The following is a 61992-nucleotide window of genomic DNA, read 5'->3' on the forward strand; positions in this document are numbered from 1 at the left end:
TGGTGAAACCCTATCTCTACACAAAATATAAAAAATTAGCCAGATGTGGTGGTGCATACTTGTGGTCCCAACTACTCAGGAGGTTGAGGTGGTGGGAGGACCACTTGAGCCCAGGAGGCAAGGGTTGCAGTGAGCCAAGATCATGCCAGTGCACTCTAGCCTGGGTGACAGAATGAGACCCTGTCTGAAAGAAAGAAGGAAAGAAGGGAGGGAAGGAAGGAAGGAAGGAAAGAAGGAAGGAAGGAAGGAAAGAAGGAAGGAAGGAAGGAAGGAAGGAAGGAAGGAAGGAAGGAAGGAAGGAAGGAAGGAAGGAAGGAAGGAAGGAAGGAAGGAAGGAGGAAAGGAAGGAAGGAAGGAAGGAAGGAAGGAAGGAAGTGAGTGAGTGAGAAAGTAAGTTAAACAGTCCTAAATATAATCAGTAGAGCAAGGAAAAAAGGAATGAAGGACATGTGTGTGTGTAGGAGAGAGGGAATGACAGAGAACTCCAGACTGGTACCAGTCTATTAAGAATAAATGTTATTATTGTGGGTGGAAGAAGCAGGTTATGGAGGAAAAGCCAGGAAGAGCACTGTTGCCAAGAACTGTTACCAATTAGCATTCTGAAACCATAGCCTTACTCCTCTTCCTTGGGAATCCTATAACATGAGAGCATAAAGATTCACTGAGCCAACAAGGCTTTGGTTGCACACTGGGATCAAGAGGCTCACTAAAGGATCCAGATGTCTGCTTCATTGGAGTGGAAAAAAATGTCATAGTGAGTTCCACGAAATATCTGGCAGGAACAGACCATGCAGAAGCCAACTACACTAACTGAGAGTGAGCATAAGTGAGAGCAAGAGAGAGAGAGAGAGAGGGAGAGAGGGAGAGAGGAAGAGAGAGAAGATTTAATTCAAGAGGTGTTGCTGGCCGGGCGTAGTGGCTCACACCTGTGTAATCCCAGCACTTTGGGAGGCCGAGGCAGGCGGATCACTTGAGGCCAGGAGTTCGAGACCAGCTTGGCCAACATAGTGAAACCCCATCTCTACTAAAAGTACAAAAATTAGCCGGGTATGGCAGTGCATGCCTGTAATCCCAGTTACTCGGGAGGCTGAGGCATGAGAATCACCTGAACCTGGGAGCCAAAGGTTGCAGTGAGCCAAGGTCATGCAACTGCACTCCAGCTTGGGCAACAGTGCGAGACTCTGCATCCAAAAAAAAAAAAAAGAGGTATCACTGAGCTGTGAAAGAAACTGGCCAGCCCTAAATCATAGGCTCCCCTCTCAGTCTGATGTAGTATCAATCCTGGATTTGCTTGTCCTCTGAGAAGGAAGTCCCTACCTTTGGAGAAAGAGGCTATTGAACACCTCTCTGTTCCCTCTTGCTAGATCCACTGGTTCCTGTGCAGCTCTTGGAAGGCAAGAACATTTTTGGCTGACTTCTTTGTAGTCTAGAGAATGCATAGGTCAGCTCTTGCAACCCCAAAATACCACTGAGATTTGGGCAGTGGCATATCAAGGAATTGGGCCTAAAAGCTAAGCAAAGATTGAGAACAAAAAAATAGGAGTAAGTTAAAAGCAGGATCCTCTTCCAGGGAACATACGAAAGCTGATGGTCTAGAACGGGGATCAGCACACATTTGCCATAAAGGGTCAGATAGTAAATATTTAGACTTTCAAGCTGCACATCCTTATCACAGCTACTCAGTTCTGCCACTGTAAAGCAAAAGCAGTCATAGATGATAAACAAATAACTGAGTGTGCCTGTGTTCCAATAAAACTTTACTGATAAACAATGAAACTTGAATTTCATATAATTTTTACATGTCACAGGACATCATTCTTTTTAAAAATTTATTTTCAACCACTTAAAAAATTAAAGCTATTCTTAGCTCATGGGCTGTACAAAAACAGGTGGTAGGCCAGATTTGGCCCACAGGCTGTAGTTTGCAGACCTGTGGTCTAGAACAATGCTGTCCATTAGAAATATGAGAGCTGTTGGGTACAGTGGTTAACACCTGTAATCCCAGCATTTTGGGAGGCCTAAGTGAGAGGATCTCCTGAGCCCTGGAGTTTAAGAACAGCCTGGGTAACATGGCAAGAGATCCTCTCTACAAAAAAAAAAAATTAAAAATCAGCTGGGGGCCGGGCGCGGTGGCTCAAGCCTGTAATCCCAGCACTTTGGGAGGCCGAGACGGGCGGATCACAAGGTCAGGAGATCGAGACCATCCTGGCTAACACGGTGAAACCCCGTCTCTACTAAAAAATACAAAAAACTAGCCGGGCGAGGTGGCGGGCGCCTGTAGTCCCAGCTACTTGGGAGGCTGAGGCAGGAGAATGGCGTGAACCCGGGAGATGGAGCTTGCAGTGAGCTGAGATCTGGCCACTGCACTCCAGCCCGGGCGACAGAGCGAGACTCTGTCTCAAAAAAAAAAAAAAAAAAAAAAAAAAAAAAAAAAAAAAATCAGCTGGGCGTGGTGGTGTGCACCTGTAGTCCTAGCTACTGGGGAGAATGAGGCTGGAAGAGGATTGCTTGATCTCAGTAGTTCAAGGATGTAGTGAGCTATTACATCCACTATTACACTCCAGCCTGGGTAAAAGAGTGAGACTCTGTCTCTTAAAAAAGAAAAGAAGGCCGGACACGGTGGCTCATGCCTGTAATCCCAGCACTTTGGGAGGCCGAGGCGGGCAGATCACGAGGTCAGGAGATCAAGACCATCCTGACTAACACGGTGAAACCCTGTCTCTACTGAAAATACAAAAAAATTAGGCAGGCGTGGTGGTGGGCGCCTGTATTCCCAGCTACTCAGGAGGCTCAGGCAGGAGAATGGCATGAACCTGGGAGGTGGAGGTTGCAGTGAGCTGAGATCAGGCCACTGTACTCCAGTCTGGGCGACAGAGTAAGACTCTGTCTCAAAAAAAAAACACTGGGCACGGTGGCTAACACCTGTAATCCCAGCTCTTTGGGAGGCTAAGGTGGACAGATCACAAGGTCAAGAGATAGAGACCATCCTGGCTAACACAGTGAAACCCTGTCTTTACTAAAAATACAAAAACAAAATTAGCCAGGCGTGATGGTGGGTACCTGTAGTCCTAGCTACTCGGGAGGCTGAGGCGGGAGAATGGCGTGAAGTGTAAGAGCTGAAGCCAGGCACAGTGGAACATGCCTGCAGTCCCAGTTACTTGCAAGGCTGAGGTGGGAGGATTTGCTTCAGCCTGGGAGTTAGATGTAGCCTAGGCAACATAGCAAGACCCATCTCTAAAAAAATAAAAAGAAACAAGGAAAAAAGGGAAAAAAGAAAAAGAAAAATATAATGAGAGCCATGTATGTAATTTAAAATTTTCTAGTAATCTCATGTAAAAACTTTAAAAAAGGTAAAATTAATATTTTATTTAACTCAGTATATGAAAATATAATTTTCGTGCTATCAATATGTAAATTACCAGTGAGATATTTTACTTTCTCTGTTTTCATAATAAGTCTTTGAAATCCAGGATGTATCTTACACTTATAGCCCATCTCAGTTCATTCTAAACATAAGAATTCAATAGTTACAGACTGCTGAAGATCAGTAAAGATGTTATCCATTTGCCCAGCTGCATCATCTGAGAGTGTTGCATGTTGAAGACATGATCTGTTACAACAAATAAGTCAAGTCACCTGTACTGGAAATCAGTTTGCTGAAATTATTGAATCAAGTTGAAGAAAAGGAGATTCCAGCCTTGACAAGGGGATTGTGGCCCTTCCTGGAATCCCTCTGGACACACCCTCCCAGCATCTTCTAGGAAAGATGCAGCAGCTCAAAGGGAAGCCCAGGAAGGAGATATGGAAAGACAAGAAGGAGCAGAAGCAAGCCACGCAAGAGGCCCGGCAGCAGATCACCACGGTGGCACTGCCCACGCTGGCCGCGGTCGTGCTCCTGATCATGGTGTTTATGTACATGGCCACACGCCCCACCATCAACAAGTGAGCACCGAGGCCATCCGCAGACCCGTTTGGCAGGGAGAGGAGGCACAGGAGGTGGAAGCAAATGAAAAATGGCTTTCTTTTTTTTTTTTTTTTTTTTTTTTTTTTTTTTTTGAGGCGGAGTCTCGCTCTGTCGCCCAGGCTGGAGTGCAGTGGCCGGATCTCAGCTCACTGCAAGCTCCGCCTCCCGGGTTCACGCCATTCTCCTGCCTCAGCCTCCGGGTAGCTGGGACTACAGGCGCCCGCCACCACGCCCGGCTAGTTTTTTGTATTTTTTTTAGTAGAGACGGGGTTTCACTGTGTTAGCCAGGATGGTCTCGATCTCCTGACCTCGTGATCCGCCCGTCTCGGCCTCCCAAAGTGCTGGGATTACAGGCTTGAGCCACCGCGCCCGGCCTGAAAAATGGCTTTCATAGTCAGAGATGTTCATGCTGCTGAGCTATAAGCAGGAGCACCCTGTCTTCTCTGTTTTTTTTTCTTCTTCTTCTTTGAGAGGGAGTCTCACTCTATCACCCAGACTATCACCCAGTCTCGCTCTGTCACCCAGGACTGCAATGATGCAATCTCGGCTCACTGCAACCTCCACCTCCTGGATTCAAGCGATTCTCCTGCCTCAACCTCCTGAATAGCTGGGATTACAGGCACGCGCCACCACGCCCAGCTGATTTTCATATTTTTAGTAGAAATGGGGTTTCACCATATGGGTCAGGCTGGTCTCGAACTCCTGACCTTGGGATCCACCCACGTCAGCCTCCCAAGTGCTGGGATACAGGCATGAGCCACCGCACCGGGCCCTTCTCTGGCCTTTGACTTAATTAAAGTGTCTCTGCTTTTCTTGGGAAGGAATAAGGGATGTTTTATCAGTGAACGTGCCATATACTTTATGGTCCACTCATGTGCCTTTCAGACTTCAAGGCAGTGTGTCTGTGTGTGTGTGTCTTTTTCTCGCCTAAAAATTGATAAGTAGCTCCACCTGAAGAGGGGCGGAACTTCTGGGTCAGGAAGCAGCTGGAAGCACCTCTTCCCCATTGTTTGGATCATGCCTCTTTCCAACATGTGTTCACAGTCTCCAAAGGGAATGTGTTTCTTCTCTGTGCTTAATGTAATTTGAAATATGTTGAATCAAAGTGAAATATTTATTTTTGAATAAAGGAGATAATAGCATTAAACGAATTCAATAGTTAGAGGCTACCATATTGAACAGTGCAGAGCTCTTAGGTTGGTGCAAAAGTAATTGCGGTTTTTGCCATTACTTTTAATATAACAATATTTTCAAACTTAAGTTTGCATCAGAATTGCTTGGAGGGCTGTTAAAATAAAGATTGCTGGGACCCATCCTCAGAGTTTCTGGTTTTGGCAGGGTGCAAGAACTTCCATTTCTAACAAGTTCCTAGGTGGTGATGATGCTGTTGGTTGAAGGACCACACCTTGAGAACCACTTATCTAGAAGCTGGAGCAGTAAGAAAAAGTAGAGAAGCAATTAGGAGCCAGGGATATGTAAAAGAAAGTGGTTTGAAAAAAAAAAGAAAGAAAGAAAGAAAGCCGGGCGCAGTGGCTCACGCCTGTAATCCTAGCACTTTGGGAGGCCGAGGCAGATGGATTATTTGAGGTCAGGAGTTTGAGACCAGCCTGGCCAACATGGTGAAAACCCCGTCTCTACTAAAAGTACAAAAATTGGATGGGTGTGGTGGTTCATGCCTGTAATCCCAGTACCTTGGAAGGCCAAAGTGGGAGGATCACTTGAGCCCAGGAGTTTGAGACCAAACTGGGCAACACAGGGTGTTGCCATCTCTACAAAAAAAAAAAAAAAACTTAAAAATCAACAAAGCATGATGGTGACTAGTCCCAGTTACTTCAAAGGTTGAGGTGGGAGAATCGCTTGATCCCAGGAGGTCGAGACTCCAGTGAGCCGGGATCACACCACTGCACTCCAGCTAGGTGACAGAGCAAGACCCTGTTAAAAAAAAAAAAAAAAAAAAAAAAAAAAAGGCTGGGCGCGGTGGCTCAAGCCTGTAATCCCAGCACTTTGGGAGGCTGAGACAGGTGGATCACGAGGTCAGGAGATTGAGACCATCCGGGGTAACACGGTGAAACCCCGTCTCTACTAAAAAAAAATACAAAAAAAAAAAAACTATCCAGGCGAGGTGGCGGGCGCCTGTAGTCCCAGCTACTCGGGAGGCTGAGGCAGGAGAATGGCGTAAACCCGGGAGGCGGAGCTTGCAGTGAGCTGAGATCCGGCCACTGCACTCCAGCCTGGGCGACAGAGCGAGACTCCGTCTCAAAAAAAAAAAAAAAAAAAAAAAAAAACTAAACAATGAGATACCACTACACGACTATTAGAATGGCTAGACCAGGCATGGCAGCTCACGCCTATAATCCCAGCACTTTGGGAGGCCGAGGTGGGCAGATCACCTGAGGTCAGGAGTTTGAAACAACCCTGGCCAACATGGTGAAATTCTGTCTCTTACTAAAAATACAAAAAAAATTAGTTGGGCATGGTGATATGCACCTGTAATCCCAGCTACTCAGGAGGCTGAGGCAGGAGAATCGCTTGAACCCAGGAGGTTGCAGTGAGCTGAGATCATGCCACTGCACTACAGCCGGGGCAACACAGAGAGATTCCATCTCAAAAAAAAAAAAAAAAAAAAGAATGGCTAAAATCCAAAATACTGACAATTCCAAATACTGGCAAGGATGTGGAACAACAGGAACTGTCATTGATTGCTGGTAGGAATGCAAAATAGTATAGCCACTTTGGAAGATAATTTGGCAGTTTCTTACAAAATTAAATATACCCTTACCATATGATCCAGCAATTGTGCTCTTGGGTATTTACCCAAATGAGTTGTAAACTATGTCCACCCAAAAACTTGCACTGGTGTTTATAGCAGTTTTAGTCATAATTGCCAAAACTGAAAGATGTCCTTCAGTAGGTGAGTAGATAAAACTGTGGTACATCCAATGAAGTATTATTCAGTGCTAAAAAGAAATGAGCTATCAAGCCATGAAAATACATTGAGGAACCGTAAATGCATATTACTAAGTGAAAAAAGCCAATATGAAAAGTCTACATACGGTATGATTCCAATTCTATGACATTCTGTAAAAGGCAAAACTATGGAGAAGTAAAAAAAAAAAAAAAAAAAAAAAAAAAAAAAAAAAAAAAAAATTCAGTGGTTGCCAGGGGTTGCGGGGAGGGAGGAATGAATAGGCGGAGCATAGAGGATTTTTAGGGTAGTGAAACTATTCTGTATGATACCAAAATGGTGGATACATGTTGCTACATACTTTTCCAAACCCACAGAAAGTGCAACACCAAGAGTGGATCCTAAAGTAAACTATGGACTTTGATTGATAACGATACGTCAGTGTAGGTTCATTGATGATAACATATGTACCATTCTAGTGCAGGATGCTGATACTGGGGAAGGATGCATCTGTGAAGGGGCAGGATATCTGTATATGGGACCTCTCTGTACTTCCTTCTCAGTTTTGCCATGAACCTAAAACTACTCTGAAAAATAAAGTCTTTTTTGGACTGGGTGCAGTGGCTCACACTTGTAATCCCAGAACTTAGGGAGGCCGACACAGGAAGATCACCTGAGGTCAGAAGTTCGAGACCAGCTTGACTAACATGGAGAAACCCCATCTCTACTGAAAATACAAAATTAGCTGGGGGTGGTGGTGCATACCCGTAATCCCAGCTACTCAGGAGGCTGAGGCAGGAGAATTGCTTGAACCCGGGAGGCGGAGGTTGTGGTGGGCCAAGATTGTGCCACTGCACTCCAGCCTGGGCGACAGAGAGACTCCATCTCAAAAAAAAAAAAAAAAAAGAAAGAAAGAAAGAAAAGAAAACAACATTAATTCTCACTTTTGAAGGGATAGCAGGAAGATGCATATTCATACTGCAGCATCTTTGATAAAAAACAATCCATTTGGCCGGGCGTGGTGGCTCATGCGTGTTATCCTAGCACTTTGGGAGGCTGAAGAAGGAGGATTCCTTGAGTCCAGGAGTCCAAGAGCAGCCTGGGAACACAGTAAGACCTTGTCTCTACAATAAATACACAAAATTAGTGAGCATAGTGCTCACTGATTAGTCGCAGCTACTCTAGAGGCTGAAGTGGAAGGATCGCTTGAGTGCTGGAGGTCAAGGCTGCAGTGAACCAAAAAAAGACCAGTGAATTCAAGTATCTACCCCCTAACCCAAACAGAAGCAGACCCCAAATCTTTCAGGGTGTAGAAACCTAAAACCTAAGCTAAGTAGAAACCTAAAAGTTTCCTAGAGCACAGATAAGAGTGACCTAGCACCCCAGCCAACCAAAAGGGGAAAAAGAAGATAAGCTTACTTTCTACAAAGGAAGCAGCTATACAAATTATGCCAGAGAATTAGAAAAACACTAATTTGAGTATCCAAAAAGGGGGAAGTAGTTCCAAATATTTCTAATAAAGAGCATTCTGTAAGGCTTCCAACAAGCTATTAAAGGTTGAGAAAACCTATCTGGCCACCCAGTTAATTTCAGGACGTATAATTACAGGAACTTAGTCCCTCAAGTCAGAGATGCCTGTGAGGAATTGCACGGTTTGAATCACAGCAGATTTGCAGCCTATTTAAGTTTTTGGACCACTAGAAAACTGGAAAAACAATTCATTTAATATAGTTGAGAGAATACTTTAAAATCCTGCATCAATTCAATTATCTACTGACTTAGAATTATATGATTGCTTCCTATGGAGGGTTAATTCCCTGGCATTTAGGTTGAGCCCCTACATATACCTTCAATTTTCAAAAAAGGAAAACCCACAAAACTTTATTTGAACTCAAAGGTTTACTTACGAGAATAATGAAATCTTACTTATATTAACACTCAAAACATTTCTTGGGGATAGGGTTTTTTAAATGAAACCCATAATTTATTTATGTTACAAAAGGAAATGTTTACATCCCTGTAAAAGTATAAAAAGGGCCTCATTAGTGTATCTGAAGAGTACTACATTGTACATTGTCTTCCACAGGTGGAAAAAAAAGAAGCTAACTTTTACATATATTTGGAAGAGAAAGTCTGCATTCTGCACTAAGTTTTTTTGAATGGAATCAGTTTAAATTGTCTTCAGTTCTAGCAAAGAATGTTCTTAAATATCTTTCTTTAAAAATCCAATAGGCCGGGCGTGGTGACTCATGCCTGTAATCCCAGCACTTTGGGAGGCCAAGGCGGGTGGATCACGAGGTCAGGAGTTCTAGACCAGCCTGGCCAAGATGATGAAACCCCGTCTCTACTAAGAATACAAAAAATTAGCCGGGCGTGGTGGCGGGCGCCTGTAATCCCAGCTACTTGGGAGGCTGAGGCAGGAGAATCACTTGCACCTGGGAGGTGGAGGTTGCTGCGAGCCAAGATTGCACCATTGCACTCCAGCCTGGGCAGCAAGAGCAAAACTCTGTCTCAAAAAAAGAAAAAAAAAATCCAATAGTAATTTCAGATTCACTTAAATATCCCCAAAATAGTAAGTGGAAAAAAAAGTTTTTTACTTGGGAAGTCGAGGCAGGCGGATCACGAGGTCAGGAGTTCAAGACCAGCCTGGCCAACATGGTGAAACCCTGTCTCTACTAAAAATAGAAAAATTAGCCGGGCATGGTGGTGTGTTCCTATAATCCCAGCTACTCAGAAGGCTGAGGCAGGAGAATCGCTTCAACCCGGGAGACGGAGGTTGCAGTGAGCCGAGATTGCACCAAAATAGGCTGGGTGCAGTGGCTCACACCTGTAATCCTAACACTTTCGGAGGCCGAGGCAGCCGGATTGCCTGAGCTCAGGAGTTCAAGACCAGCCTGGGTAACATGGCAAAACCCTGTCTCTACTAAAAATACAAAAAATTAGCCAGGCGTGGTTGTGTGTGCCTGTAATCCCAGCTACTCGGGAGGCTGAGGCACGAAAATCCCTTGAACCCGGGAGGTAGATGTTGCAATGAGCCAAGATCGTGCCACTCTACTCTAGTCTGGGTGACAAAGGGAGACTCTGTGTCAAGAAAGAAAGGAAAGAAGGAAAGGAAGGAAGGAAGGAACGAAGGAAGGAAGGAAGGAAGGAAGGAAGGAAGGAAGGAAGGAAGGAAGGAAGGAAGGAAGGAAGGAAGGAAGGAGAAAATGGTGAGGATGTGGAGAAATGGGAACTCTCATGCATTGTTGGTGAGAATGTAAAATGGTGCAGCCACAGTGTAAAACATTTTGGAATTACTCAAGATATCAAATACAATTACCATATGTCCCAACAATACCACTCTTAGGTATATACCCAAAAGAATTGGAAAAAAAATGAATCAAATACTTGTACACCAATGTTCCTAGTAGTACTATTCACAATAGTGAAAAGTTGAGGGCCAAGCACAGTGACTCATGCCTGTAATCACTTTGAGAGGTCAAGGCAGGCAGATCACTTGAGGTCAAGAGGTCAAGACTACCCTGGCCAACATGGTGAGATCCTGTCTCTATTAAAAATACAAAAATTGGCCGGGCGCGGTGGCTCAAGCCTGTAATCCCAGCACTTTGGGAGGCCGAGACGGGCAGATCACGAGGTCAGGAGATTGAGACCATCCTGGCTAACACGGTGAAACCCCGTCTCTACTAAAAAATACAAAAAAAAAAAAAAAAAAACTAGCCGGGCGAGGTGGTGGGCGCCTATAGTCCCAGCTACTTGGGAGGCTGAGGCAGGAGAATGGCGTGAACCCGGGAGGCGGAGCTTGCAGTGAGCTGAGATCCAGCCACTGCACCCTAGCCTGGGCGACAGAGCGAGACTCCGTCTCAAAAAAAAAATAAATAAAAAATAAAAAAGATAAAAATAAAAATACAAAAATTAGGCTGGTCACGGTGGCTCACCCCTGTAATCCCAGCACTTTGGGAGGCCGAGGCAGGTGGATCTCCAGAGGTCAGGAGTTCGAGACCAGCCTGGCCAACATGGCAAAACCCTGTCTCTACTAAAAATACAAAAATTAGCTGGGCATGGTGGTCCATGCCTGTAATCCCATCTATTCAGGAGGCTGAGACAGGAGAATCACTTGAACCCAGGAGGCAGAGGTTGCAGTGAGCTGAGATCATGCCACTGCACTCCAGCCTGCGCAACAGAGCAAGACTGTGTCTCAAAAAAAAAAAAAATTAACCAGGTTTGGTGGCACATGCCTGTAATTCCAGCTCCTGGGGAAGCTGAGGCAGGATAATCGTTTGAACGATTCCTCCAATGAGGGGGAGGTTGCAGTGAGCCAAGATTGTGCCTGCACTCCAGTCTGCAGCACAGAGCAAGACTCCGACTCAAAAAAAAAAAAAAAAAAAAAGATGGAAACCACCCATGTGTCTATAAACAGATGAATACTTGAACAAAATGTGGTATATCCGTACAACGGAACCTTAGTCAGCCATAAAAAGGAATGACATTCAGGTATATGCTATAGCATGAAGGAAACTTGATGACATTATGCTCAGTAAAATAAGCCAGGCACAAAAGGATAAATACTGTATGATTCCACTTATATGAGGTAACTAGTGTAGTGAAATTCATAGAGATAGAAAGTAGAATGGTGGTTGCCAGGAACTGGGAGAAGGGGACATGGAGAGTAATTATTTATGGGATGCAGAGTTTCTGTTTGTGATTAATGAAGTTCTGAAACTGTAGAGCGGTCATGGTTACACAACATTATGAACATGCTTAATGCCACTTAACCGAACACTTAAAAATGGCAAATTTTCTATATATTTTACTACAAAAATACATAAGAGGATTCATAGTTTTTCAAAACTCTTCTGGGGAGTATTGGAGAGGGGGAAAAAGCCAGTAGTCCTCAATGCAATGAGCCCTACACCGGCAACTTTAAGACTGAGGCAGAGAAATTTAACTGTTAGAGCCACACCACCTGGTCGGCTTTTTCTTTTAGTGTGTGTGTGTGCATGCACATTTTGGTTTTCCTTTTTGTGGAGCACTATATTGCCCAGGCAAATCTCAAACTCCTGAGCTCAATCTATCCTCCTGCCTTTGCTTCCCTAAACGCTGGAATTGCAGGTATAAGCTCAGCAGCTTTTTCTCTTTTATTTTCTTTTTTTTTTTTTTTGAAACAGGGTCTTGCTCTGCCGCCCATGCTGGAGTGTAATGGAGTAATTATGGCTCACTGCATCCTCTAACCCTCCAGCTCAGGCGATCCTCCCACCTCAGCCTCCCAAGTGCAAGTACCGCGCACACCACCACACCCAACTGTTAATTTTTTCGTAGAGAGGAAGTCTCCTTATGTTGCCCTAGCTGGGCAACTCCTAGGCTCAAGTAATCCTCCTGCCTTGGCCTCCCAAAGTGCTGGGATTACAGGTATGAGCCACTGTGCCCAGTCTTGGTGAGCTTTCTGAACTCAAAGCTGAGTAGAGACCTGAAGTAATTATCAGGACAATATGGGTCAATAAAACTCATCCTCCTACTTCCATTCGTGTCTGAGTTAAAACAGTATCTTCCACTTAAGTGTTCGTTTCTCAAGTTTTGATTTTAAATATAAAAACAGCCTAAAAGAGCTGTGTTTACTTCTTTTATATTTCAACTATCTCATTTTTTAGCAGTGTCTGGGGACAAAAACTAGCATTTCTCTGAGACCGTCATATCCCCAAACTGACTGCCATATGAATGGTTTGTTGGGTGCCTGGAATGGCTTCTTTATGTAAGTTCTCACTTGTAATCTCACACTTTGGGAGGCCGAGGCAGAGAATCACTTCAGGCCAAGAGTTCAGTTCAAGAGTAGCCTGGGCAACATAAAGAGACCCCCGCCCCCACCCCCATCCCCACCTCCAACCCCGGCTCTACAGACGAATTAAAAAATGAGCTGGGGCCAGGCGCGGTGGCTCACGCCTGTAATCCCAGAACTTTGGGAGGCTGAAGCGAGCAGATCACGAGGTCAAGAGATCGAGACCATCCTGGACAACATGGTGAAATTCCCGTCTCTACTAAAAATACAAAAATTAGCTGGGAGTAGTGGCATGGGCCTGTAGTCCCAGCTACTCGGGAGACTGAGGCAGGAGAATCGCTCGAACCCGGGAGGCAGAGGTTGTAGTGAGCCTTTGTGCCACTGCACTCTAGCCTGGCGACAGAGTGACATTCCATCTCACAAAACCAAAAAAAAAAAAAATTAGCTGAGAGTGGTGGCATGCGCCTGTAGCCCCAACTACTCGGGAGGCTGAGACCAGGAGTTTGAGACCAGCTTGGGCAATATAACGAGACCCAACCCCCAGGTCCCTCAGTTTTACAAAAAAATTTAAAAACTTAGCCAGGAGTGGCGGCGTCGCGTAGCCTGCAGCCCCAGCTATTCGTGAGGCTGAGGCGGGAGGATCGCTTGGACCTGGGAGTTCAAGGCTGCAAGGAGCTATGATAGCGCCACTGCACTCCAGCCTGGGCGACAGAGCAAGACCCTGTTTTACACAGACAAACAACACAAACGAACAAAAGGTCACAGCGAACTTTGTTCAAAAGTCACATTAACACTCAGTCTTAACCCTGACTGGAAGCCCGGGCTTAGGACACAGGGCAGCTCTTCCTCAAAAGGGGGGGGTCTCCCAACAACACGCAGTCCACAAGTTGTTCCTCGCCCTCCCCAAACCGGTACAAGATATATTAGTCTCTGGGCAGCTCCAAAGGATTCTGGGAGCTACGGGAGGGACTAAGGGACAAATATGAAATGTCGGACAAATGAAATGTGCGCAACGGCTAGGTTTTGGATGATGAGCCAGTTGCTGGGCGACTTCTCAAATTTTCCAAGCGCCCCCAACACCTCTCCCACCCGGTAGGGCTGCGCTCTTTCAACCTTCCACGCCCCGCCTCTCCGCTGCCCTATCAGCAAATCATCGGGCGGGTGCCTGCCAGTCCGGGCCAATCCCAAACACATTTACTTTGAGCGGGAAAAGCTCAGAAGCGGCGAGAGAGCGAGGTTCCCTAACCGCCCCTTCTTCTCCTTGTCTCTGGGCGGGTAACGGAGCCTGGAGTGGTCGCCCATTGGATGGGCATCGGGCCAATGGCGGGGTGCGAAGCGGGGGGCGGGCCTCACAGCGGGGCGGGGCGCGCCTGTGCCGTGTGCCTAGTCGCGAGCCCCAGGCAGGCCAGGTAACGGCCTCTGCCCCCGCCCCTCCCTCCCCGCTCCGGCCCCCCCCCCACCCGTAGACTGGCTTCAGGCAGCGCCCGGGCGGCAGAGGCGGCTGCGGAGACCGCGGGGTGCGGGCTGAGGGAGCCGGGCCTGGACGCCCCCCCCTCACCCCCGTACCCCAGGAGCTGTGCCTAGTCCGGGAGAGGCTGGGGGGGCCCCATGGAGGTGAGACACGGAGACACCTGCCCGCGCCCTCACCCCTCAGGCCTGAGGGAGGAAGGACTTGAGGTAACGGATGGGGAAGGGCAGGGTCCAGGGGGCGGCCAGGCTTGCAAGAGGCGACAAGGAGGAGAGGCTGAGGAGGGGACGCGTCCCCAGACGGGGCGGCAGAGGCGGGTCGTCGGTGGGGAGCCCGGACGGGGCGGGCGGGCGGGGGGCGCGGCGCGGGCTCACTGGACGGGCCGGACGGAGCCCGGGTCGCCGTGATTCCCGGGAGGCAGCCGTCGCGCTGAGGCGGTGGCCGGGGAGGGGCGCCCCTCGGGGTGGCACTCAGGGGGCCCGAGGGAAGAGTGAGAATCCCGAGGCTGGAAGCGTGGGCCCTTGCAAATTCGTGCCCTCTGAGAGGGTTCGGAATTGAGCCGAACCGCCTACGTGGGACAGGTGTCGGGCCGTTTCAGCTTCGGCGTCACCCTCGTGACCACTTTCTGATATTTCCTGTTCCCTCGTGCTGCAGCCCAAAGTCGCGTTCCCTGGAGGTGCGAATCGCTGCTGGAACCTCGGCGCCGACGCCGGCAACAGGTTAACCGATGTCTTCGGCAGCGTGATGTTGACAGGCTCCGCTTCCTTCTACGATTGCTACAAATCGCAGGTCCTTGAATAAACTCCGCCCCTGTTACACGATTTATTCTCAATCAAATTAATTTACTCGAGCCTCCGATTCATAGGGGTTTAGTGGCTCCACAGTTAAGGAGAAGAAAACCGGAGACAACCTTTTTTTTCTTTTTCTTTTCTTTTTTTTTTTTTTTTTTTTTTTTTTTTTTTTGAGACAGGGTTTTGCTCTGTCTCCCAGGCTAGAATGCAGTGGCGCCATCTCGGCTCACTGCAACCTTCGCCAGCCGGGCTCAAGCTGTTCTCCTGCCTCAGCCTCCCGAGTAGCTGGGATTGCGGGCATGCGCCACCACGCCTGGCTAATTTTATATTTTTAGTAGAGACGGGGTTTCTCCATGTTGGTCAGGCTGGTCTCGAACTCCCCGACCTGAGGTGATCCGCGCACCTTGGCCTCCCAAAGTGCTGGGATTATAGGCATGAGCCACCGCGTACGGCCGTTTTGTTTTGTTTTTTGAGACGGAGTCTCATTCTGTTGCCCAGGCTGGAGTGCAGTGGCGCAATCTCGGATCACTGCAAGCTCTGTCTCCCCGGTTCAAGCAGTTCTTCCGTCTCAGCCTCCCGAGTAGCTCGGATTACAGGCACCTGCCATCATGCCCGGCTAATTTTTTTTTTTTTTTTTTTTTTTTTTTTTTTTTTTTTTTTTTTTTTTTTTTGAGACAGAGTCTCCCTCTGTCGCCCAGGCTGGAGTGCAGTGGCCGGATCTCAGCTCACTGCAAGCTCCGCCTCCCGGGTTCCCGCCATTCTACTGCCTCAGCCTCCCGAGTAGCTGGGACTACAGGCGCCCGCCACCTCGCCCGGCTAGTTTTTTGTATTTTTAGTAGAGACGGGGTTTCACCGTGTTAGCCAGGATGGTCTCGATCTCCTGACCTCGTGATCCGCCCGTCTCGGCCTCCCAAAGTGCTGGGATTACAGGCTTGAGCCACCGCGCCCGGCCGATGCCCGGCTAATTTTTATGTTGTTTTTAGAGACGGGGTTTCGCCATGTTCCCCGGGCTGGTCTTGAACTCCTGGGCTCCAGCCATGCTTCCGCCTCGGCCTCCCAAAGTGCTAGGATTTAAGGCCACTGCGCCCAGCCCAGTAGCAATTTTTTTTTCCCCCCTTTTTTTGGGACGGAGTCTTGCTCTATCACCCAGGCTGGAGTGCAGTGGCGCGATCTTGGCTCACCGCAAGCTCCACCTCCAGGGTTCACGCCATTCTCCTGCCTCAGCCTCCCAAGTAGCTGGGACTGCAGGCCCTTGGCATCACGCCCGGCTAATTTTTTGTATTTTTAGTAGAGACGGGGTTTCACCGTGTTAGCCAGTATGTCTTGATCTCGACCTCGTGATCCGCCTGCCTCAACCTCCCAAAGTGCTGAGATTACAGGTTTGAGCCACTGTGCCCGGCTACAATCTTTTAAATACAGTGTTTTCAGAATATATACTTTGCTTTGAAAACAAGTTAAGGCCGGGCGGGGTGGCTTATGCCTGTAATCCCAGCACTTTGGGAGGCCAAGGCGGGTGGATCACCTGAGTTCGGGAGTTCAAGACCAGCCTGGCCAACATGGTGAAACCCCATCTCTACTAAAAATACAAAAATCAGCCGGGTGTGGTGGCAGGCACCTGTAATCCCAGCTACTTGGGAGACTGAAGCGGGAGAATCTTGAACCAGGGAGGTGGAGGTTGCAGTGAGCCAAGATCATGCCACTGCACTCCAACCTGGGTGACAGAGCGAGACTCCCTCTCAAAAAGAAAAAAAGAAAAGAAAAAAGAAAACACGTTAAGGAATAAGATTTTTCATTGATTTGTTTCCATCTTGTCCTCAGCATAACATGAGGCCAGCAATGTAAGAAAATCCACTTATTTAGTAAGATCAAAATATATTTTTTTCCTTCAGGCATTTATTGCAAGTTGGTACAGACATATTTTTGATAATTTAAAGGTGAAAATTTCACTTTACTCCTTTATTTTCTGGTTTCAACAACGTCTTAAATTACATGCTACCACTTACCTCACCAATACATTTAAATTTATTAATCAAAGGAAATAAAGCTTGGGTAATGTAAGCAATTTTCGTTTGAAATTATTTAACCAGTACATCAATGTTGATATTGTTGTACTTTGAATTATAACAATATCTAGAAATAAATTATTTTATTTAATCCACACTAAGAAACTTGTATATTATTATGCCACTGTACAGATTGAGAAACTGTGCCTCAGAGAGCTTGATTTGTGCCCTAAATGACAAAGCTCAAGTGGAACCCAGACCATAGTTCCACTGCTCTCTGCAGTGTTTACATCCGGACTAAAATTTACTTGGATTTAATTTCGTTCATTGTTTTAAGTATGTTAAGGATATAAGTGATACATTTTTAAGTTAATCCAGTTACTATGCCACTCAAATATTTGCATATTTCCTGGCCTCTGTTAACGAAAGGGATGCAGATATTTCAAGTATAATTATGTTTGAATCCACCATATTACTTTAGGTGTTTTAACCCAAGAATATGAAAATTAAGTCAATCCTTTAAAATGATTTTTATTTGTAATATTCAAAATTTGTTTTAAAATGTAAAATGTACTTGAAAGAATACTCCCCAAATATTTTTAATTTCAAATACTGTTTACTCATTTGACATTACATAATCTGAAAATGTTCCTTGTGTTTAAGCAACTATTTCAAAAAGATGAACAATTATTTATGTCACTTTGGATACTTCACACAGTAAGAGTGGGCCTATGATGATAACTTTAGAACTCAAGGGATAAAATTAGGAAAGAAAGATAAAAAGCCTTTGTAAAAGTTGCTGCTAACTAACAAATTCTGGGAAGGTAGTTTTTAGTTTTAGCTCTCAGCAAAATGCCTTCTGTGTTTCCATTTCCTCAGCTTGAGAATAGTTGTAATATAAACTATAAACAGAAAAATTATAATGTGTAGATTTTAAATAGAATCATAACCAGAACTTGAACAAATGGTTGTAAAATATTTTGAGATTCTTTAAGATGGATGATTGGAAGGTATTTCTTAATGTTCACATTTTGTTCGTATTGTATAACATGGTTATATAGTTTAAATGTTTTTCAGTGATCATATCTATTAGGAACAAAAATTTAGAAATATTAACAGAATAAAAGCAATTAGAAAATACTTTTAGCCAGAATTATATCTTTTCTCTCTTTCTCTCTTTTTCTCTTTTTCTGTCTGTCTCTCTCTCTCTCTGTCTCTCTTTCTTTCCTTTCTTTTTTGACAGACTCTCCCTATGTCGCCCAGGCTGGAGTACAGTGGCTCAATCTTGGCTCATTGCAACCTCTGCCTTTCGGGTTCAAGTGACTCTCCTGCCTCAGCCTCTAGAGTAGCTGGGATTACAGGCACCTGCCACCACGCCCGGCTAATTTTTGTATTTTTATAGAAACGGGGTTTCACCATGTTGGTTAGGAGTTGAACTCCTGACCTCAGGTGATCCGCACACCTAGGCCTCCCAAAGTGCTGGGATTACAGGTGTGAGCCACTGCGCCCGGCCAGAATTATCTCTCTTCTGTATTTATAAGAAAATACTATTTTCATTGTGTTTATGTCTGGGTATTTATAGTTATTGCATCTCAGGTTTTAATAGTTCCTTATCTGAAGAGTTAAAAATTTTGAATTTATACTTTCAGTCTTCTTTAAGGAAGCATTTTCTAGAATAAACAATGTATTAAGCTATAATCTTTTTTTGTTTGTTAAATTCACTTTCCCTACACCGTCCTTCAGGGTTTGAATCATTAAAATCTTAAAACCCAAGGCCTGGCAAAGTGACTCATACCTGTAATCCCAGCACTTTGGGAAGCTAAGACAGGAGGATCGCTTGAGGCCAGGAGTTTAAGACCAGCCTGGGCAACACAGCGAGACCCCATCTCTATTAAAAAAAAAAAAAGAAACTTAACACCCAAACTTTTTGTTTACTCAAGTTCATTATAGAAGCATTCACCGAGGCTGCGTGCAATGGCTTACGCCTGTAATCCCAACACTTTGGAAGGCCCAAGGCGGGCAGATCACTTGAGGTCAGGATTCGAGAGCAGCCTGGCCAACATGGTGAAATCCTAAAACTCTCTACTGAAAATACAAAAATTAGCCAGACATGGTGGCAGGTGCCTGTAATTCCAGCTACTTGGGAGGCTAAGGCAGGAGAATCGCTTCAACCCAGGAGGCAGAGGTTGCAGTGAGCCAAGATCTCACCACTGTACTCCAGCCTGGGCGACAGAGCCAGACTCTTGTCTCCAAAAAACAAACAAACAAAAAAGGATACTGTATAAAAGGCCCGGGACTAGAAGGAAGAAGACCTTGAATTTTGGTTTTAGATTTGTTACATATTGGCTGAGTGACTTGCAGCCTCAGTTTCCTTGTTTTTAAAGTAAGATAATACTCATGTCACAAGGTTTACTGAATATGATAATATATGTGAAATTTCTTTGAATAGTGTAAAATTCTATATAAATATACATTAACTTTTTTCAGAGATTGGGGACATTAAGACTGAATTTTATTTATTTATTTATTTTTGACACAGAGTCTTGCTCTGTTGCCCAGGCTGGAGTGCAGTGGCACAATCTCTGCTCACTGCAAGCTTCCCCTCCCAGATTCACACCATTCTCCTGCCTCAGCCTCCCAAGTAGCTGGGACTACAGGCTCCCACCACCACGCCTGGCTAATTTTTTGTATTTTTAGTAGAGACGGGGTTTAGCCAGGATGGTCTCATCTCCTGACCTCGTGATCCACCCACCTTGGCCTCCCAAAGTGCTGGGATTACAGGCGTGAGCCACCGCGCCTGGCCCCAAGACTGAATTTTATATATAATTTATTAAAAATAACATTGCTAGTATCCACATAATGCTTATCTATTCAAAGAATTACAAAAAAGTACAATAATTGTAGGTATTTTCTGCCATGGACCAGCAACAAGGAGCCAGATCTGCCCGATGCCTGTTTTGTAAATAAAGTTTTATTGCAGTGCAGCCAAACCCATTTGTTTATTGTCTATGGTTGATTTAGTGCTGCAGCATTAGAGTTGAAGAGTTTTGACAGCGACCTTAATGGCCAGCTACGCCTAAAATATTTACTATTTGGCCTTTTGCAGAAAAAGTTTGCCAATCCCTGGTATAAAGCAAGCTTAAGTCACTAAGTCTACATTTGAATGTAATTCTCCCAACTCTTACATCTGTGTTATTTCCCCTGCTTTCTTATTTTTCTAATATTCTATAACAAATGAAGTCTTGATGTGTCTGATAAACATTTCTTAAAACTTTCAGAGTGAAGACAATGTGGACCTAAGGCAGACCTATACTCCATTTTCTTCAACAGAATATTCAAGTTCTGTAGATTCTTCACTTTTCTGTGCACCATGGTCTACTTATGGAGATGATATTAAACAACCTTCTAATTCTCAGATCAGTATAAAGAACAGGTAAATTAATTCGTTTTTCAGGGTAATTGAGGTAATTTTAAATTTAATTACATAGGAACTGAGGTTTATTTGCTCTCTGTTCCCTACATCAGCATTTTACTGTTGTGGCATTCTAGGTTTTTCATACTTTTAGGAAAGTGTAAACTGGGCAGTTATTTGTGTATAGTTTTTACGGTGTTTTGTTTTGTTGAGATAGGGTCTCGCTCTGTCACCCAGTCTGGAGTGCAGTGGCGAGATCATGACTCACTGCAACTTTGAACTCCTGGGCTCAAGCCATCCTCCTGCCTCAGCCTCCACGGTAGCTGGGACTACAGGTATGCACCACGGTGGTCAGCTAACTTTAAAAAATTGTGTTTCCTTTTCTTTTTAAGAAACGAGGTCTCACTTTGTTGCCTGGGCTGGTCTTGAACTCCTGGTCTCAAAGCATCCTCCCACCTTGGCCTCCCAAAGTGCTGGAATTACAGGCATGAGCCTCTGCCCAGCTAGGTTATTACTTAAAAAAATTCATGTAATCCCAGCACTTTGGGAGGCCGAGACGGGCGGATCACGAGGTCAGGAGATCGAGACCATCCTGGCTAACACGGTGAAACCCCGTCTCTACTAAAAAATACAAAAAACTAGCCGGGCGAGGTGGCGGGCGCCTATAGTCCCAGCTACTCGGGAGGCTGAGGCAGAAGAATGGCGTGAACCCGGGAGGTGGAGCTTGCAGTGAGCTGAGATCCGGCCACTGCACTCCAGCCCAGGCGACAGAGCAAGACTTCGTCTCAAAAAAAAAAAAAAAAAAAAAAAAAAAATTCATTAGTGGGAACATTTAGTGCATAAATCTTAAGTTCTTCTTTCTAAAGATGACTTATATGAATGAGTTAAAACTTTTAGATGTTTTTGTCATCCAGTTCTAAATTTTCCATTTTTTTCCTTCACAACTACAGAACAAACAGGGTTTTATCAAACATAAGATATTTTAAATTATTTTTCTGTTCAATTCCACAAATAATAAGGGCCCCCTGTACATCAGATGCTTTTCTATGGGGGAATACCAGAATTTAAACATGGCAAATATTATCCTTGCCTTTATAATCTTGATGATGATAATGATGATAATGACAATGACGACGATAACTAGGATATTATGGGAGCCTATTGCAAAGAGGAGCCCTAAGGGAGTGACATCTATCTTTAATTATGTATGGGAGCTATTTATAGCGGCTGATGCATCTTTAGTCTAATCAGGAAATAGTTATTTGTATTTATTAGAAAAGTGTTAAAAATTAAAATTATTGGCAAATTCTCTAAATAATGATTTTATTAGAAAGTCCATATAATACATTATTCTACAAAAAACAAAAATATTTTTAAAGTTGATATATGCTGGCCGGGCGCGGTGGCTCAAGCCTGTAATCCCAGCACTTTGGGAGGCCGAGACGGGCGGATCACGAGGTCAGGAGATCGAGACCATCCTGGCTAACACGGTGAAACCCCGTCTCTACTAAAAAATGCAAAAACACTAGCCGGGCGAGGTGGCGGGCGCCTGTAGTCCCAGCTACTGGGGAGGCTGAGGCAGGAGAATGGCGTAAACCCAGGAGGCGGAGCTTGCAGTGAGCCGAGATCCGGCCACCGCACTCCAGCCTGGGCGACAGAGCGAGACTCCGTCTCAAAAAAAAAAAAAAAAAAAAAAAGTTGATATATGCTATTGAAAAAATTCAAGCCTATTTCTTCTCAGCTTTTGGCTAAGGTCAAGTGAAAAAATTCAAACTTTTCAGAAATATATATCAAGAAAAGTGAAAGTCTGTCTTAACCTTCTCCCCCACCACCCAATAACAGCTGCTAGCAATTTGGTATACATTACATTGAATTTTTTTTTTTTTTTTTTGAGACGGAGTCTTGCTCTGTCGCCCAGGCTGGGGTGCGGTGGCCGGATCTCAGCTCACTGCAAGCTCCGCCTCCCGGGTTCACGCCATTCTCCTGCCTCAGCCTCCCGAGTAGCTGGGACTACAGGCGCCCGCCACCTCGCCCGTCTAGTTTTTTGTATTTTTAGTAGAGACGGGGTTTCACCGTGTTAGCCAGGATGGTCTCGATCTCCTGACCTCGTGATCCGCCCGTCTCGGCCTCCCAAAGTGCTGGGATTACAGGCTTGAGCCACCGCGCCCGGCCTGAATATTTTTTTAGATATATACTAATACATAATTACACAAAAAAAGCTTTTATATTGAACTTTTATGAGATAACACATGTAGTAGAAAAGGTATTGGACTTATAGGCAGACTAGCAAGTATGAAGTAGTTTGGCAAGTCATATACCCTTGCAAAATACAAGTTTCTTAATATCTCAAATGATCATTCATTTATTCAACAGATAATAACGAAAGATTACTAATGCTTACCCTTCCAGTGTTAAAAAGATCAATTAAATATGAGTGTTATGCAAATATAAGGTATTTTATTTCTAAAATATCACAACACTATGAAATGTTGAAATATGAAAAAAACAGGAAGTTACAATTTATTATAAAGCAACGTACAGGGCCAGGAGCAGTGGCTCACGCCTGTAATCTCAGCACTTTGGGAAGCCAAGGTGGGCAGATCACAAGGTCAGGAGTTCGAGACCAGCCTGACCAACATGGTGAAACCCTGTCTCTACTGAAAATACAAAAAAAATTAGCCAGGCGTGGTGGCATGCGCTTGTAGTCCCAGCCACTTGGGGGGGTGAGGCAGGAGAATCGCTTGAACCTGGGAGGCGTAGGTTGCAGTGAGCAGACATCGTGCACTGCAGCCTGGGGAACAGAGTGACACTCCGTCTCAAAAATAAATAAACAAACAAACAAACGTACAGGTTGAGCATCCCAATCTGAAAATCCAAAATCCAAACTGATCCAAAATCCAAAACTTTTTGAGTGCTGACATGATGCTCAAAACAAATACTCATTGGAGCATTTCAGATTTTGGATCAGGGATGTTCAACCAAATATGCAAACATACATTATATATTTGAAGTATAATGTATATTTCCAGAATCCAAGAAAAAAACCTGAAATCCAAAACACCTCTGATCCCAAGCATTTTGGATAAGGAATACTCAACCTGTGTTACTTCTAGGAAGAAATTACCCAAAAACTGTAACAGGTAAAAGGTACCAATCTTCCATGTGCTTGTGGTTTTTACATTTTGTATTTAGTCAGTATCAGTTACTAGGTGGATTTCTGGGATATAAGGAACTCCATCCAGTCATACTTTGCAAAGATTAAGGATGGCTCCCAAATCTGTTACATGTAAGGAACAACTGCAAAATTGCTATGGTGTCTAGGGTGACCATATCACATTTCACTTTTTTATCCAACATTTAGTATAGAGTCACAAAAATAGAGCATCAGGTTCATATGGTTTTCAAATTGCAAATGAGGAAGCTGAGCAGGTGTTGATGGAATGATATATAATAGGACAAGACTTGCTTTCAGGAGCAGCTATGATACCCATTATGTCTGTGACATCATAGATGAGAGATTTATATCTTGGTCACCTAAAATGAAAAGCATGTGTTGTGGAGAAATAAGAGGTAAGCATATACTGTAAGTTAGATATAGGATTTGAAATGAAGGAGAAATATTATTTGGAAAAGACATTTCCACATAAAAATATTTATGTGGAAAAGATAATATTCTTGAGTTCTAGTCTCTTCTTTATTTGAAATGATGGTGTAGATTCAGTCCAAATATTTTTTAGATAAAAATGGTAAGGTAGGATAAGTCTGGAAAGAGTAATCAATATATTGTATTTCAGCACAAATTCATTTATTTTTAGGATTCAAACAGAAAGAAATGACTATGGCAGTGAAACAGACTTATATGGACTTGTGTCTAACATTTTGGAAGAACAAGATAAGTCACAGCCATACTTTGCTGAAGGGTTAGTATATAACAGGCTTTTAAACTAACATACACTAGATTACCCTGTTTATTAACTATTTCATTTTTACTTAACAGTGGATCATCTGACAGTAGATATCTTAATTCAAATATTGTTTCAAGGAGACTTGATTTTGCTGAAGTATTTGCTGTACAATCGGATGTTCAGTCTAAGGTTTTGTGTAAGGACTTTCATTGAAAAATTATTCTTGCATAATTCAGAGCTATTTCCCTTGAGTTCATGAACTAAAGATTGGCTTAAAGAATATAAATTCAAGGGAGCTTTTATACATAGATCCCAAAGAATAAAACTCATTACTACTATGCAGAAATACATATGGATTTTATTCATGTGTTAGAAAATTTTTTAATGTTTTAATTGAGTGTGGAAGCCATATTACGCAAATATCCTATTTCATAAATAGGGAAGTATGTAGCACACATATAACCAATTAAAATATTTTAATTTCACAGAGTTTAAGCAAAACACCTTTTTTCATTAAAAAAAAAAAAACTGTGGTCAACAATGCTTTTATATAATAACCTAAGCAAAGGAAAAACTTATTTTCTGCTTACTATAGATAAATCATCTAAGACCATGAAGTCACATATTAGGCCTTAGTTATTGTCTCTTGGGAAAGTACAGTGAAGACATTAAAATGCATATTTATATAACATATAGCACATTTCATGTGATAGATACTTATCTGGAGCTAATGGTAGCTTATAAAGCAGAGTTGAAAGGGATTTGAGAATGGTGACATGGGGCAAGATAAATGTTTTTGAAGACCTTTTCTCCCTTTTCCACTGAGGAAATAAAGTCTTTAAAACCTAAGTTGTAATTAAATATATTTATTTGTTCTAGGACCTGCTCCTCCAATTTAAAGTCAGTTTGGCCAATGAACACAAGCAGATTTGCAGATCACCATGACCTCTTAACAGAAACCAAAAGGCCAATAGATATAGCCATCTCTCAGCAAGCTTTTTATAGTGGTGAATCTATGTCAGCAATGGAAAAGCAATACCTGCATAACAGTAATCTCACACCACAACAAAAAATAGATGAACTTTATCATGGATTTACTGGTTTAGACCTTGAAGAACAATGGATATACCCCTCACGAAGTGATCATTCTAACTGTCACAATATGCAGACAAATGATACAGCTAAGACAGCATTCCAAGAATATCCATTTATCAAAAACTGTTTTACACCACAAACTGGTCTGTCTGACATCATGAAAGAATCAGGAGTTGATATTTACCCTTATGGAAGGGACAGAATATGTACTAAAGGTCTTGAAGCACCATTACAGCAAAAAAGGGCAGAGATGTTTCTTACTCAATTTAATAGATACAGTGAAAATGTGGATTATTGTAGATACCCAGAATATGTTCATCCTAATAAGGCTAAGCTTAATAAATGTTCAAATTTTAGTGTCCAAGATAGCAAAAAATTAGCCAATGGCACACCTGAAACACCAACTGTAGAAGCAAATACCTACACAAAGCTATTTCAGGTTAAACCAGCGAATCAGAAAAAAATGGAGGAGACAATCCCTGACCAGCAGAATTTCACATTTCCAAAAACTACTCCACATCTGACAGAGAAACAGTTTGCAAAGGAAGCAGCATTCACTGCTGATTTTGGCTTAACCTCAGAATATGGACTAAAACCTCACACAGCTTGTCCCGCTAATGATTTTGCTAACGTCACAGAAAAGCAACAGTTTGCTAAACCTGATCCCCCAAATTCTGAGTATTTTAAATCAGTGAATTTATTATCAAACTCAGCAACATCTTCAGGAGGTATCAATTTAAACAGACCAACTTGGATGAATGTTCAAACAAAAAATAACACTCCTATTCCTTATCGAAATCAAGGTAACTTGATGAAATTAAATAGTCATTTAAGTGCAGCTTCAAAAGGTTCTAACCATTCTTCAGATTTCCCCCAACTATCATCCACAAACTTAACCCCAAATAGCAATTTATTTCAGAAGTATTGCCAAGAAAACCCTTCAGCATTTTCTAGTTTTGATTTTAGTTACAATGGTGCAGAAAGAATCCAATCTGTCAATCACATAGAAGGACTAACAAAGCCTGGAGAAGAAAATCTCTTTGAATTGGTTCTGGATAAAAAAATAAAGCAGCCAAATGGATTTTGTGATAACTATTCAGCTCAGCAGTATGGGATAATTGAAAATGTAAACAAACATAATTTTCAAGCCAAGCCCCAGAGTGGACATTATGATCCTGAGGAAGGTTCAAAGCATTTAGATGGCTTATCACAAAATACGTACCAAGATCTACTGGAGTCACAGGGTCATTCTAATAGCCACAGAACGAGAGGTGGAGACAGTATTAATAGCCATGTGAATCGCACACAAGCGTCATGCTTTTCTAATAATTATATGATGGGAGACTTAAGGCATAATCAGGGTTTTCAACAACTTGGTTCAAATGGGTTTCCCCTAAGATCCACCCACCCATTTGGCCATTCAGTTGTTCCACTGTTGGATTCCTATGACTTATTTTCTTATGATGACTTAAGCCATTTGTACCCTTATTTTAATGATATGATGTATGGTGATAATTCTTTTTCTGGTCTCGTGCCAACTTTTGGATTTCAAAGACCAATTAAAACCCGTAGTGGACCAGCCAGTGAACTTCATATTCGTCTAGAAGAGTGCTATGAACAATGGAGAGCATTAGAAAAAGAGAGAAAAAAGGTAACACAAAGTTAACCATTTAGGAGTAACAGTATGTTCCTTTTGCCTGTCTTCATTCTGTTTACCTTAGTGTAGTTTAAGAGTATTTGCCTTATTTCTGTTTGCTTTATTTGTTGTTGTTTTAAAGAGACAGAGTCTTGCTCTGTTGCCCAGGCTAGAGTACAGTGGCACAATCATAGTTTACTGTAACCAAACTCCTGGGCTCAAGCAATCCTTCCTCCTCAGCCTCCTGAGTAGCTAGTCCTACAGGCACATGCCACCATGCCTAGCTAATTTTAATTTTTTTGTAGACATTGGGTTTCACTCTGTTCCCCACGGTGGTCTCAAACCCCTGGCCTCAAGCAATCTTCCCACCTTGATGTCCCAAGTGCTGGGATTACAGGTGTGAGCCACTGCACCCAGCCAACTTGCCTTATTTCTGAGCTGAATTCTATAATGTCCAGGATTTGCTATAAGTTCATGACTGTAAGGAATTAAGTGGGTTACTTAAAAACTAAAAATGGATGGGGTTGGCCAATGGGAAGCTTAAATAAATGAAGACAAAAAATGCTTGACATTTTAAAGTTATTGTTATTTTAAGTTGACTTGCCTTGAAGTAGATTTTTTACCCCCTTAGTGGTTACAAGTTTATTTCTTTTAATTTTTTTAGTGTTAACCTGTTTGTATACTCAGGTATTCTATTTGTATTAAGATGATAGCTGGGCGCTGTGGCTCACGCCTGTAATCCCAACACTTTGGGATGCCAAGGCGGGTGGATCACAAGGTCAGGAGTTGGAGACCAGCCTGGCCAACATGGTGAAACCCATTCTCTACTAAAAATACAAAAAATTAGCCAGGCGTGGTAGCAGGCGCCTGTAATCCCAGCTACTTGGGAGGCTGAGACAGGAGAATCACTTGAACCCAGGAAACGGAGGTTGCAGTGAGCCAAGACTGTGCCACTGCACTCCAGCCTGGGCAACAGAGCCAAACTCAAAAAAAAAGATAGAAAAATACTGTGGTATTGTGGTTTACATTTGTTGCCTTTTGATACCAAAACAGAATTTTCATTTAAAGTGGTAATATTCTATTAGGCTTATGAAAACTATTATTCATGGTCGAATCATATTTAGAAAATTCTAAAAAGTATGTAATTTTTTAAAAGTATGTAATTTTTTACAGACTGAATTAGCCCTTGCCAAGAATTATCCTGGAAAAAAAGTATCCAGTACTAACAACACTCCAATTCCAAGGCTGACCTCCAACCCATCTAGAGTTGATCGCTTAATTGTGGATGAACTTCGAGAACAAGCCAGAGTAAGCTGTAAAAACAGATAACAGTGGATGGATATTTTGTTAAATTTTGTTAAAATTTCAGGCCAGGCATGGTGACTCACTCCTGTAGTCCCAGCACTTTGGGAGGCCAAGGCGGGCAGATCACCTGAGGTCAGGAGTTCAAGACCAGCCTGGCTATTATGGTGAAACCCTGTCTCTACTAAAAATACAAAAATTAGCTGGGGGTGGTGGCATGTGCCTGCAGTCCCAGCTACTCGGGAGGCTGAGGCAGGAGAATCACTTAAACTCAGGAGGTGGAGGTTGCAGTGAGCCAAGATCACGCCACTGCACTCCAGCCTGAGTGACAGAGCGAGACTTCATCTCAATAAATAAATAAATAAATAAAACTCTCATCAAGTTTTAGAGTTTTGAAGGGTTTTTAAATCACATTTACATCTAACTCTCTGAAATATATTTTTTCCATGTTTGCTCCTAGAACTATAATATTTAGGAAAGGGGCTGGGTGCAGTGGCTCACACCTGTAATACCAGCACTTTGGGAAGTGGAGGTGGGAGAATTACTTGAGCCCAGGAGTTTGAGACCATCCTAGGCAACATGGGGAGACCCCGTCTCTACTAAAAATTAAATATTAGCTGGACATGGTGGCACATGCTTGTGCTACTCAGGAGGCTGAGATGGGAGGATAGCTTGAGCCTGGGAGGTCAGGGCTACAGTGAGCCATAACCACACCATTGCATTCCAACCTGAGCAACAGAGCAAGACCTTGTCTCCAAAAAAAAAAAAAAAGGAAAGGGAAAATAGTCTCACTCAATCATTTAAAAAGTAATTTTCATAATTTAAATGGTTCTTGAAGCTCAAATTGGCAGTGGAGCTAATCTTCAACTGAAATAACTTTTTTTAAAGCAAAAACCATTTTGAGTATTATTTATGGAGAAAGTCTCATTTCTTTGTCACATTTGTTTTCTAGCTTGATGAGCAAGCTGTGCTTACATAAGATGGTAACGGAATTATCATCTTTCCTTTTTTTTTTTCTTTTTGAGGCAGGGTCTCTTTGTCACCCAGGCTAGAGTACAGTGGCATGATCTACGCTCACTGTAGCCTTGACCTTCTGGGTTCACAAGATCCTCCTGCCTAAGCCCCCAAATAGCTGGGACTACAGATGTACGCTACCATGTACAGCTAATTTTTGTATTTTTTATAGAGACAGGGTTTCGCCATGTTGCCCAGGTTGGTCTCAAACTCCTGAGCTGAAGCAATCCACCCGCCTCAGCCTCCCAAAGTGCTAGGATTACAGGTGTGAGCCACCACGCTCAGCCAACAAAATACTTTTGTTTTGGCAAAGCAGGATATGACTTCAAATGTTGTAAGAATCCTCATGTTAAGTCATTTTGTAATTTAATGATTATTCCTATTCTTTGTAATTTCAGAATTTTCTAAGCAACTTAGGGTAGGTAAACTTTTCCTTTTTTGACCTTCCTCTCTTAAAAACTTAGTTTTCCAAATAAAATTTGATAAAGATTCCTGGGGGAAAAATGCAGCAAAACGGATTACTTCTATGATTGAATAAAACCATTTTAGGAATTAGAACATGAGTCAAATTTGTAAATCTGTACAATGGAATTTATCTATGGTACATTCAGAGCCTAACATATGAGGTACAGCCAGATGTTAATAAAAACTTCAGTCTTTTATTATTAAAAAAAAAAAACTGGGAGGCTGAGGCGGGAGAATGGCGTAAACCTGGGAGGCGGAGCTTGCAGTGAGCTGAGATCCGGCCACTGCACTCCAGCCCGGGCGACAGAGCAAGACTCTGTCTCAAAAAAAAAAAAACCTGTTCCAAATTAAAATTTCTTTATCTCAGTAATACATTTCTAGGAAATAAAGGATGACATACTGTGGATAGTGATACACTTTTCCCAGCTTTGCTTATGCTTCACATTAACTTAGAAGGATGCGTTTATGCCTATTATAATAATTTTATTTTCTCTACAAAAATTAGCTGGGCATGGTGGCATGTGCCTATAGTCCCAGCTACTCAGGAGGCTTAGGTGGGAGGATCACTTGAGCCTGGGAGGCAGAGGTTGCATTGAGATGAGATGATGCCACTGCATGCCAGGCTGGGACAAAGTGGGACCCTATCTCAAAATATATATATATATTTTATTTATACTTAGCAGCATTATTTCAATAACAGAGGGTTAAAAATTACTGTTTTCTAGTTTGCTAGCTTTGTAGAATTTTGAAAAAAATACTTTTTAAACTTTATTAAAAATCAACCTGTGCAAACTTTTCTTTTTTTGAGATGGAGTCTCACTCTGACAAGATCCTGGCTCACTGCAACCTCTGCCTCCTGGGTTCAAGCGATTCTCCTGCCTTAGCCTCCTGAATAGCTGAGATTACAGGCATGCACCACCACACCCGACTAATTTTTTGTATTTTTAGTAGAGACAGGGTTTCACTGTGTTGGTCAGGCTGATCTCGAACTCCTGATCTCAAATGATGCGCCCGCCTCAGCCTCCCCAAAGTGCTGGGATTACAGGTGTGAGCTATAGTGCCCAGCCCCAATCTGCACATTTCTTTACTCTTTATCATTTGCTAAAAATGATTGTCTTACTTAAAAATAATTAGTAGTTCCCTGGAGGTTTTTTTTTTTGAGTGTTTTGTTTTCCCCTGAAGGATCTGGCTGATACACAGTTGAGAGGAAAATATTTAACATCCGGAATAGACTTATTACAAAGAAACTTAATACAAGTTTGAGGTTAGAGAAACGTTAATTCCAGTGCCATTAGTTTCTTGAGAAGCCTTTTCCCCCTATATTCTCCAATCAGTGAATACCAAGTTCTGTTAAATTGGTATTGTTAAATCATTTAACTCCCAAAAACAATTATTGTATTTACTTGATCTTCAAATTGCAATTATTCAAAAAGTTATCTTTCCATACACTTTCCAAGTTTAGAATTTGAAACAAGTTAGGCATATGAAACATACTCCCTCTACTGACCTAATATATCAGTGCCCTTTTTTAAGTTTCATTATCCAGAGGATTGAGAAGCATCCTAATTTTCTTTAGCAGTTTTGACAGTTACAGGAGTCATTTTGTATTAGTTTAATGTAAATTTAAATCAATATTTTCTGTATTATGGATTCCTTAAAGCTATCACTAGTCAGTATTACTATCTGAATATTTCTGATTTCCAAAAAGGGAACATTGGAGGCCCAGAAAAATTAAAGACTTACTGAGGTCAGGATTAATCAATCAAGTACTTCTCTTTTTAGCTCAAAACTTCTTTCATTAGATTACAATACTTCCGAATAATGCTGTTTGCAGGCTGGTCTCTTATTTGCCAAAAACAGTATCAGATCTTGTATTTGCACTGTTAATGACATGGTAATGTTTGAATATTTAACATTTTCATTGATGCTTATTTTCAGTAATCAACTGCCACATATTTTTAGAATTAACATAGACAAGTAGATAGAAGACACTTTCCATTTTTGTTTCCCCCAGCATGGTGTCAGGACACTAAGCATTCTTTGATTTATTGAATGAATATTATTGCTGTCATCTCTATTCTGCTTCACTGAAGATTTGTTTTTACTTAAGTTAAGGGCAGGACATGTCTTATCAAAATTTAAAATGCTTCCCTCAGGTTGTGACTTTACTAGGCAAAATGGAACGTCTTCGGAGTTCTCTTCTTCATGCCAATATCTCTACTGCTCTTGATAGACACTTGGAGTCTATTCACATTGTACAGTCACGTAGAAAGGATGAAATTGTTAATGCTTCCAATCGGCAAAGGCAAGGAGTTCCTAGATGCCAAGATGACAGAGGTACAAATATTGATGCATATTCTTGTGATAAGTCAGTGCAATAATTTAGGTATTGATAAAGTCAGATTCTGAGGTTGAAAGATTAGATTTCTAAAATTAACACTTATCTACAGAATAAATTGGTAAATAATCTCCACGTTATTCACTCCAAAAGTATTTCCATTTTATTAATTTTGTCTATTATAACTGTTTTAAGATAGTCTGTGTTCTACTCAAAGTATAGTCACTATTGTACAAGTCAGAAATAAAGTATCAATAATTTTAAATATTTTAATGATAAAGGACAGGACTTTGGTTCAATCAATAACCATCCTTTTTTTACAAAAATAACATTTGATCATTTAGTAGCAAAAGCACTGGGTTTTTTAAGATTTAACAGATATTTAAATGGCATTTAACATGAAATTACCCTGAATGTTTATTTTACAGATGTTTTTGCCCTTGCTTCAGCAATTAAAGAGATGTGTGTGGCTACTCGGAAAACACGCACTACTCTGTGGTGTGCACTGCAGATGACCTTGCCAAAAACAGCCAGTACAGCTGATGTGGTAAAGGCTTTACAAGATACAGTAAACTGTGAAGATAAAGTCCATGAAAGCATAAATAGTAGCAATCCAATGAACCAGAGAGGTGAAACAAACAAACATTAAGGAAATGACAGCAGAAAGAAGAATAAAAAGCTGATAAATATATCAAGACATGCTAAAAATTTTTTAATGAACTTGTCAAACTTTCAGTATGTTTTCTTTCCGATTTAAAGTTAATACCAATACCTTAATGAAGTCTAACTTCCATTTAAAAATCTTCTATTTGAAGTGAATCCGATATAGTTTTAAGTAAGCTCAAAGGTACAGTTGACTACTCAGAGTTCTGAGTAGTCAGATAACAAGTTTAAGTAAATTAAATATTTCCTAACAGCTAAAATATGCTTAAACCCATTCTGCCATGCAGGTAAATGCAAATGTGAAATTCTTCTAGGAGATAAGTTTCATTTAGGTCTGTCTTAGTTAGGTATAATTCCAAATAATGAATCTAAGTGACTGTAACCCAATTATGGCTACAGCCTAGTAACCAAGACAAGTTTTGATTGTGATATAAAAGTGTTTTCCTTGCAAAACTGGATAATACCTGGGAAACAAAGGAAAGTATGGATAAACCCAATATTCATGTAAAAATTTAATATTTAAACTACCATATTTATAAATTTGAAATCTTAATGCCTAAGTATATGGAGGGAAATGCATCTGATTCTCCTAAATTAATGATAAAAGTGCCAGTGTAAAAACCATGCAAGTTACTGAATATAAAACCTATTCAGATCATTTGTATATATTCTTTAACTTTTAATTATATTATCAATTATTAAATGTTTCCAATTTTAAAGTTATTTAAATTGAATCACAAAACATTCCCTTTGTCTGGATCTTTTAGACTTGAGACACAGTAACTGAAATAATGACTACTGTTTTAATACCCTTAGTTTGCTGCCTTTTATGAGGGTATCACGAAGTTCTAAAATGTATTTTTTAAAAGGTTAATCTCTAACTAGTTTAGCTTGCAATTGGTTAGTGTATATTTTGTGTAGTTGTGTTCATTAGTTTGCTTCTGTATTTTTTTAAAACTATTGAAAGCTTTTTCTGTTTCTCATCACTTAGTATCTTTGTATAGAACTTGAGTAATTTATTCATTAATATGAAATGTTGGTATTATGTGACTCAGAAAGATCTTGGGTTTTAACATTTCTAGCATGAGTTAAACTATAATGTACTGATGAAATTTAATTCAAATATCCTTGACTAGAAACACTGATTTTTAAATGTTAGTGTTTTTCTTAGTTTTAGAAATTCTGGTATTAAAAAAAAAAAGAGTGTAATCATACCACATAAATTTTCTTTAGATGATGTGCAGAAGAAACTGATTGAGAATGCAGGAGTAACTGTAGGGAGAAACATTTTGATCACTGATATGCCTTAGAACTACCCAAATGAATTACATTGAGGGTAGTCAAAATAGATCATCTCACCACAGTCACTGCATAGAAAGTGGTTAAGTTTAACATAAGACATGTTGGATGTTATAAAAACAAATACTGTACTGAATTTAGTCTCAGGAAAAAAATAAATTACTTTGTTGAAAACATTTGGTTTCATTTTTCTAAATTTATATTAGTTTCTAACCTTCAGAGTCACTCATATCAGAAAGTTAAATGAATTTAGAACTTATACTAAGTTTTCGATTTCACTATTAACACACAAGTAATAACGTTGGTTTATAAATCAATGCCATTCAGATATCCATGGATCTAACCTGATCTCCTTCAAAGATGAAATTTTTGCTCTATCTTTATGCTAATCCAGGTAAACCAGAATAAAAATTTTAGGGAAGCTTTTACATGATACTGGTCAGAAATGAAATACCAGTCCATTAATAAGAACCAAACACTTAACAAAATTCTTTTAAATATTGTTAATCATATCACCCAATAGATAATTTTAGTTGATGTCCCTTTCAATGGCATATCCTCTAACAGATGGTTCTTATGTACTTGTATTTCTGAATTACAACCTATGAAAACATTGTACTTCTGAATTACAACCTGTGAAAACATTACAAAACTTGTACAAAATTTGCAGTGAAACTGATAAAACTGATGCTTCCACCATTTCTAATCCAAAAGAACTTGGTGTACTCATTCTTTTTAATGGAAAAAGCAAAATTACCTTGAGTTGTTATCAGTGTCCTTCTCACTTGAATAATCTGCTACTATAAAGTTTTAGAGAGTTGAGAATTTATGCCTGAAATCCAAAATCTGGCCTAAAACTCAGTCTTACCATAGAAGATATGGTTGTTTAAAATTTGCCCTTTGCAGCTGGGCGCAGTGGTTCACGCCTGTAATCCCAACACTTTGGGAGGCTGAGGTGGGTGGATCACGAGGTCAGGAGATCGAGACCATCCTGGCTAACACGGTGAAACCCCATCTCTACTAAAAATACAAAAAATTAGCTGGGTGTGGTGGCACTCGCCTGTAGTCTCAGCTACTTGGGAGGCTGAGGCAGGAGAATCACTTGAACCTGCAAGGTGGAGGTTGCAGTGAGCCAAGATGGCGCCACTGCACTCCAGACTGGGTGACAGAGTGATCTGTCTTAAAAAACAAACAAAAAAAATTTGCCCTTTGCAATACTGAACATTTTAGACGTAAAGGATTTATTAGCACCTGAGTCAAGTGGGTAACTAAACTCAAAGCCTAATGAGTTGATCCTCTTTTTTCTGTTTAAGCATTAGTTTGAGAGTACACTTAACTGTGACATACATAGTAGAGTCCCAGAAGAAAGAACTGACTACTAACAAATTGAAACAAGTACCCTTCAGGGGACTGTGGATATAACCTGACTACTTCAGTGACAAAAATCAAGGTGAGAAAACCCAAAATCCCAAAATAAGGATTACTAAATTAAAATAGGCTCTATCATACCCTATCGCTACCACCACATAAAGGACTAAGACTGTAACAGTACTTCAAAGGACTTCAAAGCCAGTTTCCTGGTGTTCCAAAAAACATGCTAATCTTTCTGATCTAATTCCTACTTCACAAAAAGGAAAACTGAGAAAGAGAATTTATGGATTCCAGGAAGAGATTCCATTAGTGGAATATAAGTTATAGGGCTAATCAAAACAAAGCATAAAATAAAATCATCGCATTCGTAAGGAACTATTCACACATATTTCATTTCCATGGGTAAGTAGAAGGAATCAAAATAAGTCAGAAGACAGCAATTTAAATAAGATTTATTTTTTTAAAGGTGGTTATTTTTATTTTTTGCAATGCCACGGTTATAGGAGTGTATAAAGAGGTAACATCTCCTTTTCCTTAACCATGCTTTTTTTTTTAACCTTCTGCACAAAGGTAAAAGTTTTTGTTAATCTCATAGTTAATGGTATAAAACAGAGATTGGCAAACTTTTCCTCCAACAGGCCAGGTAGTAAATATTTTAGGTTTTACAGACCACATATTTTTTCTTTTATAACTCTTTAAAAATGTAAAAATCAGCCAGGCGCGGTGGCTCACGCCTGTAATCCCAGCACTTTGGGAGGCCAAGGCGGGTGGATCACGAGGTCAGGAGATCAAGACCATCCTGGCTAACACAGTGAAACCCCGTCTCTACTACAAATACAAAAACATTAGCCGGGTGTGGTGGCGGGCGCCTGTAGTCCCAGCTATTTGGGAGGCTGAGGCAGGAGAATGGCGTGAACCAGGGAGGTGGAGCTTGCAGTGAGCTGAGATTGCGCCACTGCACTCCAGCCTGGATGACAGAGCAAAACTCTGTCTCAAAAAAAAAAAAAAAAAAAATGTAAAAATCATTTTTAGTTTGCACCATACAAAAACAGACTGGGCCAAATTTGGCCCGTGGGCAGTAGTTTGCCAACCCCTGGTATAAACTATCTACTTTGTCTTGTCAGAGAAATTGCCGTCTTTAGCTTCTAGACAATCTGCTGCCTGAAGTCAAGTAGAGAAGGGCCTTGTTTACAATTTAATGTGGTTTGTGACAGAAGTAGAAATGGAGAGTTTCTGCTCACTTTTGATTCTCCCAGTTTTTCCATTCACTCATTCATTCAATAAATTTGTTGAGCACCTACTATGTACACTCTTAAATATCTTGGTGTTAGCAGAGATTTCCAGTGTTTCTTCCTTAAAGGGGTGATTTCTCCAGTTTCTCTAAACCAGGAATTATAATTTCTTAATACTCATGTTTTAGGGAAAAATCAGGATTAAAATATCTACCAGCACTCAAGAGGATACATGATTATACAAAATGAATCTAGCCAACAATGATATCCTTGCACCCAATAGTGACACAGCCTAGATGAGGGAAAACATGTAACTATCTCTATTTTAAAAGATACCTCTTTTCCTCCCATAGGCTGAAAAAAAAAATCAGATCTAGAACACCCGCCAAATAATTTCTTCCCATTTTCCTAGTTTTGCTGCCATGTTAACATAAAATCTGGATCCAGGTAGGGCTCTTCATTAGCTTTCTATTTCAGCCATAAAACAATACTACACTTAACAGCTGAATACTGCCTCCAAAGCAATGTGCATGCCCACATTTTATCTCAGGGAGGGATTGATTATGTTTCTGCTCCTTCAGGATGAAAAGTGTTAGCTTTATGAATCCTCCTGCTATTTATCCAAGGTGAGGGAAGACTTTTTAAAGTGGCCAAAAGGAGCACAGGACTTCAGTATTAAAATATAAAGGTGGCCCCCATTCCAGATCTTTGGTACAGTCATCAACTATAATAATCTGATTGCCCACCCCACCAAAACATAGCACATTTTGTAATTAGAAGTGATTGTGATTTTCCTTTTGACCATGTAAACAATAGGGGAAATGCCTTGGAAAACTACTTTGCAATACACTCTCATTTCTCTTAAATACACAACCAGTTCTCCCTTTGATAATAAGTTCATGGAGGGGAAGAATAGAGTAGGCCAAGGTTATCGCTTTCGCTCCCCTCTCTGTGTCCTTTTCTTTTCCTTTTCCTTGCGCTCCTGCTTGGCTAGTTTGTCTCTCTCCCTCTGCAGCTTGTCCTGTTCCTTCTTCCTTTGGGACTCATCCCGAAGTGAGTCTCGCTCCAGTTTTCGGGCATTAAGGACATCTTCCACATTGGTGTTTCGGAATAGAACTACAGGTGAGTTAAGGGATTAGGGTACAGATCATACAGATCACATCTGCTGTCTTTCTTCATTATACTTATCCTCTCTCCACCTGCTGAGTCCTGAATGGTCTTTACCTATTCCTAGTCTTTTAAAAAAAACCCTTATGTTTATCCTTGGTCTAACAGATAAATCCTAAAGTTATATTACAAAAGTTTTGAAATGTCCTTTGGAATAAAACTCTTACTCACATTTATCTAAATCTGAATTTTAAAATATTTTATCAAAGAAACAAAAAATTAAGAAAACAAAATATTTCATCAAAATGAAATTTCATTCTAGAATAAGTACTTTTATCATTCAATGGCAGAATATTAGAGAATCAAGGCTAGTTTTGGTGAACAGAGTAGTAATGTAACTGGCTAAATGTTTATGTACTTGGCACTGTTAAAATGCCTGAAAAGAGTTAAATAAGATGTTTAACCTTATTAAACTTTATCAATTTGCTTTTGTTCCTAGACTACTAAAGCTGAAGTGAAAACCACATTCTAATAACCATAAAGACTGAATTTATGAGATATAGAAAATGAGTTTAGGCTAGGCACAGTGGCTCACACCTGTAATCCCAGCACTTTGGGAGGCTGAGGCAGGTAGATCATGAGGTCAGGAGATCGAGACCATCCTGGCTAACAGGTCTCTACTAAAAACACAAAAAATTAGCCAGGCATGGTGGCATACATCTGTAGTCCCAGCTACTCGGGAGGCTAAAGCAGAATCGCTTGAACCTGAGAGGCGGAGGTTGCAGTGAGCCGAGATCACGCCACTGCACTCCAACCTGGTGACAGAGTGAGACTCCGTCTCAAAAAAAAAAAAAAGAAAGAAAGAAAATGAGTTTAACAACAGTCATCAACTATAATAATCTGATTGCCCACACCACCAAAACATGGCACATTTTGTAACTTGAAGTGATTGGGATTTTCCTTTTGACCATGTAAATAATAGGGGAAATGCCAAAAACTTTACCCTTTATTTCTTAAAACTTTAAAAACAAAACCTGTTAATACCAGATAAGGTTTTCTCCCGAGTAGCTAAGAGTACAGATGTGTACCACAAAGCCTGGCTAATTTTTAATATATATATTTTTTTCTTGTAGAGACAAGGTCTCACTATGCTGCCAGGCTGGTCTTGAACTCCTGGCCTCAAGTGATCCTCCCACCTCGGCCTCCCAAAGTGCTGGGATTATAAGTGTGAGCCCTTGTGCTCAGCCATCAGCACAAACGTTTCAATATGTCCATATTTTTAGCTTAAAGTGTTTGGTGTTTGTGGGCCGGGTGCGGTGGCTCACGCCTGTAATCCCGGTACTTTGGGAGGCCGAGGCGGGCAGATCACAAGGTCAAGGAGATGAAGAATATCCTGGGTAACATGGCGAAACCTCGTCTCTACTAAAAATACAAAAATTAGCCAGTCATGGTGGTGCACACCTGTAGTCCCAGCTACTCAGGAGGCTGAGGCAGGAGAATCACTTTAACCCAGGAAGCGGAGGCTGCAGTGAGCTGAGATAGCACCACTGCACTCCAGCCTGGGCAACAGAACGAGACTCCGTCTCAAAAAAAAAGAAAAAAAAAGTGTTTGGTGCTTGTATTATCTGACAAATCATAAGGTTTTTGAGGAAACAGAGAAAATTTCAACATTATTTTATTATTTTTTGAGACACAGTCTCACTCCCATATCCCAGGCCAGAGTGCAAGATCTTGGCTCACTGCAGCCTTGACTTCCTGGGCTCAGGTGATTCTCCCAACTCGGCCTCAGGCATGTGCCACCACACCTGGCTAATGTTTTGTATTTTTTTTTGTAAGTAGAGACAGGGTTTCGCCATGTTGCCCAGGCTGGTCTCGAACTCCTGGGCTCAAACAATCTACCCGTCTCGGCTTCCTAAAGTGCCAGGACTACAGATGTAAGCCATCATGCCTGACCTCAATATTATTTTAATTTTCTCCATAATGCTGGGCAACTCAGAGCTATATATAGGAAGTACAGATTTTTATTTTCCCTTAGAAATCCTTCCTCCAAACTAATCCCTTTACAGTACTTGTTAACGTGTTTTCTCTGGGGAAAGTTCTTGCTAAACTGACTATCTAGGGCTGTCCTAGGAATGGGGCTTCCAATGTTAGCATGACATGTGTTCCTGAAGGTAAAGGGGAGCTGCCAGCAATGACTGCAAAATAAAAACTGATCTCAAGAGGACTCTATGGAGAAATACATGGGGAGGGACCCAGAAGGATACGTTTGTCAGAACCAATGTTCATTGTGGTAGCACCTGAATCATCCTTCTCATCTGCTTCAGTAAGTGATGTTAAGGAAAGTCAGATGGAAAACAACAGTTGGCACATCCCAACCTAACATTAGAAAACATTCAATAGACTGGTAAGTAGGAAAAGCACACTGAATGGAGGGAGCACATTCTCAGGGATATGGCAATAAACCCAGGAGATTCATCTTTGGAAACCTCAACTTAGGAAAGATTGATGTATCTTCCATAAGGTTCTTTTCTTGGACGTTGAAAAGAAACTTAAGTGGTCTGGGTGAACTGCCACATTACCTGGAAGCCAGATGACCTCTAAACAGTGGTTCTCAAAGTGTGGTTCACAAAACCCCCAGGAATGTATTAGAAATACACATTCTTGGGACCTATGCCAAACCTACTAAATTGTGGGTGAAACCCAGCAATCTGTGTTTTAGCAAGTCCTCCAGGAGAACCACTGCTTTAAAATTTCTTTTCTAGCCCAAGATGAGAAATTATGTCACTAGAATCATAGATCCTCCAACGCTGGCAAGAAAATTCGTAAGAAAAAAGCAGAAGAGAGGCTGGGCATGGTGGCTCACGCTTGTAATCCCAGCACTTTGGGAGGGCGAGGCAGGCAGATCATGAGGTCAGGAGATTGAGACCAGCTTGGCTAACATGGTGAAACCCTGTCTCTACTAAAAATACAAAAAATTAGCTGTGTGTGGTGGCACGCGCCTATAGTCCCAGCTACTCTGGAGGCTGAGGCAGGAGAATGGCTTGAACTCGGGAGGTAGAGGTTGCAATGAGCCAAGATTGTGCCACTGCACTCCAGCCTAGGTGACAGAGTGAGACTCCATCTCAAAAAAGATAAAAATAAATAAAAAGAGAGAAACTGGCTCCAAAGAGCCCAAGAATTCTTTCCTAAACTAGTGATTACACAGCTGACACTTCTGGTATGATGTCTGCTGCATAATATGCCACATACTTCAAGTAGGCTCAGTAAGCAAAGCATTTCCTAAATAAGTATGAAATTCACAGGGAACTAAACCTGCCCCTACTGGCAACACTTTCTTTTTGCACAGTTCCCAAATTCCAGATTTATTCTGGTATTGCTTTGGGGGTTCAGCCTTACTTTTAACTACCTGGTCACATAAGAAAGAAAAGATTCAAACTGCTCTAAATTTAGAGAATCTTTCACTCAAAAATACCCAGGTTCTAGTCCTGGTTTTGCCACCAGTCTTCTGAATGCCTCTGATCACCCATTCATCTGTTGGTGTCTCAGTTCCCTTAACGACTGGGAAAGAACATAAAGATGGATTATACTACACTGTATAGAAAAGTATTACACGAATATAAAGAATTACAGCTATATTGTATTTTCTGAAAGCACAATATAAATGAACTATTAAGACATTATTTGTTTTACACCATAGTTTTCAGGAATATACTGATTATGTGTTGAAAAATGTAAGTCCAGTATCAATTAATCCAGTATCACTCCACACATCCACAAAGGGCCATAGATTACTGCCATTTTAGAGGGGAAAATTAAGCTACACAGGAGGATTAGCAAGTTGCCAAAGGTCACTGTAAACCCACAAATATGTCTGGCTTGAGCTTTAGGGAATGGTACTGAGACTCCATAAAGGATATTCCTCTTCATCTGTCACATCAGCATACTGGGCCAGGAGGGCAGCTTTTCTCTGCTTCTCCTCTTCTGACACCATCCTTGGCTTTACCACAATTTGTGCCTGCTTCTCAATTAGGGTGGCAATGGCCTGTACTTCATCTAGGAGGTGGTGGAAGGAAGGAAGAACAAGGATGTATGAGAGAGAACAAGCTCACTGAACCACTAGTCCACACAGACAGCACTTTTACTAAAGACATTGGTATCTGCTGCCTCCTTAGAGCCCGGCAGTTCAAAGGACATGGCTCAGGGCCATTGAGAAAGGAAAGGAAAGGCCATGCAGGCCAAGCTTTGTATCCATCTTGTTTTATATACTGAAGTTCCGCTGCCTTAAAAAAAAAAAAAAAAAAAAAAAAGGTTGAAAAGCACTGCATTAGAACCACAGAAAACTAAGCCTCTAAACACTCAACTTCCTCCCCCTGGCATCTCAAAAACCTAAGCAGGAATCTAAAATCAACTTAAGCTGGTCTCATTTATGTTTCTGATTATGCCAGGTAGAACTCTTAGATTAAGAATATTTTGCCATACCATAAAATAAAATCAACTAGTACGTTCTCTATTCTCAAGAAAAGGAAGCAATGGTGTAAAATAGTAGTTCTCACACTTGGCTGCACATTAGAATCACCTATAGGAGCTTTTAAAAAATACAAATGTCTGGGCCCCAACCCAGGTACATTAAGTGATTCTAATATACAGCCCAAACTGAGAACCAACAGTGTACAGAGTTCAGAATCTTTCCAAATTTGGCTTTTATGTTTTGAGTTTTCTGTAGCTAACCTACCATCCTAGTGGTGAGTATATTCGCCCATTTCTTTTCCATTTTAAAGGATAAAGTGTTTAGCTGAATAAAGCCAAATACCAACCATAATTTGTGTTATGAAATGACAACATGAGGCAGGGCGCAGTAGCTCACGCCTGTAATCTCAGCACTTTGGGAGGCTGAGGTGGGCGGATCACATGAGGTCAGGAGTTCAAGACCAGCCTGGTCATCATGGTGAAACCCCATCTCTACTAAAAACACAAAATTTAGCCAGGCATGGTGGCATGAGCCTGTAGTCTCAGGTACTCACGAGGCTGAGGCATGAGAATTGCTTGAACCTGGGAGGCAGCAGTTACAGTGAACCGAGATTACACCACTGCACTCCAGCCTGGGTGACACAGCAAGACTCTGTCTCAAAAAAAGAGACAACATGAAAAAAGTAGGAAGTGGTAAAAATATAGTTGACTCTATACCTGCAATGCAAATCTACAAGAAGCAGTGGAAAGAAGATGAAAAAGAAAAAGTGAAAAAATACAATGAAGATAACTGTGGTCAGTTGAAATGGAAAAATACAAAAAAAGAAAAAGAAACCAGTGTTCAGTAAAGAGTTAACACAGGCTGCTGGGTGTTTGCCAGTGTACACTATCTTTGGGAAAATGAGCATCCAAGGGGAAAATGAAAATATCTCTCCCTAACAGCTATACAGTCAAGGCTGCCGGAAAATGCTCTGGAGGTTAAACATAGAAACTCTGACTCTACCTTCTTTTTTCACTTTGGTGACAACATTCTGAGTTTCTGACCATCGTTCCACAATCTCCTTGCAGATATTAAGGAGGGAATCTTCTTCCTAGTTGGAAAAGCAGACCAATTAATCTCCTGAGGGAGCCCTCAAAAACAGTAACAACCTCAAAAAAGCCTACGAAGAAAGCACAGCTCTCCTTGCTGTGAAATTATGGAAGAGTCTGGGAGCCACAATAGAGTATATTTCTTTTCTGAGGCTCTGGACACAGAATTAATCCTGCTTGTGTGTCCCAGAACCCACACCTCCTACATGAAGAACAGCCACTCCATCCTGATAAGCTCCAAGGGAAGATTCATACCAACTCAGGGCAGCCTTCCTTATTCTCTGTTAAAATATTTTATTTATTTTATTTTTAATTGACAAATAATAACTGTATATATTACATATATAGGTAGGGTACCCTGTGATGTCTCAATATATGTTCACATTGTAGAATAATTAAACCAAGCTAACTAACAGATCTATTACCTCACATATTTCTCATTTTTTTGGTGATGAAAACATTTAAGGCTGGGTGCAGTGGCTCACACCTGTAATTCCAGCACTTTGGGAGGCTAAGGAGGGTGGATCACTTGAAGCTGGGAGTTTGAGACCAGCCTGGCCAACATGGTGAAACCCCGTTTCTACTAAAAATACAAAAATTAGCCGGGTGTGGTGGCACACGCCTGTTGTCACAATACTCGGGAGGCTGAGGCACAAGAATAACTTGAACCCAGGAGGCAGAGGTTGTAGTGAGCTGAGATCGTGCTACTGCACTCCAGCCTGGGAGACAGAGTGAAACTCAGTCTCAAAAAAAAAGAAAAAAAACATTTAAAATGTACTCTTTTAGTAATTTTGAAGTATACAATGCATTATTTTTTATTTATTTTATTACTTTTCAGAGACAGGGTCTCACTCTGTTACCCAGGTTGGAGTGCAGTGGTGCAATCACAGCTCACTGTAACCTCAAACTCGTGGGCTCAAGCAATCCTCCTGCCTCAGACTCTCAAGTAGCTAGGATTGCAAGCATGTGCTACCACACCTGGCTAATTGAGTGTCTGTTTGTTGTTTTTTTTAAGACATGGGGTCTCACTATCTTACCCAGGCTGGTCTCCAACTCCTGACCTCAAGCAATCCTCCCATCTTGGCCCCCCAAAGTGTTGGGATTACAGGCCTGAGCCACCATATCCAGCCGATTATTACTTATTATACTCACCATTCTATGCAACAGATCACTAAAGTATATTCCTTCTGTCTAACTGCAATTTTGTACCCTTTGATCAACAATCTTCCCTTTTCCCATCCACCTCCAATTCTTTTGGAGCAAAAACCTGTTCCCTAAGTCAAAACTCCTCTGTGAAATATTCCTTGGCTGATGTATACAATTCAGAACATTCCCTAAGGTTATCAACGTTCATGCTAGATCATATCCATTAGCTTGCTGACATATAATAAAGAGGAGATACATGAGGAAATGGTCTCTTGTCCAGCCTTCCCGCTGTCCATTTTAGAGAAGCATACATATTCTGCATACCAACCAATCTCCCTCCTCAGCATGGTATAACAAAAATCTTGTCTTTAGAGTTAGAGATACTTAAGTTCAGATCCTGGATCTGTGAGGAAGTTTCTTAACTTTGTGATCTTCACATTCTCCCAGGATTTTACTGAAGATAAATGAAAATGTATATATATGCCTACCCTACTTGTCAAAGAACAGGCATCTAATAAACACGAGCACTTCCCTCCGTCTTCATTATGGCTGCATTCCCCACCTTCACGTTTTACCTCTCAGGGCAAGCTGTCAGCGTTCACATTTATTAAGCACCTACCATGTGCCAGGCACTGTTCTAAAAGCTTTACAAGAGAACTCTAAATTCTTAAAATAATGCCATTAAGTTTTACTCTCAATTTACAGAAGAGGAAACCAAAGCACAGGGGTTAATTACCTTGCCCAAGGTCTTACAAGTAATAATGGATTAAACACAATTTGAACCCCAGCAGTTTGGCTTAGAGCCCATGTTCTTTTTTTTTTTTTTTTTTTTTGAGATGGAGTCTCACTCTGTTGCCCAGGCTGGAGCGCAGTGGCGCGATCTCGGTTCTATGCAAGCTCTGCCTCCCAGGTTCACGCCATTATCCTGCCTCAGCCTTCTGAACAGTTGGGACTACAGGTGCCCACCACCATGCCCAGCTAATTTTTTGTATTTTCAGTACAGACAGGGTTTCACCATGTTAGCCAGGATGGTCTTGATCTCCTGACCTCGTGATCCGCCCGCCTTGGCCTCCCAAAGTGCTGGGATTACAGGTGTGAGCCACCGCACCTGGCCAAGCCCATGTTCTTAACCATTATATATACCATCTCCCAAAGAAAAGTAGAGTCAGAACACAGACTTATTATGTATATCCTTATTTTGTACCCAACAAAGGATTTCTTCCTCTACCCTGCATCCTTTTAGCATATATGCTAGACACACAGAACTTACTTGGTCCAGAGTTTCAGTAGTTCATGGGTTTCCCCCAAACCCCACCAGCAAGAAAAGCAAAGGAAGAGAAAAAGAAAAAAGGATGAGAAAGTGGTACAGCTCTTTTAAAATCCCCCACCAAAAGAAAAAGAATGGCAGGAAAAGGAGCAGCAGAGAGGCAAAAGAGAACAGGAACTCTTAGAGGACAAAGTGGTTTATTTCCTCAGTCTCCTCATCCAAATCAAAGTAGTTCAATCATCCATTCCTTCATTTATTTATACAGAAGGTGTCTGCTATGTTCAAGGCACTAAGAGGAAAGTTTATCCTACTTACAATACTCCTTTTTCCCTAGCACTTATCACTTTGTAACATACTATATAATTTACTAGTAATGCTTTTCCATGCTAGAATGTAACCACATGAGGGCAGGAATTTCTATCTGTTTTATTCCTTGAAGTGCCCCAAGCACTTAGGGCAGTGCCTGGCATACAGTAATCCATCAATAAAAATTTGATAAATCAATCAATCAACCAATACAAGTACTGTTGAAGAGAAAGATGATAGAAAGCTTTTGTTTACTGTTTATTTGCTCCTAACTATATGCCACTGTTCTTGAATTTTACCTCAGATTATTGCTAACAAACTTCTTCATTCCTCATATTAAATCCTAGCCCAAGTCAAGCACAGAGGCTCACATCTGTAATCCCAGCACTTTGGGAGGCCAAGGCAGGAGGATCTCTTGAGTCCAGGAGCATAAGACCACCCTGGGTAACATGACAAAACCCTGTCTCTACAAAAAAAAATTTTTTTTTAATTAGCCAGGCATGGCTGGGCATGGTGGCTCACGCCTATAGTCCCAGAACTTTGGAAGACTGAGGTGGGTGGATCACTTGAGGTCAGGAGTTTGAGACCGGCCTGGTCAACATGGTGAAACCTCATTTCTACTAAAAATACAAAAATTAGCCAGGCATGGTGGCGTATGCCTGTAATCCCAGCTACTCGGGAGGCTGAGAATCACTTGAACCCAGGAGGAGAAGTTACAGTGAGCCAAGATCTTGCCACTGCACTCCAGCCTGGGTGACAGACTGAGACTCTGTCTCAAAAAATAAAACATAAAACATTAAAAAAAAGCGAGCCAGGCATGATATGTGATGGCAGGTGCCTGTAGTCCTAGCAACTTGGGAGGCTGATGGGGGGGCAGGGATTGCTTGAGTCCAGTCATTCAAGGGTACAGTGAGTTATAATCACATTACTATAACAGAGCGAGATTCTGTCTCTTAAAAAAGAAAAAAAGGAAAACTAATGTTTACCTTTATCAACAGAAACAGCTCCAAATAATGATGGACTGATCAAGAAGCTGCTACCAAGAAGTATCAAAGTTATTTCAACAGCTTCATGGAGTGTTTAGAAACTTCCCAGCCGTAAATAAAAACTAACTTAAATTGCTTGCCTCCTACTCTTTCCCCCTATAATCTGTAATGTTGTGGTCCAAAAAAAGAATTCATTCCACTGTCTTGTATTTCCAGTGAACTTCTGAGCTGCCTCACAAGCTGTGTTAAAGTTTTCCCATTTATAAGCCAATCTTGCCAGAAGAGGCTCTGGAACTCAAATGGGTTACTGCCAGAAGAATCTGGGACAGCTGCACTAGTGTTATGTTTCAACCATGTACCCAATCTATGAACTGCTTCCACCAAATGTGAGTGATTTTTTCCTAGCACTTGTTTCCGCTTTCACGAAACACTTTTGGATTTGAAAATGTTTTCTGCCTTCTACCCTTTAAAAAAAATGAGGTATGTATATGTATATTTATATCTATATATATTTATAGTAATTTTTTTCTTTGAGAAAAAAAAATTGACAAGGTCTCACTCTATCACCCAAGCTGGAGTGCAGTGGCACAATCACAGCTCACTGCAGCCACAACCTCCTAGGCTCAAGCAATCCCCCCACTTCAGACTCCTGAGTAGCTGGGACTACAGATATGCACCACCATACCTGGCTAATTTTTAAAATTCTTTTGTAGAGACAGGGTCTTGCTATGTTGCCCAGTCTGGTCTGGAAATCTTGGCCTCAAGCAATCCACCCGCCTCAGCCTCCCAAAGTGGTGAGATTACAAGCATGAGCCACTGTGCCCATCTCATAGTACATTTTGATTCTCTTTATTACTGGCCTCTCAAAATTCATTTTGAGAATAACAAAGAACCCATTTTCCTAATCTGTTACATTGTAATAAATGCCAGAGGATAAAGCCTTTGATGGACAGATAGGTGGCTCTCACAGTAGCAGTCAGGTATCCAGGATCTCCTCTAATCCATGAATGCAGAGACAACTCTAGCTTCTACAGCATTTAGTGATGGATGATTCAAGTAAATTTTATTTTTAAGTTTGTATTTAAAAGGAAACTATTTGTTAGACAGCCACAGGGGGCACCTGCAACCAATTTAATCTGTAATAACCAGTCTAGTAAGTGTGTATGTTGGAGGTGTGAGAAGTGAAGATGAAGGCAGCAGAAACGATAGGTTGAAAAAGTGGACATCTAGGTGACTTACTATGTAAACATAGCTTAAAGTACACATTTCTGAATACCTTGCTTCTAATAGGCTAACGACTGAGTTTATCCCTCTTCGTTAAAGCTCTGATCTCTCTCATACCCTCCTTCCCACCACCAATGATTACTGTAAATACTGTAATGGATCAAGCACGACGTTTGCTTCAGTTCTGCGTGGGCATGAAAAGACTTCTACCACCAGCTTACCTTTTACGGACTCCTACATCCAAATAAGAATCAAAAGGGCACTTCCTGTAGGCTTTTGTCATGGGACGGCCCTGGGAACTGCCTTGTAATAGGCACAGACCTGCCAAGAGCATTTTAATACCCCCAGTGAACACTGTAAACGGATGGAAATGGAATTGGTCGTCAGATATTTATGATAACATTCCCATTATGACATCTCAATGCCTTCGGAAGAACTCTCCTGGGCTCACTCACAAGCATCCGAGAGGGCCTTGTCCCCAAGAATACGAGAAAGCCTTTCCTCTCTGTGTACCTGCAGCTTTCAGGCTTCCCACACCTGGTTGGGGAGCAACCTCCTTACCCCGCCGCTCAGACAGCAGAGGAGTATACCTCTCCCAGGTGAGACCACTGAGCCTCTGGGATACCCGGTAGGGGACGGTGGGTGCAAAGTACTGACAGGTCCTCAGATGCTGGCCAGAGGCTGAAGGAATGTGTCCAGGCTACTCACCAGGAAAGCAGAGAGGATCCCCTGAAGAGCGTCCAGCTTCTCTTCTTCCTCCTCCTCCCGCAGGACACCCAAGATGTAGGCTCCGTAAACGGCTCGGTCCACTCCCAGTGCCTCCAACCGTCCGTCCAGCCAGGAGCCAAAACCGCCGCCTCCGCCTCCGCCATCGCCTTCGCCAGGGGCTACCGCAGCCACTTCGGCTGGGCGCCGCCATCTTGGGGTCAGGGTCCTGCCAGCCCCTGGGGCGCCTACCGCACTGCCTGACGGGCCGCGCCGCAGGTCCACCGCGCATGCCTGAAGAGGGAGCCCAGGACCGTTTGTGCAGAGAGCGCATCCCAGGCGCCCGGTGCCGGCTGGCTTGAGAGTTTTGTGCTTTCTGGATGAAGCGAGTCTTCGCATACTTGCGGTCGCGTGATCTCACAAGATCCTTGGTGTGTGAGTATTCTTAATAGACTCATTCTACAGTTCGGGAAGTTGAGAGAGGTTCAGTAATTTGGCTAAAGTCACGCGGCTAATAACTACCCAGGACTGGAGCTCAGCGTGGATTCCAGCGCTTCCTCCATCATCCAACCGAGCTGCCTTCCCCTTGCACTTGGGGGATGCTGGCCGCCCACTCCCACACAGTTGTCTAGCAGGAACCTCCTGACCGCCCGGAATACCCTCGTCGCTACCGACGGCTACCACCTTCACCCCTACAAGCCCTTCCCCGTCAAAGTAAAGGTTGCAGAAAACCTTCCCTGATTCCATAGTAGGCACTCAGTAAATAAACAATCAACCTCAAGTCATTTCTTCCACTCACTCATTGATTCAACGCATGCACGGGACTATTCTTTGGGAGCCTACCCCACCCTCTGCCAGGCACTGTGCCAAGAGCTTTTCATACATTATCTCTTGTAATCCTCCCTACAGCCCTGTGGGGAGATGCTTTTATCGTCTACATTTTAAAGATAACGAGACAGGCCGGGCGCCGTGGCTCAAGCCTGTAATCCCAGCAGTTTGGGAGGCCGAGGCGGGTGGATCACCTGAGGTCAGGAGTTCCAGACCAGCCTAGCCAACATGGTGAAACCCCGTCTCTAGTAAAACAATACAAAAATAAGGCTGGGCGCGGTGCCTCACTCCCGTAATACTGGCACTTTGGAAGACCGAGGTGGGCGGCTCTCCTGAGGTCGGGACTTCGAGACCAGCCTGACCAAAATGGAGAAACCCCCTTCTCTACTAAAAATACAAAATTAGCCAGGCGTGGTGGCACATGCCTGTAATCCCAACTACCTGGGAGGCTGAGGCAGGAGAATCGCTTGATCCCAGGAGGCGGAGGTTGTGGCGAGCCGAGATCGTGTCATTGCACTCCAGCCTGGGCAACAAGAGTGAAACTCCATCTCAAAAAAAAAAGAAAGAAAGAAAGCCAAGTGTGGTGGCGCGGGCCTGTAATCCCAGTTACTCAGAATCGCTTGAACCTGGAAGGCGGAAGTTGCAGTGAGCCAAGATCGCACCACTGCACTCCAGCCTGAGCGACAGTGAGACTCTATCTCAACAAAACAAAACAAAACAGAACACTAAAGATAAGGAGACAGATATGGAGAGAGTCACACAACTAGAGGGCGCCTAATCAGTGGCAAGAACTCTTCTTTGGCAGAGGTATGAGAGCCTCAGCTGACGGCAAAACACCTGGCTCTGGGCTGGCATAAATTACCCAAGAATTTGGTTGGCTTTACCTGAAGTACAGAGGAAGCTGGCAAGGTCCTGGCTAACTCCTTCCTCAAATATGTACTGGTACCTTCAGTATGGCATTGTTGCTGGCACTGAAAACACAAAAATGAATGTCACAAAATGTATGTCCTCAAGGGACATACATCAATCTTCAATCTAGTAGGAACAGACATGTTTAAACAAATGATGACAATATAGTGATATAAATGTTTTAATGGAGCTTTATCTAGCGGAGGTTGCAGTTGGATGCCTAGAAGATTGAGTTAACTTTACCTGTTGGAGAGGAGTTGGAAACTGGTGGGGAGAGGGTCGTAGGAAATCCAGGAAGGCTTCCCAATGGAGATGATGCTTGAACTTTCTTGAAGAATGGTAGGAGTTCTTTACGCAAAGGGACTGGAGGGAAAAAGGGGGCAGATCCAGATGCAGGGGAACAAAGGCTTGCTCAGGGGCCTCCAGAGAGTCATGTATGGCTTGAGCTACAGGGTTCAAATAGAGGATATTCAGGGGATAACAACAAAAAAAGAAGGAAAGGAGTTTGTATACTTTGCAGAGGTCCTCTTACTGCAGAGGTCTACCCTTAGTGGCTTTGGGATTATGTAAATGAATGGACACTAAATGAATGGCACAGATACAAATGTAGAAATACAGCAGAGTGTGAATTTTAATCGTGTGGTTTCTGTGTGCTCTCTGAGTTAGATAGAACGTGACACTAATGGAGTTAGAGGCCAGAGTCAGCCTCCAAAGGCTTGCCTCTTTTTCAAGTCCTCAGGTATTCTTTCTAATCTAGTAGCTGTCTTGCATGTGGGGTTTATCAGTTCACAGACCTGGGTGCCGTCGTGGCTCAAGGATCATAGTTGGTCAGTGCAGAGCCCCCAAACCAGAAAAATATCACAAAATTTTTCTTTTTTTAGAAATACAGGCCGGGCGCGGTGGCTCAAGCCTGTAATCCCAGCACTTTGGGAGGCCGAGGCGGGCGGATCACGAGGTCAGGAGATCGAGACCATCCTGGCTAACACGGTGAAACCCCGTCTCTACTAAAAAAATACAAAAAACTAGCCGGGCGAGGTGGCGGGCGCCTGTAGTCCCAGCTACTTGGGAGGCTGAGGCAGGAGAATGGCGTAAACCCGGGAGGCGGAGCTTGCAGTGAGCTGAGATCTGGCCACTGCACTCCAGCCTGGGTGACAGAGCGAGACTCCTTCTCAAAAAAAAAAAGAAAAGAAAAAAAAAAAGAAATACAGCCTCACAAGAAGTTTCAAAAATGGTACATAGAGTCCTGCACACCTTCACCCAGTTTCCCCCAATAGTAACATCAAACATAAAGACGATATAATAGTAAATCAGGAAATTGATACAGGTATAATACAATAAGGTGTTTCTGGTTTTTGTTTTGAGGCGGAGTCTCACTGTTGTCGCCCAGACTGGAATGCAGTGGTATGATCTCGGCTCACTACGACCTCCGTCTCCTGGGTCAAACAATTCTCCTGCCTCAGCCTCCCGTGTAGCTGGGATTACAAGCACGCAATACAACACCCAGCTAATTTTTTTCCTATTTTTAGTAGGATGGAGTTTTGCCATGTTGGCCAGGCTAGTCTTGAACTGCTGACCTCAGGTGATGCACCCACTTCGGCATCCCAAAGTGCTGGGATTACAGGCATGAGCCACCACTCCCGGCAATAATGCAATAAGGTTTTTTTGAAGCATCAACAAGCTTCTCAAAAACTGAATGAAGGTTCTCCAGACCCTAAATTTTAAGAATATCCTCAATGGCTATTTTACTACAAAAGTAACAATAGCTCATGCTTTAAAAAATATTATATAAGGCTGAGCGCGGTGGCTCATAATACCAGCACTTTGGGAGGCCAAGGAGGGTAGATCAGCTGAGGTCAGGAGTTCGAGACCAGCCTGGCCAACTGGTGAAACCCTGTCTCTACTAAAAAAATACAAAAAAATTAGCCAGGTGTTGTGGTGGGTGCATGTAATCCCAGTTACTTGGGAGGCTGAGGCAGGAGAATTGCTTGAACCCGGGAGATGGAGGTTGCAGGGAGCCGAGATCACGCCATTGTACTCCAGCCTGGGCAACAAGGGCAAAACTCCGTCTCAAAAAAAAAGAAAAAATTATATAAATGGACAAGTGACAAATGGAAAGCTTACAAAAAATAAAATATGCAAATTAAGATTGCAGTGAAATACCACGTCTGCTTTTCAGATCAAAAAAGTCTGATAATATGCTGTATTGAACTGTGTTTGGGTAAAGACATTGGAAAATGTTGGAGCAGAATGTAAATGGATCTGGTCTTGTTGGAGGACTGTTTGTTTGAAAAGACCCAGCATTTCTGCTTCTGGGAATTTGTTCATAAGTTGTTTTTTTATTTTTATCTTTACTTGTAGTAAAATATAAAATTTGCCATCTTAACCATTTTTAAGTATACAGTTTAACAGTGTTAAGTATTAATTATTTTTAAAATTTTTGGTTTAAACCAGGCATGGTAGCTCATGCCTGTAATCCCAGCACTTAGGGAGGCCAAGGCAGGTGGATCACCTGAGGTCAGGAGTTCAAGACCAGTCTAACCAATATGGCAAAACCCCGTCTCTACTAAAAATATAAACATTAGCCAGGTGTGGTAAGGCATGCCTATAGTCCCAGCTACTCGGCTACTCGAGAGGCTGAGGCAGGAGAATCGCTTGAATCCGGGAGACAGAGGTTGCAGTGAGTTGAGATAATGCCACTGCATTCCAGCCTGGGCAACAGAGTGAGACCCTGTCTCAAAAAGAGAAAAAAATTTTGATTTAATATTTTGTATAATGGCCAGGCACACTGGCTTACACCTGTAATCCCAGCACTTTGGGAGGCTGACAAGGGAGGATTGCTTGAGGCCAGGAGTTCAAGACTAACCTGGGCAACACAATGAGACCCCCCCAGCTCTACAAAAAAAAAAAAAAAAAAAATGTGGTGGTGCATGTCTTTTGTCCTGCCTACTCAGGAGGCTGAGGCAAGAGGATCACATGAGCCCAGGCACTCAAAGTTACAGTGAGCTATGATGATGCCACTGCATTCTAGCCTGAACAACAAAACAAAACCCTGTCCTTAAAAAAGAAAACTGTACATTTGTGTAGAATAACATATTTCTAAGGATATTTGTTGCAGTGAAGCTTTCTGTAGTAAGATAATAGTCTACATTTTATGTATATGAGACTGTTTCAAAAAGTCTGGTAGCCACACAAAGAAGTATTGTGCAGCTGTAAAAAAAAAAAAAAAAAAATGAACAAAGAGGCCAGGCGCAATGGCTCGTGTCTGTGGTCCCAGCACTTTGGGAGGCTGAAGCAGGTGGATCACCTGAGGTCAAGAGTTCGAGACCAGCCTGACCAACTAAAAATACAAAAATTAGCTGGGCATGGTGGCAAACGCCTGTAATCCCAGCTACTTGGGAGGCTGAGGCAGGAGAATCGCTTGAATCCGGGAGGCACAGGTTGCAGTGAGACGAGATCATGCCATTGCTCTCCAGCCTGGGATACAGAGCAAGACTCCATCTCAAAAAAAAAAGAAAAAGAAAAAGAAAAAAAAAGCTCTTTATGCACTGACATGTGTCAAAGTTCAAGATGCATTGTTTAAAAAGTACGGATCAACAATGTGTAATGTTTGCCACCATCACTATTTAAAAAGAAGGTAGAGTAGGGTAGAGTAATACATGTACATATGTGTCCTTGTATGTGCATAGAATATCTCTGGAAAGATACACCAGGGATGTGTGAGGATGGTTGTCACTGAGGAGGAGAACTCAAGGAGATTGGTTTTGAGCTGTTATATTTATTTACTTTGTATCTTTTTTTAAAAGAAAGCAAATTTGAACCCCTCTCTCCAACCTCATTTTCTTCCCTCTCTCCCCACATATAACCACTATTCCTGAATTTGGTATTTATCTTCTTCTTGAATGTTTTTAAACATAGTACACGTTACTACATATATAATACATATTACAACATATGGATGTATCCATAATATATCACATTGGTATGCATGCTGTACTTTTCATTCTGCAATGTGCTTTTTCACTCAAGGTTGTTTAAAATATTTACCCATATTGGGCCAGGCGCAGTTGCTCACGCCTGTAATCCCAGCACTTTGGGAGGCTGAGGCGGGCAGATCAACTGAGGTCAAGAGTTCGAGACCAGCCTCACCAACATGGTGAAACCCCATCTCTACTAAAACTACAAAAATTAACTGGGCGTAGTTGCGCACACCTGTAATCCCAGCTACTCAGGACGCTGAGGCAGGAGAATTGCTTGAACCTGAGAGGCGGAGGTTGCAGTGAGCCAAGACTGCGCCACTGCATTGCAGCCTAAGTGATAGAGCAAGACCCTGTGGCACAAAAAAAAAAAAAAAATATATATATATATATATATATGGCAGGGCACGGTGGCTCACGCCTGTAATCCCAGCACTTTGGGAGGCCAAGTAGGCGGATCACCTGAGGTCAGGAGTTGGTAACAAGCCTGACCAACATGGAGAAACCTCATCTCTACTAAAAATGCAAAATTAGCCAGGTGTGGTGGCACATGCCTGTAATCCCAGCTACTTGGGAGGCTGAGACAGGAGAATCGCTTGAACCGGGAGGTGGAGGTTGCAGTGAGCTGAGATCACGCCATTGCCCTCCAGCCTGGGCAACAAGAGCTAAACTCCGTCTCAAAAAATATATATATATATATATATAAAATATGTGTGTGTGTATATATATATAAAATATGTATTATATATATTTACCCATGTTGATACATGTAGCTTTTATCCATCCACTTAAACCACTGTATAGTATTCTGTTGCTTTACTATGCCCCAGCTGATCCATTCCTTTGCTGATGGATGGTGAGGTTAGTTCTTAGTTTTCCAGTCAGTGCATCAGTTCCCATTTCTTAGGTGGTCCCCTTGGGACCACCATGGGAAAGTTCCTCTAGATCAGTGAGCATCAGACATTTTTGCCACATACTCTTAGCAGTAAAAATAGTTTCAGCATGTACCCCTAATGCACTAATATGTAGTTATTTATGAATTATTTATGTGAACTGCTATATCAAATGAGTATGTCTATCATAAAACATACAAAAAGAGAACTACAAAAAGGAGAGAACTGTTAAAAAATGAAGCAGGTCAGGCATGATGGCTCACACCTGTAATCCCAACACTTTGGGAGGCCAAGGTGCGTGGATCACTTGAGGTCAGGGGTTCAAGACCAGCCTGGCCAACCTGGTGAAACCGGGTCTCTACTAAAAATACAAAAATTAGCCGGGCACGGTGGTCAGCATCTGTAATCCCAGCTAGTTGGGAGTCTGAGGCAAAAGAATCGCTTGAACCTGGGAGGCGGAGGTTGCAGTAAGCCAAGATCGAGCCACTGCACTCCAGGCCTGAGCCACAGAGCAATACTCCATCTAAAAAAAAAAAAAAAGTAGATAATATACATATTTATTGTTTGTGGTACACCAAAAATCCTTAGTAAAAATAATGTAGTTGAAGATGTTTCACTACTGCCCCCACTTCTTTATTTATTGTTATTTTTAATTGTGGTAAAATATATAATTTGGCATTTTAATCTTTTTTTTTTTTTTTTTTTTTTGGTAGAGACAGGATTTCACCATGTTGACCAGGCTGATCTCAAACTCCTGGCCTCAAGCAATCCGTCCACCTCAGCCCCGCAAAGTGCTGGAATTACAGGCATAAGAGACTGTACCTGGCCCCATCTTAACATCCAACTATATAGCAATCCATCCACCTCGGCCTCCAAAAGTGCTGGGATTACAGGCATAAGGGACTGCACCCAGCCCCATCTTAACCATTTTTAAGTTTACCATTTAGTAGTGTTAAGCATTCATTACCTTTTTTTTTTTTTTTTTAATTGAGATGGAGTTTTGCTCTTATTGCCCAGGCTGAAGTCCAATAGTATGATCTTGGCTCACTGCAACCTCTGCCTCCCAGGTTCAAGCGATTCTCCTGCCTCAGCCTCCTGAGTCTGGGATTACAGGCATGCACCACCACGGCTGGCAAATTTTGTATTTTTAGTAGAGACAGGGTTTCTCCATGTTTGTCAGGCTGCTCTTGAACTCCCAATCTCAGGTGATTCAACTGCCTCAGCTTCCCAAAGTGCTGGGATTACAGGCGTGAGCTACCATGCCCGGCTGTATTCATTACTTTAAAATTTTTGGTTTAACAATGTGTATTACAGCTATTTAAGTTCTATTCATTTCAATTCTTGGTTTTCATGACTGTCTTGACTGCAGTCTTGACCCCTATGATGGACTCATAGGGGTTTATTTTAGTACTCTGTCTACTTTCATGAATATTTTTTATGCTCTATTTGTCTAAAATCTGCATCATTTTGCTTAACAAAACTAGTCATTTTAAAATCCCATCTGCCAAGGCTTTTATTGAAATTGGACTCATTTCTATCTTCCCTGATTTCTTTTTTTTAATTTTCGTGAGTACCTAGTAGGTGTATATATTTCTGAGATGCATGAGATGCTTTGCTATAGAATCTTCCCTGATGTGTATCAGTTGTTCTTTCTAAACTAATCAGAAGGCATTGCATTTTTTTCTTTTCCTTTCTTTTTTTTTTTTTAAGATGGAATTTCACTCTTGTTGACTGGCTAGAGTGCAATGACACGATCTGGGCTCACTGCAACCTCCACCTCCTGGGTTCAAGTGATTCTCCTGCTTCAACCTCCCAAGTAGCTGGGATTACAGGCATATGCCACCACGCCTGGCTAATTTTGTATTTTTAATAAAGATGGGGTTTCTGCATGTTGGTCAGGCTGGTCTCAAACTCCTGACCTCAGATGATCCACCCACCCGGGCCTCCCAAAGTGCTGGAATTACAGGCGGGAGCCACCACACCCAGCCTATTTTCTTTTCTTTTGAGAAAGGGTCTTGCCCTGTCACCCAGGCTGGAGTGCAGTGGCATGATCATAGATTGATCAGCATTGAACTCCTGGACTCAAGCCATCCTCCCACCTCAGCCTTCTTAGTAGCCAGGACTATATCTGCATGCCACCATGCCCTGCTAGTTTTCGTGGGTATTTTTTGTTTGTTTGTTTTTCCTGAGACGGAGTCTCACTCTGTCACCCAGGCTGGAGTGCAGTGGCGTGATCTCGCCTCACTGCACCTTCTGCCTCCCAGGTTCAAGCGATTCAGCCTCTCAAGTAGCTGAGATTACAGGTGCCCGCCACCACACCCAGCTGATTTTTTTTTTTTTTTTTTTTGAGACAGAGTCTTGCTCTTGTTACCCAGGCTGGAGTACAATGGCACGATCTCGGCTCACTGCAACCTCCACCTCCCGGGTTCAAGCAATTCTCCTGCCTCAGCCTCCCAAGTAGCTGGGATTAAAGACATGTGCCACCACATTGGGCTAATTTTTGTGTTTTCAGTAGAGACAGGGTTTCACCATGTTGGCCAGGCTGGTCTGGAACTCCTGACCTCATGATCTACCCGCCTCAACTTCCCAAAGTGTTGGGATTACAGGCGTGAACTACCACGCCTGGCCTGATTTTTGTATTTTTAGTGGAGATGGGGTTTCACCATGCTGGCTAGCCTGGTCTTGAACTCCTGACCTCAGGTGATCCACCTGCTTCAGCCTCCCAAAGTACTGGGATTATGGGTATGAGCCACTGTGTCCACCCTGCCAGCTAGTTTTTTTAGATTTTATTTTATTTTTTTTAAGAGAGAGTCTCCCTGTGTTTCCCAGGCTGGTCTCAAACTCCTGGCCTCAGGAGATCCTTCCACTTTGGACTCCCAAAATGCTGGGATTACAGGTATGAGCCGCCACACCCAGCATTTTTTTTTTCTTTTTTAGATAGACTCTCGCTCTATCACCCAGGTTGGAGTGCAGTGGCGCAATTTTGGCTCACTGCAACCTCCGCCTCCCAGCTTCAAGGGATTCTCCTGCCTCAGCCTCCCGAGTAGCTGGGACTACAGGAGTGTGCCACCACGCCCGGCTAAGTTTTTGTACTTTTAGTAGAGATGAGGTTTCACAGTGTTGGCCAGAATGGTCTCGATCTTCTGACCTCATGATCCGCCCATCTTGGCCTCCCAAAGTCCTAGGATTACAGGCTTGAGCCACCGCATCCAGGCACCTTTTTAAATATATATGTATACAGAGATAGGCTCTCATTCTTTCACCCAAGCTGGAATGCAGTGGCACAATCATAGCTCACGGCAGTCCAAAGTCCTGAGCTCAAGGGATCCTCCCATCTTAGCCTTGCAAGTAGGTAGGACTACAGGCGCCCACCACTGGATCTGGCCAATTTTTTTTTTTTTTTTTTTTGAGACAGGATCTTACTCTGTTGCCCAGTCTGGAGTGCAGTGGGGAGATCTCAGCTCACTGCAGCATCAACCTCCTGGGCTCAAGCAATTCTCCCACCTCAGCCCAATTTTTTTTTTTTTAAGTGTTGTATAGAGACAGAGTGTCACTCTGTTGTTGCCCAGGCTGGTCTCAAACTGCTGGCCTCAAGTGATCCACCTGCCTCAGCCTCCCAAAGTGCTGGGATTGCAGGTATGAGCCACCTTTTCCTGCCCAAAACCCACTGAGACACTTGTTTGGAAGATTTTTAAATGGTTTAGAAAATTCTGTTTTATAGATTTTTTTTTCTTTTTATGGAGACAGAGTCTCACTCTGTCGCATAGGCTAGGGTGCAATGACACAATCTCAGCTTACTGCCAAGTGATTCTCGTGCCTCAGCCTTCTGAGTAGCTGGGATTACAGGCACGCACCACCGCCCCCAGCTAATAATTGTATTTTTAATAGAGATGGGGTTTCACCATGTTGGCCAGGCTAGTCTTAAACTCCTGGCCTCAAGTGATCCACCGGCTTTGGCCTCCAGAAGTGCTGGGATTACAGGTGTGAGTCACCGTGCCCAGCCTAGATTTTTTAAATGTGAGAATCAGATGTTTTATTTTATTTATTTGTTTGTTTGTTTGTTTATTTTTTTGTGACAGAGTCTCGCTCTGTCACCCAGGCTGGAGTGCAATTCTCCTGCCTCAGCCTCCCGAGTAGTTGGGATTACAGGCGCCCACCACCATGCCCAGCTAATTTTTGTATTTTTAGTTGAGATGGGGTTTTGCTATGTTGGTCAGGCTGGTCTCGAACTGCTGACCTCAGGTGATCTGCCTGCCTCAACCTCTCAAAGTGCTGGGATTACAGGCGTGAGCCATTGCACCCAACTTTTTTTTTTTTTCTTTTTTTTTTTTTGAGACAGAGTCTCACTCTCTCACCCAGGCTGAAGTGCAGTGATATAATCATCCCTCATTGCAGCCTCCACCTCCTGGGCTCAAGTGATCCTCCCACCTCAGCCTCCTGAATAGCTGGGACCACAGGCACGCACCACCACACCCAGCTAATTTTTTTTTTTTTTTTAATTTTTAGTAGAGATGAAGTGTCACTGTGTTGCTCAGGCTGGTCTCAAACTTCTGGGCTGAAGCGATTCACCTGCCTCAGCCTTCCAAAGTGCTGAGATTAAAGGTGTGAGTCCCCATGCCTGACCTTTGTAATCATCTTGTACCTGAGGCACACCTTTTTTTTTTGGCCAGGGGGTGGGGGGCAGAGAGTCTTGCTCTGTCACCCAGGCTGGAGTGCAGTGGGTCCATCCCAGCTCACTGCAACCTCTGCCTCCTGGGTTCAAGCAATTCTCCTGCCTCAGCGTCCCAAGTAACTGGGATTACAGGCACGCACCACCATGCCTGGCTAATTTTTATATTTTTTAAGTAGAGATGGGGTGTCATCCTGTTGGCCAGGCTGGTCTTGAACTCCTGACCCCAAGTGATCTGCCCACCTCCCAAAGTGCTGTGATCACAGGCATGAGCCACCGTGCCTGGCCAAGGCACACCTTTCTTTGGAGACCATCAGCCCAGAATAAACTTAGAAGGGTGTTAGATTGAAGGGCATGTACCTTATTGGGTACTAAATTGCTCTCTCAAGGTTTGCCCTAGTTTTATACCCCACTCTTTTCTTCACATTTTTACTAGAACTTGGTTTTAATACATGTTAATTTTTGCAGGTCAAAAGTTATGAAGTGGCATTTAATTATTGTTAAATTGGTATTTTCCTAATTATTAGTGAATCGTAGCATGCTTTATGTTTATCAGCCCTTAAAATGTCTCATGTTTGTATTACCTGTATTTTTCTTTTGTTATTTGTCTTTTCCACATTGATTTTTAAGAAACTACTTTTTCAGCCAGGCACAGTGGCTCATGCCTGTAATCCCAGCACTTTGGGAGCCCGAGGAGGGTGGATCATGAGGTCAAGAGTTCAAGACCAGCCTGGCCAAGATGGTGAAACCCCGTCTCCACTAAAAAATACAAAACTTAGCTGGGCGTGGTGGCGGGCACCTGTAATCCCAGCTCCTTGGGAGGCTGAGGCAGGAGAATTGCTCAAACCCGGGAGGCGGAATTTGCAGTGAGATGAGATCGCGCCACTGCACTCTAGCCTGGGTGACAGAGCAAAACTCTGCCTCAAAAAAAAAAACTCCTCGAACTCCTGAACTCAGGTAATCCGCCCACCTTGGCCTCCCAAAGTGCTGGGATTACAGGCTTGAGCCACTGTGCCCGGCCTAAGTCTTTATTTTTAGTAGAGATTGGGTTTCACTATGTTGTCCAGGCTGGTCTCAAACTCATGGCCTCAAGTGATCCTCTTACCTTGGCCTCCCAAAGTGCTGGGATTACAGGCTTGAGCCACTGTGCCTGGTCTAAGTCTTTATTTTTAGTTGAGGTTGGGTCTCACTATGTTGTCCAGGCTGGTCTCAAACTCATGGCCTCAAGTGATCCTCTCGCCTTGGCCTCCCAAAGTGCTGGGATTGCAGGCTTGAGCCACCATGGCAGCCTTTTTATTCATTTTTTTATTATCTTTTTGTCATTGATTTCTAGCTTCACTATATTGTGCTTATAGGATATGTTCTGTATGGTATTGATTCTATGGCACCAGTTGACACTTTAATGGCCTAGTATAAGTCAATTTTTATAATGTTCAAAGTGTGCTTGAAATAATATTTTCTAATTATTGGCTATACGATTTTATATATAAAAATTGGCTGGGCGTAGTGGCGGGTGCCTATAATCCCAGCTACTCAGGAGGCTGAGGCAGGAGAAGCTTGAACCCGGGAGGTGGAGGTTGCAGTGGGCCAAGATCGCACCAGTGTACTCTGGTCTCGGTGACAAGAGTGAGACTCCATCTCACAAAAAAAAAAAAAAAAAAAATTATATATGTATGCTAGATAAATTGTGTTAGTTATATTGTTTAATCTTCTATATGTTACTAATCTTGTTTTATTTTTGTTCTAGCAGTTTTGAGGAAAAGCATGTTAAAATGTCCCACTGTATTTG

At 42.5% G+C, this 61992-nt stretch overlaps 3 protein-coding genes across 4 annotated transcripts; 2 read left to right on the forward strand and 1 right to left on the reverse strand.

Moving 5' to 3' along the window:
- Positions 1-3766: 3766 nt before the first annotated feature.
- On the forward strand, positions 3767-3946 carry SMCO4 (single-pass membrane protein with coiled-coil domains 4). Its single transcript, XM_030923005.1, has one exon. It carries the CDS (start codon positions 3767-3769, stop codon positions 3944-3946), a length of 180 nt encoding a protein of 59 aa, XP_030778865.1.
- Positions 3947-14247: 10301 nt separating this feature from the next.
- Positions 14248-34204, forward strand: MEIOC (meiosis specific with coiled-coil domain). The gene is made up of 8 exons (XM_030923884.1): positions 14248-14316; positions 14762-14896; positions 20180-20334; positions 24129-24233; positions 25098-26964; positions 28123-28257; positions 31887-32067; positions 32497-34204. The coding sequence occupies exons 1-8, from the start codon at positions 14248-14250 to the stop codon at positions 32715-32717; spliced, it is 2868 nt and encodes a 955-aa protein (XP_030779744.1). The 3' UTR covers positions 32718-34204.
- Positions 34205-36409: 2205 nt separating this feature from the next.
- Positions 36410-49779, reverse strand: CCDC43 (coiled-coil domain containing 43). 2 transcript variants are annotated; one of them, XM_010353985.2, is made up of 5 exons: positions 48934-49779; positions 43211-43298; positions 41658-41793; positions 40005-40063; positions 36410-37749 (listed from the first exon to the last, which is right to left on the reverse strand). In XM_010353985.2, exons 1-5 carry the CDS (start codon positions 49327-49329, stop codon positions 37562-37564), a joined length of 867 nt encoding a protein of 288 aa, XP_010352287.2. In that variant the 5' UTR covers positions 49330-49779; the 3' UTR covers positions 36410-37561. The 2 variants fall into 2 exon arrangements, with proteins under 2 accessions (XP_010352287.2, XP_030779745.1); XM_030923885.1 differs by lacking the exon at positions 40005-40063.
- Positions 49780-61992: the final 12213 nt, after the last annotated feature.

Source organism: Rhinopithecus roxellana, chromosome 19, assembly GCF_007565055.1.
Source record: "Rhinopithecus roxellana isolate Shanxi Qingling chromosome 19, ASM756505v1, whole genome shotgun sequence".
In the NCBI taxonomy this organism is placed as follows: Eukaryota; Metazoa; Chordata; class Mammalia; order Primates; family Cercopithecidae; genus Rhinopithecus; species Rhinopithecus roxellana.

What these genes read in the sequence shown, in the direction of transcription:
- SMCO4 (XM_030923005.1), top strand. Translation starts at nt 3,767, where the DNA reads ATGCAGCAGCTCAAAGGGAAGCCCAGGAAGGAGATATGGAAAGACAAG.
- MEIOC (XM_030923884.1), top strand. Translation starts at nt 14,248, where the DNA reads ATGGAGGTGAGACACGGAGACACCTGCCCGCGCCCTCACCCCTCAGGC. An exon ending in ACGATTGCTACAAATCGCAG is followed by an intron (nt 14,897 to 20,179) that starts GTCCTTGAATAA and finishes TAAAACTTTCAG; the next exon opens with AGTGAAGACAATGTGGACCT. An exon ending in CAGATCAGTATAAAGAACAG is followed by an intron (nt 20,335 to 24,128) that starts GTAAATTAATTC and finishes ATTTATTTTTAG; the next exon opens with GATTCAAACAGAAAGAAATG.
- CCDC43 (XM_010353985.2), bottom strand. Translation starts at nt 49,329, where the DNA reads ATGCGAAGACTCGCTTCATCCAGAAAGCACAAAACTCTCAAGCCAGCC. An exon ending in GGATCCTCTCTGCTTTCCTG is followed by an intron (nt 43,299 to 48,933) that starts GTGAGTAGCCTG and finishes TTTTCCAACTAG; the next exon opens with GAAGAAGATTCCCTCCTTAA. An exon ending in GATGTGACAGATGAAGAGGA is followed by an intron (nt 40,064 to 41,657) that starts ATATCCTTTATG and finishes AACATCACTTAC; the next exon opens with TGAAGCAGATGAGAAGGATG.